Genomic DNA, 65,880 nt, shown 5'->3' with positions numbered 1-65,880 from the left:
TCAAAAAAACGAACAAACAAACAAAAGCCACAGAAACAACCTAACTTTACATTTCAAAAAAAAAAAAAGCCACTATAATTAGCAGAAGGAAAAAAGTTACAAAGATTAGAGCATAAATAAATAAAATAGAGAATAAAAAACATTTAAATCATCAGGGCACGGTGGCTCACACCTGTAGTCCTAGCAATTTGGGAGGTTGACGCAGGTGGATCTCTTGAGGTCAGGAGTTCGAGACCAGCCTTGGAGGTTGCAGTGAGCCAAGATTGTGCCACCACACTCTAGCCTGGACAACAGAGTGAGACTCTGTCTCAAAAAAAAAAATTAACCAATGAAGCTAAAAGTTGATTTGGAAAAAAAAATCAAAATCAAAGCCCTTACTCAGACTAACAATGAAAAGAGAGAATATGTTAGTAATATAAGAAATGAAAGAGATGACATTACAACTGGTATTCCAGAAATAAACAGAATCATAAGGAGCTATTATGAACAGTTATACACCAACCAACTTGACAACTTAGAAGAAATGTGGAAATTACTGGAAACATACAACCTACCGAGATTGAATGAAGAATAAATAGAGAGCTTAAAGAGACCAATAACAAATAGAGAAAGTAAAGAAGTAATTTTTCAAAACTCTGAAATATAGCCTAGGACCAGATTACTTCATGGGTAAATTCTACCAAACTTTCAAAGAAAATTTAATATAAAATATCCTCAAATATTTTGAAAAAAACAGAAAAAAGAGGTAACAGCTTCAGAGTCATTTTATGAGGCTAGCATCCCTGATATCAAAGCAAGAAAATATACTTCCGAGAAGAAAATTATAGGCCAATATCCCTGAGGAAAGTGATGTATGAATTAAATCTAAATAAATCGGGTTACAAAGAATTGATTCTCAGCAAAAGTTTTTTCAAAATCAGAAAGATTAAAATGTTGTCACACAGCACTCTGGATAAAATCTCATTTATAGCCTCTGTCAGATATTGTTACTGAAGCTTACATTAATTGAAGAGTTTGCTTGAGCAGTAGTTTCTTCATTTGTTGGGAACTGATATATCCGGATGCCATTGCTAATCAATTCAGTCATTATCTTACTCTTAAATGTCTGTAAATATGTTTATAAACTGTGTCTGCTTTGGCAATCAGTGGTATAATGTTCACTATTATAAAGGAAGACAAACAAAATCTCGGCATCAAGGATTCATGGTTCATCCTGTAGTTTTTATAGTAAAGCCTTCACAGTCTCTGACAACAAATTGTGTAACTAGATAATCACTGGCTGTAATGCTTTTCTTAAATTATCAACACTTCTGAAGATCCACCTTTTATCCAAATTCAAGTTTAGAAGTCTCAATCTCATTTCTCTTTTAAAACTCTCTGACACCGCTACACATATGGAGGTAGTAACATGTAAGTAGTAGGACAATATAAGTTATTTACTTTATTTTCAATTTTATGTTTTATTAAGCTGAGTGATAAAAGAAAAAATGAAAGAACTTTCATCAAACTTGTGGAAGGGAATTTGTCTACTTTTTACATCAATTTTTTGATCAATCAATTTTAATTAATGTCCCATTTTCACTCACTCTTGCCCCACCTAAATGTGTTTGCACATAGATTTACTTTTATTTCCAAAGACTACCTAAAGAGAATACAGATATTTTTGGTTACCATATTCTTTTATTTTGAGACAGAGTCTTGCTCTGTCACTCAGGCTGGAATGCAATGGCCCAATCTAGGCTCACTATGACCTTCACCTCCTGGGTTCAAGCAAGTATCCTGCCTCAGCCTCCCAAGTATCTGGGATTATAGGCACTTGCCATCACCTCTGGCTAATTATTATTATTATTATTATTATTTTTTGAGATGGAGTTTCGCTCTTGTTACCCAGGCTGGAAGTGCAATGGTGCAATCTCGGCTCACTGCAACCTCTGCCTCCTGGGTTCAGGCAATTCTCCTGCCTCAGCCTCCTGAGTAGCTGGGATTACAGGCATGCACCACCATGCCCAGCAAATTTTTTTGTATTTTTAGTAGAGACGGGGTTTCACCATGTTCACCAGGATGGTCTCCATCTCTTGACCTCGTGATCCACCCGCCTCGGCCTCCCAAAGTTCTGGGATTACAGGCGTGAGCCACCGTGCCTGGCAAGTTTTTGTGTTTTTAGTAGAGATGGGGTTTTACCATGTTGGCCAGGCTGGTTTTGAACTCCTGGACTCAGGTGATCAGCCCACCTAGGCCTCCCAAAGTGATGGAATTATGGGGATGAGCCACTGCACCCAGCCTGGTTACTTTATTCTAAATGTCGTGCATGTGTGTGTGTGTGTGTGTGTGTGTGTGTAAGAGCACCTTGCAAACAAATATGTTTATTTTTCTTTTGTAAAAAGACATTATTTCCACATTGGGAGTTGAGTATTTGCATATTTGAGGTCAAATTTTTACCCACAAAGTTTTTTCCTAGTGCTTCGATATAATCACTCCTGTCATTTGCATTTGCACTTAAATAACTAAATGTTGTAGAAAATAACAACATATAAGATTTAAAAAGTTTCATTAGTTAAAATATCTTATTAAATTATAGCTCCACAAAATCAATATCTGCAATATAGTAGAAATACATAAATACAAATTTTAGGCAGACTGCTTTTGTTTTAGATTGCTCAAAGCACATCTTTTTAAAAAATCCATGAACAGGCCTTGAGTGGTGTCTCATGTCTGTAGTCCCAGCACTTTTGAAGGCCAAGGTGGGTGGATCACCTGAGGTCAGGAGTTCAACACCAACCTGGCCAACATGATGAAACTCCATCTCTACTAATAATACAAAAATTAGTCAGGTGTGGTGGCAGGTGCTTTTAAACCCAGCTACTCAGGAGGCAGAGGCAGGAGAATTGCTTGAACCTGGGAGACAGAGGTTGCAGTGAGCCAAGATTGTGCCACTGCACTTCAGCCTAGGCAACAAGAATAAAACTTCATCTAAAAAAAAAATCCATGGACAAATCCATGGCTGTAATATTATAGTATAGACATTCAAAATTGTGTAAACTTTTAATATCTAAAAATAAAAGCTTCTCCAGTAATGACCAGACAACTGCTAAAGTAGATTCAGGCCTAACATAAATGTTTGGGGTCATATTAATCAGAAAGCTGGAAAAGACATCCTCCAATGTGTGGGGTCCCCCAGCTCCCCCTACCTTCTTTGTTGTCCTGACCAAAAATCACAGAGTGCCTTGGCCACTCTGTGACCCAGCCAGCTGCATTTCCCAGCAGGTTTGAACCTTGCCAGCCACTAATCAGCATATCTAGATTGTTCCCAAAACAGTGCAAGAAACTGGTCTCCAGCTCTGAGCCAAATTTCTTAAACCCTCATAAAAACTCCATAACCTGCACTTTGGAAAGCCGAGGAGGATTACTTGAGGCTAGTAATGTAATATCAGCCTGGCAACACAGACCTTGTCTCTTCAAAAAAATTTTTTAATTAGCCAGGTTTAGGGCCAAGCACGGTGGCTCCCACCTGTAATCCCAGCACTTTGGGAGGCCAAGGCTAGTGGATCACCTGGGGTCAGAAGTTCAAGATCAGCCAGGCCAACATTGTGAAACCCTGTCTCCACTAAAAATACAAAAATTAGCTAGGCATGGTGATGGGTGCTTGTAATTTTAGCTATTTGGGAGACTGAGGCAGGAGAATCACTTGCATCCTGGAGGTGGAGGTTGCAGTGAGCCAAGATCATGCCATTGCACCCCAGCCTGGTCAACAAGAGCAAAACTCCATCTGAAAAAAATAATTAGACAAGTGTGGTGGCAGCCCCTGCAGCCCCAGCTACTCAGGTGGCTAAGGTGGGAGGATCACTTGAGCCCAGGAAGTCGAGGCTGCAGTGATCCATGATCTGATGGAAAACAAAAACAAGCAAAAACCAAAGAACAACAACAAAAACCATGACCCGAACTCCTCACTGTGAACAAAGCTAGATAGCACAGCTCTTTTCTCCCACTGTCCACCACGAGGACTGCTGCAGCACTTGTAAGCTCCCTCATAAACACCTTGGAATGATCACTCTTGCATTTTAGTACTTTGGCCTGTGGAATTCCAACCAGCCTCATCTCAGGACCATTCGGGGCACTACCCTGTGGGAATTCCCCTGCTGCCAGTTTTGGGGCAGCTCCAGCCAGCCTTGAAGTTGACATGACATAACATAGCATTGGTAAATCATTAACACAGAAATGGAAACTTTTACCTGGCTTGGCACAGTACCTCACACCTAGAATCCCAAAATCTTGGGAGTCCAAAATGGGTGGATCATCTGAGGTCAGGATTTCAGACCAGCCTGACCAACATGATAAAACACCATCTCTACTAAAAGTACGAAAACTAGCAGGGAATGGTGGCTCATGCCTATAATTCCAGCTACTCAGGAGGCTGAGGCTGGAGAATGGATGAACCCAGGAGGTGAAGGTTGCAGTGAGCCAAGATTTTGCCTGAGCAACATAGCTGCATTTCAGCTTGGGCAACAGAGGGAGATTCTGTCTTATAAAAAAAAAAAGAAGAAGAAAAAGAAAAAGAAAGAAACTGAAATTTCCCATGTCAATAATAACACAGATGTTCAGATTTAAGGGGAGGGCATTCATAGCAAGAACTGATCAAGTTGAAAAAGAAGACAGCCAGGTGCAGTGGCTCACACCTGTAATCCCAGCACTTTGGAAGGCCATGGCAGGCATATTGCCTTAGGTCAGGAGTTCAAGACCAGCCCAACCAACATGGTAAGATGCCATGTTTACTAAAAATACAAAATTAGTCAGGTGTGTTGGCAGGTGCCTGTAATCCCAGCTACTCAGGAGGCTGCAGCAGGATACTCGCTTGAACCCAAAAGGCAGAGGCTGCAGTGAGCCAAGATGGCACCATTGCACCACAGCCTGGGCAACAAGAGTGAAACACCATCTCAAAAAAAAAAAAAAAGAATATGAGCAGGGCATGGTGGCTCATGCCTCTAATCCCAGCATTTTAAAGGCTAATTCCCGCAGATCACTTGAGCCCAGGAGTTCCAGACCCACCCTGACAATATGGCAAGACGCCCATCTTTACAAAAAGTTAAAAATTAGCCAGGCATGTGGGCACATGCCCGTAGTCCCACACACCATGGTCCCAGCTACTTGAGGCTAAGGTGGGAGGATCCCTTCAGCCAGGACGGTCGAGGCTGCCATGAGCCTTGTTCATGCCACTGCACTCCAGCCTTGGCAACAGAGTGAAACCTTGTCTCAAGAAAAGAAAAGAGAAAAAGACGGTAACCACATACTCATACTCTTGCCTACATCTTTATGTAATGGTCTTTGTGAAAATTAGAGATTTTATATTTCAGGAAAATGGCTTGATAATAATAGGTGACCATAAAATTAAAAGTGTGTATCCCTGACTATTGAATGTACTACTAATTAAGAACTTGAAGCAACTTTTAATTTAACTAGAAATCTAACTTATTTCAACTACTTCATGACGTCTGAGATCATGCACAAAGTCTCTTTTCAGTTTGAACAATAAATAGTATTATTCCACTCTTTGTGTCCATATGTTCTCATAACTTAGCTCCCATGTGTAAGTGAGAACATAGCACATGTTCTCAGCCATAAAAAAGAAAGAGATCATGTCCTTTGCAGGAACTTGGATGGAGCTGAAGGTCATCATCCTTAGAAAACTAACAGAGCTCACAATGGCAAAAACATGGAATCAACCTAAATGCTCATCAATGGTATACTGGATAAAGAACATGTGGTATATATACACCATGGAATACTACATAGCCATGAAAAAGAACAAGACCATGCCCTTTGCAGGCACATGGATGGAGCTAGAGGCCAACATCCTTAGCAAACTAACAGTTTCAAACAGAGAGGAGAAATAAGTTTTGAGATCTATTGCACAGCAGAGTGACAATGTATTTATTGTATATTTCAAAATATTCAAAAGAATAAATTTCAAACATCTCGTCACTAAAAAGATAGATAAGCCAGGTAACAGAGATGTTAATTTGCTTTATTGAATCATTCCACATTGTAAACATACATCAAAACCTCACATTGTATCCATACATGTATATAATTATAATTTTTCAATTAATAATATTAATTTAAGAAATAAATAAAGGGTAACAAATACTTCAAATACTGGGATGGCCTTGAAACTACACATGCTAGCCCTGATTCTCTCAGTCACTAACATAATGGAGAAAGAAAGTATACATTGAGAGTCTAGGTGGGGTGACTTATGCCCATAATCCCAGCACTTTGGGAGGCTGAGGTAGGCAGATCACAGGGTCAAGAGATTGACCATCCTGGCCAACATGGTGAAACTTCATCTCTACTAAAAATACAAAAATTAGCCAGGCATGGTGGCACACACCTGTCATCCCAGCTACTCATGAGGGTGAGGAAGGAGAATTGCTTAAACCTGGGAGGCAGAGGTTGCAGTGAGCTGAGACTGTGCCACTGCATTCCAGCCTGGTGACAAAGGGAGACTCAGTGTCAAAAAAAAAAAAGAAAAAAGTAAAAGAAAAAAAAAGAAAGTATACACTAACCTATATCAGACTAAAGAGCACAGATATGTTTCAATTTCACAAAAGCTTTTCAGGTCGAGTGTGGTGGCTCATGCCTGTAATCTCAGCACGTTGGGAAGCTGAGGCAGGTGGACAGCTTGAGCCCAGGAGGTCGAGGCTATAGTGAGCCACAATCACACCATTGAACTCTAGCCTGGTCAATATAGTGAGACGCTGTCTCAAAAAAAAAAAAAAAAAAAAAAAAAAGAAAGAAAGAAAAGATTACATAATGTAGCAAAGATGAAAATATTGTTAACAAGAAAATACAGTTGAATTAACAGCATCAGTGTTACACTGCTTAACATAAGTTGGACATTGGGAAAAAGAAAAGAATAGTTCAAATGAGGTGTTTGACACTTACCCACACAGAGAATACTAAAAATGAATCCTTGTCAGATGGGTCTGTTCACCAAGTGATAGGGCAAACATTCAAAACCAAAATGTCCAATCGTAGTTAATGAATATTATTAGTATTATTATTATTTAAAACTTTTAAAGAACACACTCTTTGGCTTCCTTTTATTTCTGGAGGATAACATGAAGCATGAACTATACAGGAAAGCATGGCAGCCAGGTTCTGGAGTTGGGGCTGGCTGGCCGCTCCCTGCCCACAGCGGGGGCTCCCTCCAACCACGCGTCCTCTCTGGCCATCTCCATCCAGATGGCGGCTACTTGGAGGCAGTAATGACGCTGTTCTCGATGCAGAGCTCAATGTAGGCATGGTGGAAGCTTGCAGCATTCTGCCCCAGGAGCCTGTCCCCCAGCAGCGAGGAGGCCTGGCCTGTGGGCAAAGGGGCCTCGGTCAACCACGTTTCGCAGTAGCTCTGGGTCAGCCTGTGCCTGATGGGGTCCGAGTCCTGCCACACACTCTTCTGGGGCCAGGTGGGGTGCCTCAGGACGTCCTTGCTCTCAAGGAGAAGATGTGTGCCCCGGGCTTCAGCGGGCCCTCAGAGCCGGAGAAAAGCACCTCCCAGCTGGGAAGCAGCAGCTCCTCCTTGGGGTTGATCATGGGCAGGGCTGCGCGTTTGGCATTGGCTGCACACGACACTGTACAGGCCCTGCAGTTGCAAGGACATGAAGGCGCAGAAGGGGCCCGACAGCCCCACGGCCCGAGACTGCTGGAAGCACTGGAAATTGGCCCCACTGATGCCCCCGCATGCTTCCAGGCAGCTGGCTGCTGAGCACGATCAGGTGCAGCAGCACGGGTTGGAAGTCGCAGTTGGTGTGGGCGGGCAGGCTCCTGGAGCGCGCCGGCTGCAGGTGCACGTAGGAGCTTCAGTGCCGGGCTCCAGGATAGGGCTGGGGCTGGGGCAGGCAGAACGTCTGGCCAGGATGTTGTCTGCCCACCATGGCTGCGCCGTGGTCGGGGGTGCTCCCGCTGGGGTAGGGGTTGCTGTCATGCAGTTGTGCCATGGGGGTGCTGCAAGGTGGCCACTTCATTGTTCCTTCCTTGAGCAAGTGGCATCAGGGCCTCAAGCTGGACCTTCCAGAACCTGTTCAGCATGCGGACATAGAGCTCCTCCCTCTTGGCCATGAAGATGAGCCAGTCCTGGAGCACCTAGTGCACCTGGCCCAGCATAGCCTGGCATGTGGCCCAGAGCCTCACCTGCCCTGAAGGGGCATTCATGGTTCCAGAGGGCAGAGGGGGGTCAGAGGGCCAGGAATGATGATAGTCTGCCTTTGAGTACTGGGAAATGAAGGGGGCCCTGGGAGCCTGGGGGACCAGGAGGGACCTGATGACCCTCGGAGCCAATGCCGAGGGTCCCTGAGGTCCAGGTAGGCCGGACTGGCCCTGGATGCTCTCTCCCTTGAGACATGGAATCTCAGAGTAGCCAGGTGAGCCTGGGGGTCCTGGGGAGCAGGGGTGGCCTGGCAGGCTGGAACCGAAGGAGCCAAAAAAGCCACCGCCTCCAGCTTACCCCTTTTGCCTTTCTGTCCTGCTCACCTCAATCTTCCTTCTTTCCCTTCATTTCAGCCTCCAGCTGAAGAAAGTCAAATGGAAACCACCTTGCTGATGGATGTGGGGTGGTGTCCTACTTCTCCTTTGGAGCCCTTGGGTCCTGGAGAGCCCTGATTCCCTGGCAATCCTGGAGGCCAGGGGCGGCTAGACTCAACAAACGCATTGCTGAAGAAAAATGTAAAGTTTTTTGTTAGAATAGAAAATGAAGTCATTTGAAAGGAAAATGATTATAGTACATCAAAGAAATTACAATTGATTATCATTTGATGATCATACCTCAGACAAGATGCAAATATATTAAGTAAATTGTGAAAATAGAAGTCTGTGTTCAAACACATAGATTTGGTTATTAATTTTATAAATAAAGTGAATCTCCCTCAGCACACTTAAAGAGGCTTTGTTTCTAAATTTTAAAAGAAATAGAGGCCAGGCACAGTGGCTTACACCTGTAATCCCAGCACTTTGGTAGGCCAAGAGGGGTGGATTGCTTGGGGCCAGGAGTTCACGACCAGCCTGGCCAACATAGTGAAACCCTGTCTCTACTAAAAATATAAAATTTAGGCAAGCATGGTAGTCTGCCCCTGTAGTCCCAGTAACTCAGGAGGCTGAGGCATGAAAATCACTTGAACCTGAGAGGCAGAGGTTGCAATGAGCAGAGATTGCACCACTGCACTCCAGTGTGGGTGACAAAGTGAAACTCCATCCCAAATAAATAAATAAAATAAATAGGGTATTAAGGAAATACTACAAGAAACTCTAATGTATTACTCTAACATAATAAATTATTTATTCCATAAGAAATCAAAACCTTTAACATCCTTTCATTGTGCTCTAGCATGTTAATATATTGAGAAAATCTCACACATGTTAATCCAGATGCTTCTCAACTTATGATGAGGCTATGTCCCAGGAAACCCATCATAAGTTGAACATACTGTAAGTCAAAAATGCATTTAATACACCTAACATAACTGAACATTATAGCTCAGCCTTGCCTGCCTTAAACATGCTCACAACACATTAGTTTACAGTTAGGCAAAATCAACTAAGAGAAAGCTTATGTTATGATAAGTATTGAATATCTCATGCAATTTATCAAATAAAATGAAAAACAGCACAATTACAGAGTCAAGACTTTAAGTTGAATGATTGCAAGCTGAATATCTGCTACATATATATGAGGAAACCAAAATCAATTTGAAATTTTAAAAAATCAAATGACTGACTTAAAATTTGTTATATACCCTTTGAGGACTTGTGTTATATCAAAGAAAGCTACTATTATAACACCATTCTAGAAAATTAGAAATCCATCAATATTATACACAAAGTTACCAACTAACTAATCATTTTCAAAAGGTTAAAAGATAATTCATTTTTTATTTCTAATCACTTTTATTTTAAAAACAGGAATTATACAACCCCTCCACACCTATAGGCACATTAAATACCACTTTGCCATGACAGCTCAGCATACCTCACAGTTCTTAACACTATTCTATGAGGAATACAAAATGCCATTTTATCCAAATTAACACACTTCAAACATATTTTAGCATATGTGAGAATAAAGGAATTATGAATCAGTAGGAAAGTTGTTAAGGTAGAAGTAGCAACAATCAGCTAAGTAGATGTTGTCCACATTTATTTTGTACCTTTATAAAACAAGAGCATGCTAACCGGCCAGGCACAGTGGTTCACACCTGTAATCCCAGCACTTTGGGAGACCAAGGCAAAAGGATCACTTGAGGTCAGGAGTTCAAGACCAGCCTGATCAACTTGGTGAAACCCCGTCTCTACTAAAAATACAAAAACTAGCAGGGCATGTTGTCAGTTGCCTGTAATTCCAGCTACTCAGGAGGCTGAGGCAAGAGAATCACTTGAACCCGGGAGGCAGAGATCTCAGCTTTCTGCAACCTCCATCACTTAGGCTCAAGCAGTTCTCCAGCCTCAGACTCCTGAGTAGGTAGGACTATAGGCATGCAGCACCATGCCTGGCTAATTTGTGTAGTTTTTGTAGAGAAGGGCTTTCATCATGTTGGCCAGGCTAGTCTCAACCTCCTGACCTCAGATGATCTGCCTGCCTTGGCCTCCTAAAGTGCTGGGATTACAGGCGTGAGCCACCATGCCTGGCTAATTTTTGTATTTTTGGTAGAGACATGGTTGCACCATGTTGGTTGGGTTAGTCTTGGACTCCTGAGCTCAAATAATTCTCCTGCCTTAGCAGGAGAATGATTGCCTTAGCTCAAATGATTCTCCTGCCTTACAGGTGTGAGCCACTAAGCCCAATCTACTAAGAGCTTTTAAAACAGCTATCATAAATGTGCAGAGACATAAAGGAAAATATGCATATACAATGAGTAAAAAAGACAGAAATATCAGGAGACAAACAAAAATTATAAAATGACAATAGAAGCAGAAAGCATGGCCAGGCACACTGGCTTATGTCTGTAATCCCAGCATTTTAGGAGACTGAGGCAGGTGGATCACCTGAGATCAGGAGTTCAAGACCAGCCTGGCCAACATAGTGAAACCATGTCTTACTAAGTATACACAAATTAGTTGAGTATGGTGGTGGGCGCCTGTAATCAGAGCTACTCAGGAGGTTGAGGCAGGAGAATCCCTTGAACCAGGGAGACAGAGTTTGCAGTGAGCTGAAATCATGCCACTGCCCTCTAGCCTGGGTGACAGAGGGAGGATCCATCTCAAAAAACAAACAAACAAACAAACAACAACAACAAAAAAAGCAGAAACCCTTAGGTATTAGAGAAAATTAAGTAAACTAAAATTTGCTGCTTTGCAAAGATTGATTAAAACCTAGCTAGACTAATAAAAACATCCAAAACACAAATTGCTTATAGCAGAAATAAAAGAATATTACTGCAGACCACATATATATATCAAAATTATAATACACACATTTTGCCAATTAATTTGAAATAACTTTTTTGCCAACAAGCTTGAAAATAAATAAATTTCATTGTAAAAATCAAATTATAAAATGACACAATGAGAAATAGGCAATCTAAATGGTCATATATCTGTTGAAGAAAATGTAATCAAAAACCTTTCCAAGAAGAAATCTTCAGGTCCTGCTGATTTCACTATTGAATTCTATCAACAAATAGATAAAGAAAAATGTACACAAACTCTCTACAAAACAGAAGAGGGGGGAATTTTTTCCAATGTATTTTATGAAGTCAGATATAATGTCAATATAAACACCTGACAGGCTGGGCATGGTGACTCACGCCTGTAATCCCAGTACTTTTTGAGGTTCAGGCAGGTGGACCACCTGAGGTCAGAAGTTTGAGAAAAGCCTGACCAACATGGCAAAACCCTGTCTCTACTAAATACAAAAAATTAACTGGGCATGGTGGCATGGGCCTGTAACCTCAGCTACTTGGGAGGCTGAAGTAAGAGAATCCCTTGAACCCAGGAGGCAGAGGTTGCAGTGAGCATGATTGCACCGTGCACTCCAGCCTGGTGACAGAGTAAGATGATCGCAAAACAAACAAACAAAAAAAACTTAACAACGACAACAACAAAAACCCGGCAAAGACAACACAAAAAGAGTAAATTGTAAGTTAGTTTCTGTCATGTGCATAGCTGCCTACTGCCATAATTAAATTTTAATTATACAACTAGTGAGTGTGCAAATAAACTTTTCTTAACACTGAACTATTGAAATGAAAGACAGTATTCCATTTGACTATTACCCACTTCCCATCCCCTTTCTTTATTTTCCTATTTTTATGATTCCAAACATTAAAAAAATACTTTTATATATACAAATGTAGAGGTATTAAATTTAAAAACACATACATGGCTGGGTGTGGTGGTTTTTGCCTGTAATCCCAGCACTTTGGGAGGCCAAGGTGGGCAGATCACCTGAGGTCAGAAATTCTAGACCAGCCTGGCCAACATGGTGAAACCCTGTCTGTACTTAAAATACAAAGAAAATAACTGGGCATGGTGTCAGGTGCCTGTAACCACAGCCGCTCGAGAGGCTGAGGCAGGAGAATCACTTGAACCTGGGAGGCAGTGGTTGCAGTGAGCCAAGATTGCACCATAGCACACCAGCGTGGGTGACAAAAGTGAATCTCCATCTCAAAAAGAAGCAAATGATCAAACAAACAAACAAACAAAAAATACACTCTCAACTTGCTTTTTTCTACTAAAAATCTATATATGCTAATTGGCTAGCTTTATGGAAGAATAATTTACATGTAATAAAACTTGACAACTTTATGTGCACAATTAGATGAACCTTAACAAATGTGCATGGTAATGTAATCACCATCATGATCACCATATAGAACATTTCTGACATTCCTAAAGCTTTCTCTCTAAACCCTATTCAGTCCATTCATAACCCTCACCCCTCAGCCCAGGCAACCTCTCATCTGATTTCAGTTGCTATAGTTTTACATTTTCTAGAATTTCATTTAGAAGAAATAATAGTGCATAAAGTTTTTGTTTTAATCTTAACAAAATATTACCAAATACAGTTCATTTGTATATAAAATGATAATAGATTAAAATAACTGGCATTTATTCTAGAAATCCAAGGTTAGTTTAGTACTAAAACCCAATAAATGATAAACTATAAAATATTGATGCAAGAAATTGAAGAGGACAGCAAAAAATGATTCCATGTTCATGAATTCAAAGAAACAATATCATTAAAATGTTCATACCACCAAAAGCAATCTACATATTCAACTCAATATCTATCAAAATACCAATGACATTCTCCACAGAAACAGAAACAATATCCTAAAATCTACATGTACCCACAAGAGACCCAGAATATTCTAAGAAATGCTGCATATTCTGGATACTCTGAAGAAATCACATTACTTGACTTCAAATTATAATACAGAGCTACAAGAACCAAAACAGCATGGTACTGGCATGAAAACAGATGCACAGACCAATGGAACAGACTAAAAAACCCAGAAATAAATTCAGAGATGTACAGTGAACTCATTTTTGACAAATGTGCCAAGAGCATAGAGTTCGGGAAAGAAGAGTCTCTTTGATAAATGGTACTAGGAAAACTGGATATCCATATGCAGAAGAATGAAAAGACTCCTATCTCTCACCATGTATAAAAATCAGATAAAATGGATTAAAGACACAAACCTAAGTCCTGAAATGATAAACTTACTAAAAGGAAATATTAGGAAAACTCTCCAGGACATTTACCTGGGCAAATATTTCTTGGATAATGTTCCACAAGCACAGGAAACCAAAGCAAAACTGGACAAATAGGATCATATCAAATTTTAAAACTTCTGCACAGTAAAGAAAGCAATCAACAAAGTGAGGAGAAACCCACTAAATGGGAGAAAATAATTGCAAATTATCCACCTGATAGGGAATAATAACCAGAATATGTAAGAAGCTCAGCTCAATAGGAAAAAATCTAATAATCCAATTTAAAAACTGACACCTGATCAGAATACACATTTCCCAAAAGAAGACATACAAATGGAAAGCAGGTATATAAAAAGGTGTTCAACCTTCACTGACCATTAAAGAAATTCCAATCAAACCTACAATGACATATTATCTCACTTGAGTTAAAGTGGTTTTTACCCAAAAGACAGGCAATAACAAATGCTGGTGAGAATGTAGAAAAACAAAGAACCCTCTTACACTGTGGATGGGAATGTGAATTAGTATGGATAACAATATGGATGTACCTCAAAAAACTAAATAGAACTACCATATGATCCAGCAATCCCACTGCTAGGCATATACCCAAAAGAAATAAATTAGTACATGGAAGAGATAGCTACACTCCTATGCTTATTGCATCACTATTCACAAGAGCCAATATTTGGAAGCAACCTAAGTGTCCATCCACAGGCAAATAGACAAAGAAAATATGGTAGATACACACAATGGAGTACTATTCAACCATCAAAAAGAATGACATTCTGTCATTTCCAACAACATAGATGAAATTGAACATCATGTTAAGTGAAATAAGCAAAGCACAGAAAGACAAACTTCATGTGTCCTCACTTACCTGTGGGAGCTAAAAACTAAAACAATTGAACTCACAGAGACATTGAGTGGAAGGATGGTTACCAGAGGCTAAGAAGGGTAGCAGGGGTGGTAAGTAGATGGTTAATGGGTACAAGGATATAGTTAGATAGAATGACTAAGGCTCGGTATTTGAAAGCACCACAGGGTGACTATAGTCAACAATAAATTGTACATTTTAGAAAAATGAAGAGAACAACTGAAATGTTTCTAACACAAAGAAATGAGAAATACTTAAGGTAGTGGGTGCCCAGTTTCTCCTGATATGATTAGTACACATTGTATGCCTATAACAAAATATTTCCTGTGCCCCATAAATATATAGACCTACTATGTACAAATAAAAATTAATAATTAAAAGCTGAGAATGGTGGCTCATGCCTGTAATCCCAGAATTTTGTGAGGCTGAGGCTGGAAGATCACTTGCGTTCAGGAGTCTGAGACCAGTCTAGGCAACATAGTGAAATCCTGTCTCTACTGAAAATAAAAATTTAAATAATAGCTGGATATGGTGGTGCATGCTTGTAGTCCCAGCTATTCTGGAGGCTGAGGTGGGAGGATCACTTATTCCCAGGCATTAGAGTTTGCAGTGAGCTATGATTGTGCCACAGCACTGCAGCCTGGGTAACAGAGTAAAAGCCTGTCTCAAAATAAATTAAAAATTAAAAATTCAATAAACATATTTCACGATATTAATAGTATAAATGAAAATCACCATATGACTGACAGAACAAATGAAAAATATTATTTTAACAAATTGAATTGAATATTCATTTGTGATTTTTAAAATCTATTAGTAAAATAAGAATTAAAGAGAACTTCCTCAATCTGATAAAATCTATGTTACAAAAAAATTTAAATCTAACATTATACTTACTAGTAAACATTTGAGTGCTTTCCTCACAAGATTGAAAATAAAGCAGAGATGTCAGTTCTTGCCATTTTACACATTGTACTGGAGGTTCCTTCTTTTTTTATTTTCATTTTTTTGAGAAGGAGTTTCACTTTTGTTTCCCATGCTGAAGTGCAATGATGTGATCCAGGCTCACCAAAACCTCCGCCTTCTAGGTTCAAGTGATTCTCCTGCCTCAGCATCCCAAGTAGATGGAATTATGGGTGCCCATCACCATGCCCAGCTAATTTTGTGATCCTTTTATTATTTGAACCCATGTGAGTGTCTGCTGTGTCTTACTAATTTTCCTTGAAATACGCAATTGATTGAGGCCTTTTTGATGTAGAACGAAAGCTATAGGTTTTTACCAGGACTAATTTTAACGTGAGATTGATTGAGGTCTTTTTGCTGTAGGACCTACAGGTTTTATCAGCAGTGAACCTCTTGGTTGCCAGGGATTGCACGGAGCTAAGGAGACTAGGGGGTGGCTGGGTGCAGACCAGGTGGCGGGTAGTGATCCCAGGGTGGGGGTTGGGGCGGTTTGCACTTGGCCGCATCCTCCTGGCTTCTCTGGTAGTAATTCCTGAAGGAGGCTAGGACTCCGGCACAGGCCCTCCTGTGGTCACAGGTGCGATCTGCCTGTGCTTGGCTTTCTCGGGCGTTCTCAGCTGCATGCCCCGACATCCGTCTCAGGCTTGGATTGGCGCCAGAAAACTTCTGAGACACCCTTTCCACCTGATCTGCCCCGAGGGGAGGCCAGTTCCAGGTGTTGCCACCTCTGCTGCTCACTGGGCTTGCCTCTCTGTGGTTGTTCCCTCCATGTTCCTGAGCTTGGAGACTAAGGCAGGGCCCCTTGGTGTGTGGCCCAGATCAAAGGGGGGAAGTCAGCTCATGGAGCTGGGGAATGTTCTGCTGACACCCTTCCCGAGGGTCTCAGGTATGTTTCTGTGGTCCAGTGACCCCCACCACACCTCACCAAACTGAATCTCCAGCCGCATGGGACCCGATCGCTGCCCATGCCATCCGATTCCAAATCCAATGGGAAGAGCAGTCCCTAGTGCCCACCTCACAGTCTGAAGCACAGTCCTCCTCCACCTGATCCGAAAAGGAAAGTCGGCTCAAGGAGGTATTGAGGTCAGCACCTCAATACCTCGGGGTCCTGCGCTGCTTGTGGCGCGCAGCCTCCTTCCCTGGGCACCCCCTGTAACTGCCTCCACCCTGCACCTGTGCGGCTGCAGCTGGACAGCGCCCAAGCTGCGGCTTCTCAACTGGGCACGCGCGTGCGCATGCGCAAGCAGCCTGTCACAAACAGCCCTGAGCTGCGGCTCGCGTCACAGTGACCACCACCGTTGCCTGGGGAACAATCACAGCGGCTTGGCTAAGCAGGGGCCCTCTGTGGCAGTGCCTCCGAGTCAGGCAATGGAAACCCCTCTCCGGGCGATCGTCGCTCTGCCTCCGCGGTTTGGGGAATCCCGCAGGCTGAGAAAAGGTCCCGCGGGGCTTCAAGGATGCCCAGGGCGATCCGCAAGTATCCCCACGACGCTTCATTCCTGCCCAGATAGTGTGAAGGTGCCTCTCATTGAAAGCGGTCCCGGGTGGGATTCCCAGGTAAGGCCTCCCTGCATACCACCGGGCTGCTCACTCCCCACGGGGCTTCCCTGCACAGAGCAGAACCCCACAGCCTCAGGAGCTGCCGGGCAGTGTATGCTTCCCTGTGAATGTTTGATGTCTCTGTGTGTCTTTCTACGTGTGTGTGAGTGTGTGTATGCATGTATCTTTCTGCCTGTGTATACGTGTGTGTGCGTGTGTGTGGGAGCCACATGCTGACACGAGTAGTGTGGCCAGTGCACTCCAGCATGGTTTCTGTAGTCCACCTACCTTCTGGTGCTGGTCTGCCTTTGGTTCATCTTGGGGGCTAAGGGGCCCCTCTTTGTTTTTCTGGTGGATTCTAAATCCTCAGTGTGGTGGGGTAAGGCTCCCACCTGCAGGTGTCCTAATCACCTACCCATCTCGAGGAAGTCACTCCTCGAGAAAGAAGACGGGCGCAAATACCCAAAAGCAAACTCCTCCAAGAGGCCTTGGTCCTGCAGCACATCTAGTACTGGAGGAACCCTAGCCGTGCTGTCCTCAGGACCCCTTTGAGTCCACTTCTCATTCCAGGGCTGGTGGAGCCGGAGCATCAGGAGGTGAGATGGGAACTCCTTCATCCTCTTTGGATTTTGTTGTGGGTCAGAGGATGTGTGCAAAAATCCCTAGAAATTAACTAATTTTTGTATTTTAACTTCATATCTTGTAATTTTGATATATTATTTTAGTAGTTCTGGTAGGTGCTCTGTGAATTCTTGTGTATTTTCTACCCTTTTTCGGTATAAAATAACAACTCTTTTGAATATTTATGCTTTTCACTTGCCTTATTGACTGGTAAGAACATCCAGTACAATGTATAAAAATGGCAAGAACTGACATCTCTGCTTTATTTCCAATCTTGTGAGGAAAGCATTCAAATCTTGTGAGAAAAACAATCAAATCTCGTGATGACAGCACTAGTATGTATGATATTAGATTTAAATTGTTTTGTAATATAGTTTTTATCAGATTGAGGAAGTTCTCTGTTATTTTACTAATGAACTTTAAAAATCACAAATGCATATTCAATTTGTCAAGTATAATATTTTTCACTTATTGAGTTACTCATGATTTTTCTTTATGCTATTAATATGGTGAAATATTTATTTATTTAAGTTTTCATTTTTTCTGAGACAGGGTTTTAGTCTGTTACCCAGGCTGTAGTGCAGTGGCACAATCATAGCTCACCATAAACTCTTAACTCCTGGGCTTAAGTGATCCTCCTGCCTCAGCCTCCTGAGTAGCTGGGATTACCAGCATGCACCACCATACCAAGCTATTTTTAATTTTTATTTTCAGCAGAGACAGGGTTTCAATATGTTGCCCAGGCTGGTCTTAAACTCCTGAGCTCAAGCCATCTTCCAGCCTCAGCCTCCTAAAATTCTGGGACTGCAAGCATAAGCCACTATGTTCGGCCCTTAATTTTTAATTTTTATGGGTATATAATAGGTCTATATATTTATGAGGCACATGAGATATTTTGTTATATGCATATAATGTCTAATAATCATTTCAGGATAAATGGGGTATCCACTACCTTTAGTATTTTTTATTTCTTTGTGTTAGAAACATTTCAATTGTACTCTTTATTCTTCTAAAATGTACAATTTGTTTCGTATTATAGTCACCCTGTTCTTTTAAAATTTAGAAACAGAGCCTCTTTGAGTGTGCTGAGATAGATTCACTTTACTTATAAAAATAATAGCCAAATCTGTGTGTTTGAACACAAACATCTATTTTAACAAATTTACTTAATGTATTTCCATCTTGTCTGAGGTATAATAATCAATTCTAATTTCTTTGATGTAGTCTAATTATTTTCCTTTCAAATGACTTTATTGTCTATTCTAACAAAACTCTAAATTTTTCTTTTATTTAAGCAAAAAGAAAATAATATTCATTGTTCAACTATGATTGGACATTTTGGTTTGAATATTTGTCTAGTCCCAAAGACATTGGGTCCCTGAAGCCAAAGCCTGGGATGAGGCCAGCAGGAGGCAGCCTTTGCCTCTGTTTTTTGCCAGATGGGCTGGTGGGGACATGGTACATGGGATGAAAGATGTGGGTCACAGGCAGGGTGGGAGTGACTCTGGCTACTCTAAGCACAGCCAAGTTAGTGCTTTAGCTTCCTGCCCTCAAATCCGCAAAGGGTGAGTTTTCTTTCTTTTTATTTTATTTTATTTTATTTTATTTTATTTTATTTTATTTTATTTTATTTTATTTTATTTTATTTTATTGCAATGAAGTCTTGCTCTGTCACCCAGCCTGGAGTACAGTGGAATGATCTCAGCTCACTGCAACCTCTGCCTCCTGGGTTTAAGTGATTCTCCTGCCTCAGCATCCTGAGTAGCTGGGACTGCAAATGTACCACCACGCCTGGCTAATTTTTTTTTATTTTGAGTAGAGACAGGGTTTCACCATGTTGGCCAGGCTGGTCTTGAACTCCTGACCTCAAGTGATCCAGTCACTTTGGCCTCCCAAAGTGCTGGGATTACAGGACTTCAGGGTTTCTTAAATTTTTTTTTTTTTTTTTTTTTTTGAGAGAGGGTCTTGCTCTGTCACCTAGTCTGGAGTGCAGTGGCGTGATCTTAGCTAACTGCCAACTCCACCTCCTAGGTTCAATTGATTCTTGTGCCTCAGTTTCCCAAGTAGTTTTGTATTTTCTTCAGTAGAGATGGGTTTTCCCATTTTGGCCAGGTTGGTCCTGAACCCCTAAGCCAGGTGATTCAACCACCTCAGCCTGCCAAAGTGCTACAATTACAAGCAAATGCCACTGTGCCTGGCCTAATTTTTAAATTTTTAACTTTTTAATTGTCTTTAGAGATAAGGTCTTGCTCTGGCAACTAGGCTGGAGTACAGTGGCTCAGTAATAGTTCCCTGCAGCCTCAAATTCCTGAACTCAAATAATCCTCCAACCTCAGCTTTCTGAGTATCTAGGACCACTGTAGCATTTTTTTTAAATTTTTTTATGTAGAAAAAGGTCTCTTGATGTGGCTTAGGCTGGTCTCAAACTGCCAGCCTCAAATGATCTTTCCCTTTTGCCTCCAAAAGGGCAGGGATTATAGATTTCAGCCACTGTGCCTGACCTTGAGTTTAGAATTTCTTTATGGGCTAACAAACATTCTAAAATTGGTTCTGGTGATGGTAGTACACTAATAGGTAAACTTTAAATAGGTAAATTGTATGTGAATGAGGCCAGGTACGGTGGCTCAAGCCAGTAATCCCAGCACGTTGGGAGGCCAAAATGGGCCGATCATGAGGTCTGGAGTTTGAGACTAGCTTGGCCAACATGGTGAAAAGCTGTCTCTAATAAAAATATAAAAAATTAGCTGAGCATGTTTTCACATGCCTGTAATCCCAGCTGCTCAGGAAGCTGAGGCAGGACAATTGCTTAAATCCAAAAGGCAGAGGTTGTGATAAGGGGAGATGACATCATTGCACTACAGCCTGGGTGAAAGAGCAAGACTTCATCTCAAAAAAATAAAAAATTGTATGTGATTGACATCTCAGAAAAGCTGGTTTATTTAAAACAACAACAGACTGGGCACGGTGGCTCATGCCGGTAATCCCAGCACTTTGGGAGGCCGAGGTGGGTATATTACCTGAGGTCAGGAGTTTGAAACCAGCCTGAACAACATGGTGAAACCCATCTCAACTAAAAATACAAAAGAAAAAATAGTCAGGGATGGTGGTGGGCACCTGTAATCCCATCTACTTGGAAGGGTAAAGCAGGATAATCTTTTGAACCCAGGAGGCAGAGGTTGCAGGGAGATTGCATTCCATCCTGAGCAACAAGAGTGAAACTCCATCTCAGAAACAAAAACAAAAGAAAAAACAGGCCAGGTGTGGTGGCTCACATTTGTAATCCCAGCTCTTTGGGAGGCCAAGGCAGGATTGCTTGAACCCAGGAGTTTCAGACCACTCTGGGCAACATAGCAAGACCCATCTTTACAAAAAATTAAAAATTGTCTGGGCATGGTGGCATATCCCTGTAGTCCAAGCTACTCAGGAAGCTGAGACAGGAGGATGCCTTGAGCCCAGGAGATTGAGGTAGCAGTGAGCTATGATCATGCCACTGCACTCCAGCCTGGGCAACAGAATGAGAGCCTGTCCTTAAAACGAAACAACAAGAAAACAGGACCATCACTCTGCACCTCTGCCTCCGCTCTGTCTACATGAACAAGGGGTTGGGCGTCTCACCTGCCTGGAGGAGATCTTGTATGAGCCCCAGCTATTTGTGGGGTTGGAAACCTCCTATGGCCAAGTCATACCCAAAATAGGCTTCTTCCCCTGTTCTAGACCCTGCCCAGAGATTCTGAGTGACAGAGGCTCAGGCTTCAGGTGTTCCTGGCAAATCTTCACCCCACGAGGTCCCACAGGTCAGGAGGAGCCACTGGTTCTCATGACCCGACTTCTGGTCTTTCTCTTAATTGCAATTCATCACTGAGAGATCAGTGGATCCCTCATTCAGGTGCAGTGCTGCAGGGCAACACTTCTTTCCAGGGGTGACCCAGGCCTGCAGGGTCCCAGTGTCAGTCACCGGCGGGCTTTGCCCAAGCCTGCACCCAAGCCCCTGTTCCTCCTCTCCCACAGGGAATGTGACGTCCACTTCCGGGGTACAGCCACCTGCAGAGGGCCCAACACATTTGCTGGAGCCACTGGATTCTGAGGTGAGCCAGGTGAGATTCAGGGGTCTTGCTACAGGGGAGGACCCCCAGCTGCCCTGACCCTCCTGTCCCTGGCTTCCCACAGTCGTGCCATGGCTCTAACCCAAGACTCTGAGTGGCTGCTGGAGGTGCAGAAGGGGATTGGTGTCCTGCTCCTGGGGTTGTGGGTGAGGCTCCACTGCCACTAGGGCCTGGTTGGGGGTGGCTGCTGCATAGCCTTAGGGAAAGTGGGACAGAAAGTCAGGTTATTTGCTCAGAGGGGGACCCTGCATGGAGTCCAAGCTCTCGCAAAGATGGGACATTCAAGCCAGTGAATGGGTCTGAGCAGGGCCAGAACTCCTGGTAAGCCCAACCTGCTGCCCTCAGCCTGACATATGGTGACATGTGTCAGGAGACAAGTGTCTTGCACTCAAGGCTACTTAGTGCTTGGAGATAAGTGTTCTGGGGACAGTTGGGGACAAGTGTTGTGCACCCAAGGGGACTGGGCCAGGAAAGAAGCTGAGCTCCAAGTGGTTGCCCTGGCAACAAGGACTTGGTTTTTTTGTGTGTGTGTGTGTGTTGTGTGTGTTTGTGTTGTGTGTGTGTGTGTCAGGGCTGCCTGCCAGAAGCCCTGGTCACCACGAATCCCTGTCCCTGCAGTGGGGCTATTGCAGGCAATCCCCTGGGTGTGGACCTAGAGCTGCTCGGAGCAGGTGAGATACCCTGCCCCTCCTCCCCAGGGAGAGTCACCCTCAGCACCTGCAAGGACACACAGACACACCTGAGACCAGAGGAGAGGGGCCTGTGGCTCCTGATGAAACCTTCATTCATTGCCTATGGGCGCTGTGGTCATCCAAGCCACGGGTCACCCATGGCAGTGTTGCCTGGTACTAAAAGACTCAGGGCTCCTGCCTCCCTCCTGGGACTGTGCAAAAGATCCCTCACTCCAGCTCCCGCCCCACCAGCCCTGATCCTTTTTCCAGGGGGAGGAGGCTGGGCAACCAGGTTGGGGGAGAGGAGGCCACTCCCTGTGCTCCAGCCCAGCCCCACTTCCTGCCACCCCCTAGAACTCAACTTTAGGGCCATCACTCTCAACAGCATGGGTGCCACCAGTGGTCGTGACTTCATGGTGAGTCTTGGGGAACCAGTCTCCTGCCCTGTGTCTCACTTTTGCCCCCAGCCCAGTGTCTCTCCAGTCTCCTCCCACCAATCTATGGTCAGGCTGGTTGTGGTGATGGTTGGACAATAAAGTGTAAACTTTAAATGGGTAAATTAGGTGGGGCACAATCACTCATGCCTATAATGCCAACATAATAAAACCTCATCTCTAATAAGAATACAAAATTTAATCAGGTGTGGTGGCAGGCACCTGTAATCTCAGATACTCAGGAGGCTGAGGCAGGAGAATCACTTGAACCCAGGAGGCTGAGGCTGCAGTGAGCCAAGATCATGCCAGTGCACTCCAGCCTTGACAATAAGAGTGAAACTCCACCTCAAAAAATAAAAATAAATGAATAAATTGGTAAATTGTATGTGAATGATAACTTAATAAAGCAGGTTTATTTAAAACAGCAACAATAACAAAAAACAGGCAAGGTGCAGTGGCTCACATTTGTAATCCCCAAACTTTGGGAGGTCAGGACAGGAACACTACTTGAGCCCAGGAGTTTCAGACGAGTCTGGGTGACATAGCAAGATCCCATCTTTACAAAAAAATGAAAATTTAGGTCAGGCATGGTGGCTCATGCCCCTAATTCCAGAAATTTGGGAGGCCAAGGCAGGCAGATCATGAGGTCAGGAAATCAAGACCACCCTGGTCAACATGTTGAAAGCCTGTCTCTACTAAAAATACAAAAATTAGCTGGGCATGTGTTGTTGGCCGTGAGATCGGCACTTCTGCCAAGGATCTCTTGACCAGCAAGAGGGTCCTAATACCTGGAAGAGAGAGTGCGCGGAAGAGAAGAGAAATGGGTCTGGAGGTCTGATAAGAGATATGCTCAGATCAGCGATTTATTCTTTGTGCACATGTTCTTATATATGATTTTACATACAGTGGCTGACGTCAGTCTTCTTACAGAATCATTATCAGAGGGAAAGAACAGAAAGTTACAAAGTAACCAAGGAAAGTACAAAATAACCAAGGAAGGGGACAACATACAAGTTTACCTAAAGGTCACAAAAGATTCTTATCCTCTTATCCATTGTTACAGAAAATGACGTTAAGACAGGTGGGCAAGCAATAAATCAGGAGGGGAAAAATTTTGTAGTGATTAAGTGAATGATCTCAATGCTTCTGTGACTACGGGTAAATAGAGTCATAGAACTAGCCCAGAACATTGACTTCAGGAGAAAAACAATAATCTGGCATTACTTCAGTCATGCCTTAGAAGCAGTGAACTGAGAGTGACTCTCTGCAAGCTTAACATTTCCCACGTCTTCCTGTAGCCACCTCACTCGACTGCACCCAGTGGAGAGAGACGTGTCTGGGCTCAAACCCCGTCATGGCGGAGACACGGAGGGGCCTCTACGCTGGTGGGGGATCCCCACATCTCCTCCATTTTTATTTTTTAAAATTGAGTTCAAATAGTTTGAACTGCAATTTCTGGATGGAGGAGAACACAAGGCGGAACAGGAAGGGCAGAAAAATGAGAAGCAGAAGGACACAGCCGCCAACAGCTATGATGCTTGAGAAGGATGGCAGGTGAAAAACCACGTGTCCAGGAAAACAAAGTGTTAACAATGTTACGGGCAACAGTATCATCCCGTGGAAGCACTTGGCGTGAGAAGTCAATAGCATGAATTTGTTGTTGAAGCTTGAGAATATCAAGGGACAAGTTATTATGACTCCAAATACCTTGTAAGTGAGCCTTAACTAAAGGCCATTGCCATTGAGTATCATTGTAAGGGGTATTGGTAACACAGATATACTTAAAATCAACATGACAACGTAACAGTAGACGGGATTGAATGTTGTACACTTTGTCACCCAATAAAGTAACAGTTTGTTTTAAAGCATTAAGTTTAACTTCTAGTTTTTTATCAATATCCATTTGAGTACCCATGGAAACAGAAATATTTTGGGCAAGGTGATTAACATAAGTAGCAGTTTGAACACTATGAGCAAGGCCAACAGCTGCTGTGGCAGCAGTGGCAACAATAGAAACAATAGCTAGAATACCAGTAACAAGTAAACCAATGAAGCATTTAGGGCGAAGAAGGAGGTCCCGCATTTGGTGGAGGATTTGAAGACTGAGTTCTTCATACCAGGGACCAGAAATATTAACAGGGAGCATAACATAAGGCGGTTGATGAACAACAAGAATAGTGGGTGTAGGAAAAACTGAGGAATCCAAACAATTGGTAAGAGTACAGGAGGAACAAGAAATAAAGTATTGTCCAGAGGTAAAAGTAATATTGATAGAACCATAAAGAAGAGCATAAGGAGCAGCAACACAAGCTTTAACATAATGACGGTGATAAGGAGAAGATGAAGGGACATATGTAGGGCTACGAGAGCCAACTTTGTAATAAGCAGGCACCAAAGCAGGAAAGAGTCGCCAAAGAGAAGGGAATAGTCGACCAGAGGGAGTGGAGACAAGGGGAGTGCTCCAACCACCGGGGACATGGTAATGAGGAGCAAAGTTATTAAGAGGAAAGGGAACAGACCAATCATATAAAGTAAAACCAGAAGACAAGGTATACCGTACAGCTTGATGGACTGTGTAACAGGTTCTCCATGGAGGAAAGGAATCAAAAGAGTGATTAGTAGGGTAGCAACGAGGTCTATCCTTACCAGGGAAATGAGGAGAAGTAAGATTTCAGGATTCCTTAATGGCATAATAAAACAAATACCAATTTCGAGAGAAATCGTTTTCACCAGGGAGTAAATCAGAAGGACCTTCGTAGGTAGTAAGTTGTTTAAAATCCAAATGAAAGCAGTAAGGAGAGGTTTTGAAAGGGGTAACAGGTAAGGGAGAGAATCTAGGAAGGTCTGGAAAAGCAGTGTCTGAATAAGCAGGGGCATGAAAACACATGGGAGGACTGGCAGCTTGAGCTACATAAGAGTAGGGAGAAGATTGAGGAATAATATGAGTAGAAGAGGGAAGTCCAAAAACAGAGGTATCATTGAGGTAAACAGAGAAAGAAGGATTATTCCAAGTGACCGGGCGAAGAACTGGGGGATCGGGAACATAGGCCCAAAGAACCTGAGAATCAGGCAACGGTTGAGCCTGAGCTTGAACTGGAGTAATGGTTTGACATGACAGAATAGCCAACATAGCCAAAAAAAAATTAGAAGGAGTACGAGACTGTCCTTGTTCACGAATGAGGCGGGAGGCTTCAGCGCTGAGACGGCGTATTTGATTCCAGGTGGGAAGGGACACTGCACGATGAGGCGTTGGAGAGTCGGGGCGACGTCTACAGCGTTGTCTGCGAAGGTGACTGGAGTTATTCTGAGGCGTTGTCACATGAAGACGGCGAAAGCGGGGGATGAGGCTTCGTGGAGAGTTGCGAGGGGGCATGGTTGACAAGACATTCAGGAACCCAGACAGGAGATTCAGCGGACCTGGGGAAAACACAAACATGTCCTCATCCCCATATGAGGACGGGATCAGGCCCATGCCATTGGTTAGAGAGAGAGTCTTTCCACAAAACCTCAGGAGTAGGTTTGTTTTGGGGATGCCAAAAGCGATCAGCTGATGAACGGCCTTCAGTATCTAAAGTTAAAAAGTTGAGAACATACAGGGCATGGTTCAATCTGTTGTGAGGAGACTTAAGCAAAAGGGCAGAAGAAGGGTCATGTTGTAATTTCTGTAAAAGAGTTTTTAAAACAGAGTGGAAACGTTCCACGATTCCTTGACCCTGAGGATTGTAAGGAATGCCCGTTCGGTGAGAGATCTGAAATTGAGAACAAAAGGAAGCAAAAGCTTTGCTAACATAAGCTGGTCCATTATCTGTCTTTAAGATTTTTGGAACACCTAGAATAGAAAAAACTCGTAGGCAATGAGCAACAACATCTCTAACAGCTTCACCTGTATGTGCAGAAGCAACAGCAAAATGAGAATAAGTGTCAATGGTAACATGAACATATTGCAATTTACCAAAGGGAGAAAAATGAGTAACATCCATTTGAAAAATATGAGCAGGCAGGAGACCTCGAGGGTTAATTCCTAAATGATGAGTAACAGGCAAGTGTGGAGCACAAGCCACAAAAGATTTAACTATGTGTCGAGCTTGTTCTCTGGTAATCTTGAACTGTAACCTGAGACTGCGAGCATTTTGATGATGAAGTGTATGAGAGGCCTGTGCTTGCTGAACCGATGTTAAAACAGGAAAAACTTGTTGAGTAAGTTGGTCAGCAAAGGCGTTTCCTTCAGCCAGAGGTCCTGGAAGGAAAGAATGAGCTCTGATATGTCCAATAAAAAATGGGGAAAGACGGCGACGGATAACTTGCTGTAAAGGAAGAAGAAGATGAATTATGGAAGAGGAGTCTGAAAGAGAAAGGGGAGCAGTTTCAAGATGTTGAACCAAATTAACTACATATTGACTGTCAGAATATAAATTTAAAGGTACATCACAATTAGTAAGGACGTGCTGAACAGCAAGCAATTCCACACGCTGGGCAGAGGTTTCTTTGGTCTGAAAAGAAAAAGGCTGTTGGTTAATGGTGCCAGCAGCGAGACCTGTGGATGAGCCATCGGTGAAAGCCAATGCTGCAGAAGGCAGAGGAGTTTTTACACAATTTTGAGGGAAAATGAGAGAGCATTGTGAATAAAAATGTAAAATCTTGTCAGCTGGATAATGACAGGAGATCTGACCAGGATAACCTGCAAATGCTAATTGCCAAGAGTCACAAAATTGCCAAAGCCACTGCTGCTGTGCAGTGGAATAGGGAACAATAATGGTAGGTGGTTCAAATCCAAACAGAGTAAGAGCACGCTGTCTGCCTTTGGTGATTAAAATAGCCACAAGATCATAATAAGGGGAAATAACTTTAGATCGGGTGGCAGGAAGATGCATCCATTTCAAAACTCCTTGTTGCCAGAAAACACCAGTAGGAGTATAGGCAGTGCGTAGCACACAATAAGACCATGCAGCATCATTTTTAATTCTAGACAGCTTTTGTTGTGATAGAGCGTGATGAACCAACTGTAAAGCTTCTGAGGCTTCAGGAGACAAAGACCTGGGAGAGGTTGGATTAGAAGAGCCTTTCAGGATATCAAATAAAGGCTTCAACTGACCAGTAGTTAATTTTAAACTAGGACGAATCCAATTGATATCACCCAAAAATTTTTGGAAATCATTCAAGGTTTTAAGATTAGCCGTGGACAAAATGGGAGTTTTAAAGGACACATGGTTGTGTTCAATTAAGCGGCCAAGATAATGGTAGGGAGTAACAGTCTGAATTTTATCAGGGGCAATGACAAGATGAGCTTTGTCAAGGCATTGCTGTAAGGAGAAAAATGCTTTAGACAACAGTATCTCTGTGGGAGCTGCTAATAATAAATCATCCATGTAATGTAAAAGGAGCACGTCAGGGAAATCCTGGCGAACAGGAAAAATAGCTTTAGCAACATAAGACTGGCATAATGTAGGACTGTTTGCCATGCCTTGTGGAAGAACGACCCACTCATATTGATCATAAGGGCGTTCAAAATTAGTTGATGGAATACTAAAAGCAAAGCGTTTGCAATCAGCAGGTGACAATGGAATAGTAAAAAAGCAGTCCTTTAAATCAATGACTATCAAATGCCAGTGTTGCGGAACAACAACAGGAGAAGGCAAACCAGGTTGTAAAGGTCCCATAATTTCCATAGTTTCATTAACTTTTCTAAGGTCTTGTAATAAACGCCATTTACCAGATTTTTTCTTTATGACAAAAACAGGAGAGTTCCAAGGACTGTTAGTAGGACGAATATGTCCGGCAGCAAGTTGTTCCCGAACCAACTCACGGGCTGCAGAAATCTTTTCAGAGGACAGGGGCCACTGTTCTACCCACACTGGGACATCAGATTTCCATGTGATGGCATCAGCATGAGCATCGGGAATTACAGTGGTCCCTTGGAAAAATAACCTAGTCCAGAACGATCGGTTTTTTGTGACAAGGAAAGCGGCTCAGGCATTCCCTGCAAATATTTTCCTAGTCCTTTAGAAGGCTGATAACCTTGCTGTAACATCATATTTAAAGCTTTACCACCAGTAACCAAATGAGTCCCCATAGCCTCCAGGACATCACGGCCCCAGAGGTTAAGAGGAATGCCAGTGACAATGTACGGGCGAAAGGAGCCAGAATGGCCCTCATGATCTGTCCAGGAAAGCAGATCAGCAGATTGCAAGGGATGATTACTCATTCCTATACCTTGTAGGGCTGTCATGGTAGGGGTGGCTGGCCAAGAAGAAGGCCAGAACTTAGAAGAGATAACAGAGACATCAGCTCCAGTATCCAAAAGACCTTTGAAAGATTTTCCATTAATTGTAAGACACAATTCAGGCCTAGTGGCAGAAATTGATTGTATCCAATAAGCATAAGAGGAAGATCCAAAACCACGATCTCCTCTGGAGTCATTTACAAGTGGCGAGCCAATTTGCAAATTAACAGGTATGAGCAACAACTGAGCAAAGGGTTGATCAGGGGCAAGTGTATAAACACCTGTGGGAGACCAAATCATGACTTTGATTTCACCTGTATAGTCAGAATCAATAACACCAGGGAGAACTTGAAGACCTTTTAAGGAGAAACTGCTGCATCCTAAGACAAGACCAACATGATTAGGAGGTAAAGGGCCAAAAACACCAGTGGGGATGGCCTGTGGTCCCATATCAGGAGTTAATATTTGAGTGGCGGAGGGACAGATGTCAAGTCCGGCACTGTTTGGGGTTGCTCGGAAGAGCTGAGAAATGGATTTTGGGGAATGTGGGATTGCCCGAGTTGTTGAGGGGGCCGGGGCAGCCCCCTCTGGGAGTTTCCCGAACGTGGTTGCAGTGGGTTACCCTGAGCATCACGTTTAGAGTGACACTCATTAGCCCAATGATTACCACGGTGGCAACGTGGGCATTCCCCTGGTTGCCGGGGAGATGGCTTTGCAGGCGTGGGAGGAGCCAGCAATGACAAAAGCGGCGGAGAGGGCTGGACAGGTGCTTTACATGACTTAGCAAAATGTCCGAGACCACCACAGCGGAAACATTTCAGATTAGGTTTGGTCTGATTAGATTTTTGTTTAAGAAAAGTAGTAACAGTCATACCGGCCTGAGCTGCAGCCATGGCCAGACCCTGTTGGTAAGCGGGTCCAATATCAGCACACAGGCGAATGTAACCTTGGAGATCCACCTTGTGGCGCCAAGGTCTAATAGCAGCCTGACAGGCAGCGTTTGCATTTTCAAAAGCCAACTGCTTAACAAGCATAGAGGCAGTGTCTGCTGTTGTGTGGTGTCAATTAGAACTTCTGAAAGAGTTTCAACATCAGGAAGCGGCGGGATATCAGGATCGGGGAGAGTATGAGGCTCAGGTGGAGGGGGAACAGAAAAAGATGTAGAAACATCAGGCATGGAAGTATACGAAGGAGCAGTAGCAGCAGGAGGTTTGCAAGGACAAACACAATCACGCAATTTTGGCCAAACAGAAAGTAAAACAGCTGACTGAGGCAAAGACTCATTGTGGGCACAAAATTGATCAATCTTTTCACCTATAGCAAGCCAAGCAGCTTCATCAAGAAAACCACCTTCAGGAGCCCAAGGGCAAATTTCACGAACAATGTGCACAAATTCCTCCACAGTTTTCTGCTTAACATTATGACCATGAGACTTAATCATAGAATGCAACAACTGAATAAACATATTATGTTCCTTAGACTCAATGTTTCCCATAGTTTTACTCCAGATTGATAATAAAATCAACAGCTTATATTTACAAGATTAAAAGTAACCAAAAACTCACTTACTGAACTGCCGGCCCTTCACTGTTAATTGAATTGAGCGTCACTGTAGTCTCTCGTGTCCAGGCCCCACGGCGTTGGGCGCCAGATGTTGTTGGCCGTGAGATCGGCACTTCTGCCAAGGATCTCTTGACCAGCAAGAGGGTCCTAATACCTGGAAGAGAGAGTGCGCGGAAGAGAAGAGAAATGGGTCTGGAGGTCTGATAAGAGATATGCTCAGATCAGCGATTTATTCTTTGTGCACATGTTCTTATATATGATTTTACATACAGTGGCTGACGTCAGTCTTCTTACAGAATCATTATCAGAGGGAAAGAACAGAAAGTTACAAAGTAACCAAGGAAAGTACAAAATAACCAAGGAAGGGGACAACATACAAGTTTACCTAAAGGTCACAAAAGATTCTTATCCTCTTATCCATTGTTACAGAAAATGACGTTAAGACAGGTGGGCAAGCAATAAATCAGGAGGGGAAAAATTTTGTAGTGATTAAGTGAATGATCTCAATGCTTCTGTGACTACGGGTAAATAGAGTCATAGAACTAGCCCAGAACATTGACTTCAGGAGAAAAACAATAATCTGGCATTACTTCAGTCATGCCTTAGAAGCAGTGAACTGAGAGTGACTCTCTGCAAGCTTAACATTTCCCACGTCTTCCTGTAGCCACCTCACTCGACTGCACCCAGTGGAGAGAGACGTGTCTGGGCTCAAACCCCGTCATGGCGGAGACACGGAGGGGCCTCTACGCTGGTGGGGGATCCCCACAGGCATGGTGGTGGGCACCTGTAGTCCCAGCTAATCCAGAAGGTGAGGTGGGAGAATCATTTGAACCTGGGAAGCAGAGACTGCAGTGAGCCAAGATCTCACCACTGCACTCCAGTCTGATGACAGAACGAGACTATGTCTCAAAAAAAATTTAGCCAGGTCCCCCCACCACCTAACCTTCTCCCACCCACTGTATGGTCAGGCTGGGTGGGGATGGAAGAGGCCTGGTGACTGGAAACCTTTTCTCCCTCCCAGCCAAGTTCCTATTCTGGGTTTCACTCTGCATGACCCACCTCAGCAGGATGGCCAAGGACCTCATCCTCTACAGCATCAAGTAATTCAGCTTCATGTAGCTCTCAGATGCCTACAGGTAAGCCCCACACTGCCACGTCCACCTGCCCCTCCAGGACTCTGTGTTCCCCACCCACCTTGGGCATGGCTTCCTTCCTCCCTGCCCTACCCCTCTGTCAGACCTGGCTAGTGCGCTGCTGGACCAGCTAAGGGTCCAGTCCCTTCAGTGCCTGCACTTCTGTCCCTAGCACCAAAAGCAGACTGATGCCCCAGGGAAAAAAAAAAAAAAAAAAAACTCCACAGCTTGGAGGTGATCTGGAGCAATGTGGGGTGTGTTTTTGGGCAGGTGAGCAGGGCAGGGAAAGGGGTGGGGCTGATGAGGGGTGGCCAGGGGGCAGGATCCTGGATTCAGACCCTGTGCCTCCCTTTCCCCACATTGTGCCGGGCTCCTGATCACCCTCAAGGGACTTCCCAGCATGTCCAATAAATATTTACAGGTTCAAGACTGGGGATGGTGGGGGGGTCTCACCTGCCTACACACCATGTGCCAGATCTCAGGGTTCTGGTACACCCAGGCAGGGGCCCCCTGGGATTGCCATACATCCTCCCATCCTGTGCACTCAGCCCCATTCATGGCTGCCTTTAGAGCTCTCTGTCCTTCCTTTGTTGGGGTACTGAGTGTTCTTCTCATGGAAGGCAGTGGGGATGCCTCAGTTGAGGGTAGGACTGCAGGGACCCTGGGTGCCAGGGGGCTACTGCTAGGCCCTCATCTCCTGCAGTGTGCCTCCCAGGAAGACAAGAAAGCTATGTTTAACTGTCGGACACAATGAGTGCTGTGCTCCAGGTGGCCACTGATGTCTCTATGCTGCAGGCAAGACACCACCCACCTGCCTCTCCTCCCCTAGGTTCCAGGCACTGGGGTGGGCATGCCAGGAGGGTGGCCTTGGAAGGAGATGAGGTGGGGCTGGAGGACCTGGGACAGGGAAGGAGAGGTGTGCTCACTCCTGTTCCTAGGGAACAGGAGAGGGAATCCCACACTTTGGGAGGCGAAGGCGAATGGATCACTTGAGGTCACGGGTTTGAGACCAGCCTGGCCAACGTGGTGTAACCATGTCTCTACTAAAAATACAAAAATTAGCAGGACATGGAGGACCACGTCTGTAATCCCAAATACTCAGGAGGCTGAGCTAGGAGAATGGCTTGAACCTGGGAGATGGAAATTGCAGTGAGCCGAGATCATGCCACTGCACACCAGCCTGGACAACAGGGTGAAATTCTATCTTCAAATATATAATAAATTAAATATCTAAAACCATTATTTTTTAGAGACAGGGTCTCTCTCTTTCACCCAGGCTGGAATGCAGTGATGTGGTTGTAGCTCACTGCAGTCTCAAACCCCTAGGCTCAAGCAATCCTCACACCTCAGTCTCTGGAGTAGCTGGGACTACAGGTGTGCACCACCACACCTGGCTAATTCTTTTATTTTTTGTAGAGACAGGGTCTCCCTATGTGGACCAGGTTGGTCTCAAACTCCTGGCCCCAAGCCTGTCTTCCACCTTCATCTCCAAAAATGTGGGGCTTACAGGCATGAGCCTTTTTGCCTAGCTGATTTCTTTTAAAATCAATTATTATGGGAAATTTCTGTATATAACAGGTAGAGAATGCATAATAAATCCTATGTACTGACACCCAACTTCAACAATAATCAACTCATGGTCATTCTGGCTCCAGTTGTCTTTACCCACAGCCCTCCCCCACTCCTTCACCCCATTATTATTTTGAAGCAAATTCTCCTCATCACATCATTTCCTTACCATATATTTCAGGATGTGACTTGAAATCAGTGTTTCTTGGCTGGGATGGGAGACTATGCCTGTAATCCCATCACTTTGGGAGGCTAAGGTGGGCAGATCACTTAAGGTCAGGAGTTTGAGACCAGCCTGGCCAACACAGCAAAACCTCATCTCTACCAAAAAATATAAAAATTAGCTGGGCATGGTGGCACACAACTGTAATCCCAGCTACTCAGGAGGCTGAGGCAGGAGAATTGCTTGAACCTGGGCAATGGAGATTGCAGTGAGTGGAGATTGTGCCACTGCACTACAACCTGTTTGACAAAGCAAGACTCCATCTCAAAAGGAGGGGAAAAAAAGCAATGTTTCTCAGAGCTAGTACCCCAACTAGCAGCACCAGCATCACCTAAGAACTCCTGAGAAATGCAATGTGAGGCCCCACTCCAGATGGCTGGATTAGAGACTCTGGGGGTGGTCCCCAGCAATTTGTATTTTTTTTTTTTTGAGACGGAGTTTCGCTCTTGATACCCAGGCTGGAGTGCAATGGCGCGATCTCGGCTCACCGCAACCTCCGCCTCCTGGGTTCAGGCAATTCTTCTGCCTCAGCCTCCTGAGTAGCTGGGATTACAGGCACGCGCCACCGTGCCCAGCTAATTTTTTGTATTAGTAGAGACGGGGTTTCACCATGTTGACCAGGATGGTCTCGATCTCTTGACCTCGTGATCCACCCGCCTCGGCCTCCCAAAGTGCTGGGATTACAGGCGTGAGCCACCGCGCCCGGCCGCAATTTGTATTTTTAATAAATTCTCTAGTCACTAGACCTGGTGGCTCATGCTTGTAATCCCAGCACTTTGAGAGACTGAGGCAGGAGCATTGCTTGAGCCCAGGAGTTGAAACCCAGCCTGAGCAATGTAGTGAAACCCTGTCTCTAAAATTAAATTAGCCAGTCATGATGGTGTGTACCTGTGGTCCCAGCCACTCAGAAGACTGATGTGGGAGGATCCCTTGAGCCTAAGAGGTCAAGGATGCAGAGAACCATGATTGCACCATTACACTCTAACCTGGGTGACAGAGCAAGAACCTGTTTCAAAAAAAAAAAAAAAAGCCCAAAACAAAAGCCCAAAACAGGCCTGATGTTGTGTCTCACACCTGTAATCCCAACACATTGGGGAAGCCAATACAGGTGGATCATAGGGTCAAGAGATCAAGACCATTCTGGCCAATGTGGTGAAACCCCATCTCCAGTAAAAATACAAAAAAATGCTAGCTAGGTATGATGACACACGCCTGTAGTCCCAGCTACTTGGAAGGCTGAGGCAGGAGAATTGTTTGAACCTGGGAGGCAGAGGTTGCAGTACGCCAAGATGGTGCCACTGCACTCCAGCCTGGTGACATAGCAAGACTCCATCTCAAAAAATAGTCCAAAACAACAACAACAACAAATTATCTGGGCACAGTGGCATGTGCACCTGTAGTCTCAGCTACTTGGAAGGCCGAGGCTAGAAGATCACTTGAGCTAGGTAGGCCCAGGCTCCGGTGAGATATGACGGCCACTGCACTCCAGCCTGGGCAACAGAGCAAGACCCTGTGTCCTGAAAAAGAAAACAAATCCTCCAGGAACTTCTGATGCACGCTAAAGATAAGGACTCTGAAAATAAAAAGGCCAGTAAAATATACAGGCCAGTAAGCATTAATGGCACACTTAATACTATCAATAATTATGAGAAGACGGTTTAAGCTGAGAGAGACAGATCTGAGTGGGTAACAGAGGATCTGCCCAAGACAGGAACGTTCTGTCAGAGGGGCAGATCCTGGGCCCGAAGCTTCAGACCCCAGGGTCTCCATGGCTCATTACTCACACACCTGCATCCCCAGATTCACAAAGAGAACATGGGACAGGCTCTCAACCCCAACACACTGGCCACTGAACTCACATACTACCTGGTCCACAAAAGGGTGAGTGTGTAGCAGCCAGAGGGAGGATAAGGAGATACGGTGTCTGCCAGAGGGCATGGAGCTCAGGAAGGGGCATAGGGGGCCAGGTCTGGTGGCTCACACGTGTAATCCCAGCACTGTGGGAGGCTTAGGCAGGTGGGCCACTTGAGGCCAGGAGTTTGAGACCAGCCTGGTCAACATGGTGAAACCTCATCTCTACTAAAAATACAAAAATTAGCCAGACATGGTGGCACACTCCTGTAATCCCAGCTACTCAGGAAGCTGAGGCAGGAGAATCTCTTGAACCTGGAAGGTAGAGGTTGCAGTGAGATGAGATTGCCCCACTGCCCTCCAGCCTGGGTGACAGAGCAAGACTTTGTATCAAAAAAAAAAGGAAGGGGTACAGGCAATGGAGGCAGATAAGGGCATGGAGGAAACTGCTTCAGTACCACCTTCTTCCCTGGCACCCACATGCCATTCCACCAGGCCCATGAGGCCTCTAGGAAAGCCGTGTTCATGGCTGAGACAAAGCTGTCTCTGCAAGAGCTGCAGACCACCAGGTATGGCCCACTTGCCCACACTGCCTCCTAGAAGGTGAGCCTGGGTGCCTGGAGGCTGGGGTGGCCTGGTGCCCTGTCCCACCTCTTCCTCTCTCCTGAGCCTCCTGTTCTTGAGCAAGATGAGCTGAGTGTGGGTCTATGAGCACAGCATGGAGCAGTATGGTGCCCTGAGCAGCCCTGCGTGCTCCAGTGTTGACTGAGAGATCTTCCAGGTGCAGGCGGTACTGCAGGAACAGCAGGCCTAGGTCCTTCAGCGCCTGCTCCCAAATAAAGTGAGTGTGAGAGGAGACTGCTGAGTGTTTCCTTCTCCAGCCTGGCTCCCTGTATCTGAGCTTTTGGGACTGGTCAGTGGGGATAGTCAGGGACTGGAGAGGCAGGACAGGGTGGCCTGTAACCTCAGAACTTTGGAAGGGCAAGGTGCGAGGATGTTTGAGTTCAGGAGTTCGAGATCAGCCTGGGCAACACAGAGAGACCCCATCTCTACCCAATAATAAAACAAATAATTAGCCTGGCATGGTGGTACATGCATATAGTCCCAGATAGTCATAAGGCTGAGGTGAGAGGATCACTTTCTCCCAGGAGTGACAGCTGCAGTGAGCTATGATAATGACACTGCATTCTAGCCTGGACAACAGAGTGAGACCTTGTCTCTTTAAAAAAATGGAAGTGGAGAAAACTGGGCAAGGCCAGTGAAAGTCATAGATGGGAAGGGAAGAGAGGGCTCCAGTCACAGTCTCTGCCCTGTGCAGGGCCCATTCCCTTCAAACAGGTATCACAGTGACCTCCTAGGCCAGGAGTAGTGGCTCACACCTGTAATCTTAGCACTTTGGGAGCCCTGGGCAACATAGCAAGACCTGAGCTACCACATTAAAAAATAATAATAATAAATAAAACTAGGCAAGTCAGGCACGGGGACTCACACCTGTAATTTCAGCACTGTAGCAGGGTGAGACTGGTGGATCACTTGAGGTCAGGAGTTAAGAAATGCTGGGCCAACATGATGAAATCCCATCTCAAATACAAATACAGCCATCAGCTAGGTGTGGTGGCACATGCCTGTAATCCCAGCTACTCAGAAAGCTGAGGCAGTACAATGGCTTGAACCCAGGAAGCAGAGGTTGCAGTGAGCTGAGATCACACTACTGCACTCCAGCCTGGGCCACAGAGTAGAATTCTGTCTAAAAACAACAACGACAAAAACAACAACAAAAAACTAGCTGGGTTGTGGTGGTGTGTTCCTATAGTCCAGGCTACTTGAAGGCTGAGGCAGGAGGATTGCTTGAGCCTAGCAGAGGGAGGAGGCTGCAGTGAGCTGTGATGGCACCACTCTACTCCAGCCTGGGTAACAGCAAGACCCTGTCCCTAAAAGAAAAAAAAAAGGGAAATGTCTGAAACTTACATTTTATTAACAGCTAAGATAAACAACCTAAACTCAAGGAAGAATGAATAACCCCTACCAAGTGATCTTTGGAGCAATGACATATTTTGTGAACTAAAGAACCAAGGCTGGGTGCAGTGGCTCATGCCTGTAATCCCAGCACTTTGGGAAGCTGAGGTGGGCAGATCACCTGAGGCCAGGAGTTGGAGACCAGCCTGGCCAACATGGTGAATCCATGTCTTTACTGAAAATGCAAAAGAAATTAGCCAGGCATGGTGGCACATGCCTGTAATCACAGGTAGCTATGATTACTAGCTGGTGTGGTAGTATGTGCCAATAGTCCAGGCTACTTGGGAGGCTAAGGTGAAAGAATCACTTGAATCCTGTAGATAGAGGAAGTTTCAGTGAGCTGAGATTGTGCCACTGCACTATAGCCTGGGCAACAGAGTGAGACTTACTCTCAAAAAAATAATAATAATAAGCCAAACTCCAGCAGTGAGGATGTGACACCAAATCTCCAAAGGGCTCAAAGCTCTGGGTCACAGATAAAATCTTCCAGAGCAGTTGTTCTCAGACTGTCATTCCTGGCCATCTTAACTATCACCAAGGAGCTTGTTAGAAATGCAAACTTTCTGGCTGGGCTTGGTGGTTCACCCCTCTAATCCCAGCACTTTGGGAGTCTGAGGTGGGTGAATCACCTGAGATCAAGAGTTCAAGACCAGCATGACCAACATGGTGAAATGCCACCTCTGCTAAAAGTACAAAAATTAGCCGGGCGTGGTGGGGCATGCCTGTAATCTCAGCTACCTGGAGGCTGTAGCAGGAGAATCACTTGAATCTAGGAGGTGGAGGCTGCAGTGAGATGACATCATGCCACTGCACTCCAGCCTAGGTGACAGAGTGAGACTGTTTTAAAAAAATAAAACAAAGCAACAACAACAACAAAACAGTGACTTCCTAAAAAGAAAAAGATAAAAGCATGGCTTGATGGTGTGCACCTGTAATCTCAGTTACTCAGGAGGCTAAGCCAGGATTGCTTGATGCTAGGAGTTCAAGACTGACCTAGGCAACATTTTGAGACTCTGTCTCATTGGCAGGGTAGTGGTGAATGTGACCTCCTGCCTTGGGTTTCATTGGAAGCACTGGTGGGACCTGATGGGCATGGGTGGCCCCATCAGTCACTGTTCATCTCCCTTTCTTCCAGCATCCTCTGGGTGTCCCCCTGCCCTCATTCACTCCTTGCTGAACTTACCCTTTTCTAGACCATTCAGGCATCATCAAGGGGCATTCCTTGGGCTGAAGCCTGTACCAGGGCTTCAGGGGTGACCTGTGCCCTCCTAAAGGACATGGAGTGTGGAGTGGTAAAGTCAGCCACCCAGCTAATATGTGATGCCAGGCACTGGGTTAGCTTCCTGCAAAACAGACACCTCCTCCACTCTAGAGATTAATGTACAGATAAATTCCCCCACACTGGCCTTGAGGGGAGTGTGGCTGGGATGTAGGGCCTGGAAGGTACCTGCCCCATGCAGCTGTCAAGGGAGGCATGGCCACAGAAAGCCTGCAGAGGGCACTGAGGCCAGGCTGGGCACATGGCAAGTGTTCAGTAGAAAGCCCATGATGACACAGAGACCTCTTCTACACAAATACCACCAAACTCCTGGTAAGAGATGTCTGAAATTAGAGGTCAAGTATGGTGGTTTATACATGTAATCTCAACACTTTGGGACACCAAGGTGGAGGATCATTTGAAGCCAGGAGTTCAGTTCAATACCAGACAGGGCAATATAGCAAGATCCCAGCTACCACATTAAAAGAAAAAGAAAAGAAGAAAAAAAAAACAAGCCAATAATGGTGGCTCACATCTGTAATCTCAGCACCCTGGGAGGCTGAGGCAGGTGGATCACTTGAGTCCAGGCATTTGAGACTGGCCTTGTCCTCTGTAGGAATGAATTGGGTTGTCTTAACATGATAATTAATAAGAAAGCACATCTGGGTAGGGTGATGACTCATGTTTTGTAAATGCTTCATGGTCATAAGGGGATAAATTATTCATCAGCCCAAGCAGTCTCCAGGGTACAGTGTCTCAGGGACACCTCCATCCTCCACATATTGCCCCTGTCAGCATGATCAATCAACCAACTAGCAGTCACTAACTACCCTTTCCCGAATCTTGTGCAGGATGCAGGTAGGTATTGTATGTAGGACCTGACTCCTAAAAATTGGAAGGTAAGTCACAAACATGAGCAAAAAAAGAAGTATCAAAGGAGTCTGCAAAAGTACCAAATGCTATGTGATAATCTGGCAGACAAAAAGAGCTTTCAGAATCCAGAGAAGGGCAAGGTTGCTTTTGGCTTGGATGGTCCAGGGAGGCATCCCAAAAAGATACAGAACTTGCCCCACAGCAGGGATAAAAAGAAAAGGCTTGACAGGAGCCCAAGGAACGTAATACATGAAGCAGAATAAGGTTTGATAAAGGACAAGACATAGGGATATGAGAGAGAGTGAAGTTGATTCAGAAGGAAATGACAGCAGTTTGAACCAGTAACTCAAAGAGATGTGGCCATGGTGAGAGCCAGTTAGGGGGGATGCAGCAGAGTTTGTTGGCCATAGTTCCAAGTTCAATGTGTTCAGTGGGGAGTAGGGGTGAGTCTGGCCCTAGGCACGTGGACCTGGAGGCATCCACTCAGAGATGGTGATGAGATCCTACAGGCTGACTAGGAGTTCACAAAGAAAGAAAGGAACTTGGCCAGGTGTGGTGGCTCATGCCTATAATCCCAACACTTTGGGAGGCCAAGAAGAGTGGATCATGAGGTCAGGAGTTCCAGACCAGGCTGGCCAAGATGGTGAAACCCCATCTCTACTAAAAATACAAAAGTAGCTGGGTGTGGTGGCGGATGCCTGCAATCCCAGCTACTCAGGAGGCTGAGGCAGAAGAATTGCTTGAATCCAGGAGGCAGAGCTCCAGTGAGCCAAGATCATGCCACTGCACTGCAGCCTGGGTTACAAGAGTAAGACTTCATGTAGAAAGGGGGAGATGGGGGAGGGGAAAAAGGGGGAGGGGAAGGAACAAAGGAGGGAAGGAGGGGGAGAGGGTTGGAGGGAGGCAAATAAACAAAGGGGGTGAACCTCGGGGCATGCTCTTGCCTACACAGTGTGAATAAATTCTCCCCTGGCACTCCTCAGTCTCAGTCTCACTCTCCCTGTGTCTTTCATTACTGCATGCAACACCCCTAGGGCCCCTCTCCAAGACTCTCAAAGGCAAGAACCAGGTCTTCATCCTTTTCACCTCTAACCAGACCAGTGCCCAACACTCAGGGTCTACATGGGGAATAAATGATGTTAGTACTGAGAATCAGGCACAGAAACCAAACGTGGAGGGGAATATAAGAAGAAATAAATACAGTCAACCCTTGAATAACACGGGGGCTTAGAGGTGCAAATCCCCACCTGCCCATGCAGTTGAAAATCTGTACATAAATTCTGACTCCCCCAAAAGTTAACTACTAACAGCCTATTGTTGAATGGAAGCCTTATCAATAACCTAAATAGTTGATTGACATGTATTCTGTATGTTATCTGTATCACAGACTTTATTCCTAAAGTAAGCTAGAGAAAAAATGTTAAGAAAATTGTAAGGGGCTGGGCACAGTAGTTCACACCTATAATTCCAACACTTTGGGAGGCTGAGGTGGAAGGATGGCTTGAGCCCAGGAGTTCGAGACCAGCTTGGGCAGTCTGGTGAGTGAGACCCCATCTCTACAAAAATAAATAAAAATAAAAATAAATTAACCTGGCAAGGTGCATGCCCATAGATCCAGCTAGCTACGAGGCAGGCTGAGACAAGAGTAACCTTGAGTCCTGGAAGTCGAGGCTTCAGTGAGCCAAGATCATTCCACTGCACTCCAGCCTGGGCAACAGAATGAGACCATGTCTCTAAGTAAATAAATAAATAAAATCATAAGAAAGAGAAAAATACTTATAGTACTGTACCCTATTTACTGATCCCATAAGTTTACATCATCTGTTTACAAGATGAATTCTTTGAAATGGTGGCAAATGCAGTGGCAGACCTCTATCTATGGTACATAACAAGCACTTGAACTTTTTCTTGTAATGTCAGGACTTTTCTCTGCTTCTGGACAATACTTCCAGCATCACTAGTGGCCCCTCTGTGGGTCCCAGGTGTTATTTGAGGCTTATGGCATTGCACTAAACATGCTGAAAAATACATGGAACAATGAAAATCACTTTTTACTGCAATATCTAATTTACTGGAGTGATGAACTGTTCATGCAGGGATGATTAGCAACACATAGCGTTTTTAGTCTTTACACCTGAGCTCACTGCAAACCAACTGGGGTGGCCACAAAATTATTCCAGTACTACAATATATACCATGGCTAGTTTTACATAGTTATGATTAATACTGTATCTTTACCTTTGTTTACATTTCACTTAAATTGTGAATGGTGCTATATACAGTCTGAGTGTGTGTGTGGGTAAATTTTTATAAATTTTAATGTTCTATAGATTTGTATGTATTTTATGGTAGTAAATGATAAACTAGTATCTACTATATTTTATGCATTCATGACATGTCTAACATTGTTAATATTTTTTACATATATTTCTAGGCTAGGGAGTCTGTCTTCCATTTTTTCAAATTGTCACAAATCTCCAAAAAATTTTTCCAATATATTCATTGAAAATAATCCACATATAAGTCAATCCGTACAGTTCAAACCCACTGTCCAAGGGTCAACTGCAGTTAAGAGTGTCCAAGTGAGATGCCCAGGAAAATGCCCACAGAATACAGAGAGGGGGTGCCTCATTGATCTTGGAAAGAGGAATATGGAAGAGAGATGAGTGCAGACATGGATCACAGGCACACAAGGAGCTATAAGCATAGGACACAAAGGGAAGCAAGATCTTTAGATAAGATGCTGTTAAAGAAGAAAACTAGAAAGAGGACAGGCCATAGACCATGGCTGGCTCCAGGCCAAGGTTGTGCTGGGCAGGAGGCTCATGTGAAGTGGCTGCAGTCAGTTTCTTGTACACAAGCCCAAGGACCCTTATAAAATTTCTATGTTGTCAGATGCAGTGGCTCAAGCCTGTAATCCCAGCACTTTGGGAGGCTGAAACAGGTGGATCATGAAGTCAGGAGTTCAAGACCATCCTGACCAAGATGGTGAAAGCCTGTCTTTACTAAAAATACAAAAATTACCTGGGTGTGGTGGCAGGTACCTGTCTGAGGCAGAGAACTGCTTGAACCCAGTAGGCAGAGGTTGCAGTGAGCCGAGATCCCACCACTGCACTACAGCATAGGCAACACAGCAAGACTCTGTCTCAGGAAAAAAAAAAGATTTCCAGTATCAACTGGACATATTAGAAATGGCACACAGCTTAAGGGGCCTCCAAACAGCCCTGATTCTGAGAGGTTCCATAGCTCGATTTTCCCTTTCTGCAGCCGTTCATACCCCACTGTTACACCTCATTCCATCCATCACTGTGTACTAGCTGCATTATTATTTACTGGATATTTTTTTGAACTGACTTATATCCCACTTGAAATGTAGTTTGGCCCTAAGCAATAATATCTGTGAAATCACATACTTGACTTGGTTTGGGTTTCCTTCTACTACACACTAAAATTACATAACTTTAAAACTGGCATCTTGACATGATCTAAAATTGTCTCACAGATCCTGAGTTGTAAACTCGGCACACTTTGAGAAACATTGTCTCTGGCTACCCATAAAGTCACCATGCCGTGTCCACAAAGTGGTTTCAGAGATTCTTTTAATCCAGAAAACCAAATTAGAATTCTCTACTGATCACATCCCCACAACAACAGGAACGTGCTACCTGGCATGTGTCTGAATCACTGGGAGGTTAAGGGGATGGAAAAGAGAGATGCAGAGGACTCCCCTGTAAGTGTTATCTGACAGCCACCCCAGGACACCACCTATCAAACAAGCAGTAAGAGGAAAAGAAAAGGAAACAATTCATCCAATAATCTTAAAAACAAAATCCAAAAATGACAGGCAAGCAGAATTGGAGGGTAAATAAAACCTCAAGAAGACCTGGAACCAACCCAAATGCTCATCAATGATAGATGGGACAAAGAAAACGTGGCACATATACACCATGGAATACTATGCAGCCATAAAAACAATGAGTTTGTGTCCTTTGTAGGGACTTGAATGAATCTGGAAACCATCATTCTCAGCAAACTGACATAAGAACGGAAAACCAAACACCGCATATTCTCACTCATAGGTGGGTGTTGAACAATGAGAACATGTGGGCATAAGGAAGGAAACAGCATACATTGCAGTTGGTTGGGGGATGGAGGGCCAAGGGAGGGACAGCAGGGGGCAGGGAGGCTAAAGATGGAAAACACTGGAAGAAATGCCTGATGTAGCCAATGGTGGGATGGAGACTGCAAACCACTATGGCATGTGTGTACATGTACCCCAGAGCCTAAAGTACAATTTAAAAGAAAAAGGAAAAAAATAATCTCAAGAACCATGAGGGCAATGAAGGAACTGCAGAAAATCTCGCAAACCAAGATAAGTTGTAAAAGGGGAAGTAACCCTTCACACCTTCACCACTGTCTGCCCATAATCTGAGATGCACCTCATGGCTCTGCCACTCCCTGTCTCTAATTTGAGATGCAGGATTTGCACTGACCTGAACACTGAGCAGCCAGCCCTCTCCTCTTGGCACAGAGGCTGTCTGAGAGGACTTCCCATCATCCATTTAGGTACAGCAATTCCCAGAAAACAAGAGTGCAGGAAGTGCAGGGTAGAACAAGGGGTGTGGGGAGGTACAATTTTCAGAGGTATGGATGCCACAGGCCATGTCCAGCCAATGCTCTGGTGGTAGGACATTGAGAAGATACCCCAGGAACTGTGGATTTTCATGTACTCCATCAATTCAGAGTATCAGAGACCCAGGGAGTAATGTTGACAGTTCACCAGGTGAATACCAATTGGAAAACAGGAACTGGACTGAGAGATGGGTGCATCATCACACCTACAGGCAGGTAAATGTGAGGGAAGTTGACCTTTCCCCCAAGCCGACAGTGTGCCAAGGCTAGTAACAGCAAATATGTTCTGTTGATACATGCCAAGTTTACATAGATCCTGCCATGTTGAAGAACGCATAAAGAAAGAAGGGAAATATGCAAAATCAGGGTGAGGAAACACCATCCTGAAAGCTCAAAGGAAGAGCATGTCTCAGAAAATCATTCAGAAGAAAAACTGCCAGGAAACTTCCAAAATGCAAGAAGCTGTAATTTCTTTGAAAGAGGAACAGCAAATAATAACAGGAAAAGAAAAACCAGTTCAAATAAAGAGCATAACCAACAAGATAATGGATGAGGTGAGGATTATATAAAAATTGCTCGTTTAAAACCATATTTGGTTGTAGTTGTGGATAACTGCAAATATAAACAATTAAGTCAGTGACTTTCAGGGCTAACAGGAAAAGTGTCCCCAAATTGCAAAGAACAAAAAGCAAGGAAATCAAAAGTCTACATATATTTAAGAAGTATTCTATTATTAAAGACCAGAATAAATAGGTTAAAATTAATGCTCCATTGCAAAAAATAATAAAAAATTATGCATATAGGCTGGGTGTGGTGGCTCATGCCTACAATCCTAGCACTTTGGGAGGCCAAGGTGGGTGGATTACTTGAGGCCAGGAGTTCAAGACTAGCCTGGTGAACAAGATGAAACCCTGTCTCTACTAAAAATACAAAAATTAGCCAGGTGTGGTGGTGCATGCCTGCAATCCCAGCTACCCTGGAGGCTGAGGCAGCTGGATTGCTTGAACCCAGGAGGCAAAGGTTGCAGTAAGCTGAGATCATGCCATTGCACTTCAGCCAGGGTGACAGAGCAAGACTCCATCTCAAAAAAATAAATAAAAATAAATAATGCATATAAGCAGGTAAAAAGAGAAAGGGTTACCCAGGAAATCAGATTTTCCTCAGACTTCTCCTCTAACCTACTAAAGGCTAAAGAGCTCTTTCTACTAGAATAAAGCTCCATACAGCAGGGATTTTGTTTTGCTCACTGCTCTATCACAGTGCATCCAGTGTCTGGCACCACCCCTTTGAAAGTGCTAGAAGACAAATCCCACTGAGTTTAAAGCTTCATGGGGTATAGTCATTGTTATATCCATTGCTGTGAGCATTCAATAAATGTCTGTTGAAGCTAAATGGCAAATATGAATTTCAATCTAAAAAGATTGTAATTCAAGACATAGAAATCCATCAAGCTGTGTTAGTATTTTATATGAAATAGGAAGATTCTCTTAGAGGCATCCAAGTGAAGACACCACCCCCTTACCCTCCAGCCACTGAGAGTTAAATTAAAATTTTAGAAGACAACACAGCCATGGGGAAGTAACAGTATAAATGCAATGCATGTGTAAGTCATTTCTTGCTCAATACAGATGAACTCCCAACACAGAAATCCGGTGAACTGTGTGCTGCCTGGTGGATTTTCCAGCTCACTGAGGGTGAAGATTGATGCCTTAGCATTTTGTTCACCTCCTTTTCTGCTCCCATCCATCGCAGAACCAGGCTAAGGGTTTCTCCTGCAAGGCCAGTGCAGATGAAGCCTTGGGCCATGTGCGGGGAGCATGTATAACTGATGTTCCCTTTCTGTCCAGGAACATGCCAACAATGGGTACTATTCAAGCTTTGGAGACACTGTGCTGGCAGGATCCACAAACAAGAAGTCTTTGTTTTTGTCTCCACCAAAACAACACTGTGCTGTATAAGACACCACAGTGGGCATTTTCTTTGCCGTGGAACTTCAGTCTTGATTTACTGCATGTTAAAAACTCATATTGAATAGACCAAGTCTTGTTTTCTTCCTTAAATTGGGAAAGATCAATAAACCATGCAGTGGCAATGCTTTCTTTTTTATTTTTATTTTACTTAAAGTGCATACTATATCTGGCATTTCTCCCCATGTTATCCCTCCCCACCCTCCCCTCATTCCCCACCCCCCATTGTCTCTCCCCTACCCCCCAACTGTCCCCTGTGTGTGATGCTCTTCTCCCTGAGTCCATGTTTTCTCATTTTTCAACACCCACCTATGAGTGAGAACTATGATGCTTGGCTTTCTGTTCTTGGGTCAGTTTGCTGAGAATGATGGTTTCCAGATTCATCCAAGTCCCTACAAAGGACACGAACTCATCTTTTTTTACGTCTGCATAGTATTCCATTGTGTACATGTACCACATTTTCTTTGTTCAGTCTATCATTGATGGGCATTTGGGGTGGTTCCAGGTCTTTGCTATTGTACACAGGGCTGCAGTGAACATATGTGTGCATGTGTCTTTATAGTAAAAACAATTTATAGTTCTTTGGGTATATACCTAATAGTGGGATTGCTGGGTCAAATGGAATTTCTATTTCTAGATCCTTGAGAAATTGCCACACTGTCTTCCACAATTGTTGAACTAATTTACACTCCCACCAACTGTGTAAGAGTGTTCCTATTTCTCCACATCCTCTTCAGCATCTGTTGTCTCCAGATTTTTTAATGATCACCATTCTAACTGGCATGAGATGGTATCTCAGTGTGGTTTTGATTTGCATTTCCCTAATGACCAGTGATGATGCACATTTATTCATATGCTTGTTGGCCTCATATACGTCTTCTTTTGAAAAGTGTCTGTTCATATTCTTCACCCACTTTTGAATGGGGTTGTTTGTTTTTTCTCATATATCTGTTTTAGATCTTTGTAGATTCTGGATATTAGCCCTTTGTCAGATGGGTAGATTGCAAAAATGTTTTCCCATTCTGTTGGTTGCTGATTCACTCTAATGATGGTTTCTTTTGTGTACAGAAGCTCTGGAGTTTAAGTAGATCCCATTTGTCTATCCTGGCTTTTATTGCCAATGCTTTTGGTGTTTTAGTCATGAAGTCCTTGCCTATGCCTATGTCCTGGATGGTTTTGCCTACATGTTCTTCTAGTGTTGTTATGGAGTTAGGTTTTATTTTTAAATCTTTGATCCATCTGGAGTTAATTTTAGTGTAAGATGACAGGTAGGGGTCCAGTTTCTGCTTTCTGCGCATTGCTAGCCAGTTTTCCCAACACCATTTATTAAACATGGAGTCCTTTCCCCATTGCTTGTTTTTGCCAGAATCTCTGAGACATCTTTAAAGCAGTATCAAGAGGGAAATTTATAGCAATAAATTCCCACCAGAGAAGAGAGGAAAGATCTAAAGTCAACACCCTATCATCAAAATTGAAAGAACTAGAGGAGCAAGATCAAAAAAAATCAAAAGCTAGCAGAAGACAAGCGATAACTAAGATCAGAGCAGAACTGAAGGAGATAGAGACACAAAAAGCCCTTCAAAAAATCAATAAATCCAGGAACTGATTTTTTGAAAAGATCAACAAAATAGACAGACTGCTAGCCAAATTAATGAAAAAGAAAAGGTAGAAGAATCAAATAGATGCAATAAAAAACAATAAAGGGGATATCACCACTGATCCCACAGAAATACAAACTACCATCAGAGATTACTACAAACAGCTCTACTCACATAAACCAGTAAACCAGGAAGAAATGGAGAAATTCCTAGACACTTGTACTAGAACTAAACCAGGAGGAAACTGAAACCCTGAATAGACCAATAACAAGGGTGGAAGTAGAGGCAGCAATCAATAGCCTACCAACCAAAGAAAGTCCAGGTCCAGACAGGTTCACAGTCGAATTCTACCAGACGTACAAAGAGAAGCTGCTTCCATTCCTTCTGAAACTGTATCAAACAATACAAAAGGAGGAAATCCTCCCTAACTCATTTTATGAGACCAACATCATTCTATTATCAGCTAGTGCGTGAATATCAGCTTACAAAAAATGTTTAAACAAGGGTCAATAAAACCCTCCTTGACATATCCCATCACACTTGATATCCCCTAAAATGACCACTATTTATCAGGTAGGGTTTATTATCTTTTGAATGGCAAGACACTTAGCAGGTATGCTTTATCTTTCCAAAAACAAAGATAAAATGACTTTTTCAACCAATGCAAGGCTTACACAAAAATTAGAGATGAAAGGCACTTTAGTAATCATCTAATCATGTCTCACCATTTTACAAATGGGCAAATCAAGGCCCAGAGACAGAGAATGGACACCGAGTCTCTCCAGTACCCACACAGAGTCCTGTGCTCACTCTTTGACTGCCCTAAACCCAGGTACAGATGTTGCCCCCATTACTAGAGGGCTAGTCCATGGTCAGAAGGCACAGCAGAACCAAGGCCCCATTCAGGGCCACTCACCAAGCTGACCTCCACACTGCTGTGAAAGGTGACCCTCTCCATCAGGCCCAGCTCTTCTGCTCAAGCACAAGCTCCTTCCCATCTGTTAGCAGCCAGGCAGACCCCATGAAAGGAAGGGCCCAGGGAGGAAACATCTGTGTATAAAAGAGGGGTGATGTCACAAGCCCTCTTGATTTTCCCATCTAGAAACTCCTCTTCTGCCTATATTTTTCTCCTACTCATTGAGATGCAAATCTCCATTCAAACAAATGGGCCTGGAAGACTCCAGTAGCTTCTAGTAACCAAAACTTCCATTCTGCTACAGAGATTTCTAAAAGAAGGTGTGTATTGTTGTGCTGGGGTGAGGACAGGATTAAGGACACAAGATATATCCCCTCCAAACTACTCACAGACATCCATGTGCTTACCCCCAAACCCAGATTCTGCCCTTTGGCCAAGCAGAGAGGAAGCTCACATGCAGGTTCCACAGTTTCTCGGCCATATGATCTTGGCCAAGGCACTTTACCTCTACGAACCTCATCTTTTTCTTTTCCACATATGAAAATGCAGATGCTACCAGCTAATTCATAGATTTTTTTATAGCTATTAAATAAAAGGGTAGAAACAATGGTAGGTATATATTAGCTTCATCCCACACTTTCCCATCCCCTTAAGAAAATCCATCAACTGAGGTCACCAACGCTGTCTCTCATGTTGCAAAGACTTTCCAACAACCCAGCTAAATGCTCCAGAATGACACCTTCTAAGTGTTCTGACATAGACTGAGCTGACTGAAGGAATAAGAGAAAGAGCACGTGAATGACAAGACTAGAATTCAGAGAACCACCAAAATAGGCCAGTAAAACTCACAAGGCTGAGAACACCCAAGGGCACCAGGGCTACAACCATAGAAAGCTACTGGGGTAAATGAAAACAAGAACTTGACCAAGAACTGTAAACAAACCAGTGCAAGACCCTGGCAAACTTCTGAAAATGGCTGCATATGCCTTCATTTGAACACTCTTGTTATGGGCAAGGACACACCAAGAGATTATCATACCCCAGATCGATTGCTCACCCTCCCAAAAATAGTTGGGTAACAGGGAGGAAAAATAGATTGTTTCCCTTTATCCCCAGCATTGATCAATTTCACTGCCTTTATCTCACCATCAGATCTTATCTTTTTGTTGTTTTTAGTTGCTAGAGGACTATTGTGGATGAGCAACTTGATATACAGTAGTTTATTTGACCTATAAAAACCATGGGAGAAAATTATTTATTTTCATTTTATAATTTGGCTATCTGGAACCCAGCAGTCTGTCTCCAAGGCTGGTGCCAATTCCATCTCATCTCACCCCACCCCACCCCACACTGTCCCCTGATTCCTCCATCTACAATCATAGAAATCTGATGGGCTGATGAAAAGAAGCCCCAGAAACAAACATGGTCCCTGACCAAGAACTGCAAAAAAAGCAGTTCCCAAAACACTTTCCCATCATGCCTGAGGATCCTCTGCAGTGTCTAGAAATCACATATATCCAAAAGCAAATACTCCAGGGTGGAAGTTACAGTCAAAGCCATGACCCACCCAGGCTTGATCATCAACTGTCACATTGATGATCAGGTAGACAGGAACAGCAGATTGCCAGTGTGGAGCCTCATTAACTGGTGGGAATGGTCCCTGAGGAGAAACAGGTCTAAGAGGGTAGGTAGGAAAGCAGCAAGAGAAGCATCTCCACAGCAAACAGCCCTGACCAGCACCCCCAAGTGAAATGACACCCTAGGAGGATGCCAACTGAGTGCCACACACTGCATAGCTGTGAGCAGTTTTGGTTTTCAGCTGGCAGAGCTGGGAGTCCCAGAAGGCAGCCCCTGCTCACCCATGCAAAGCAAGAGGCACAGGCTGCCAGAGTCTCCATACTCACCCTGACACACATGCTAAGTCACCAGAAAGCCCCGCTTGTGTAGGCTGAATTCTGGAAGCTTGGGTTCAACTCTCCAGCCCAGAAGGGGAACCACCTTGTTCTGTCTAGTGGGCCAGGTGCCTCCCTTTGGGACTGTCTCCTGGGCTATTTAGCCTCCACCCATGCCCACCTTCTCCTCCCCTGTGCACAATCCACATATCACCTGCACAGTGACTCTCCTTTGGGTGGCCTATGATGAGTGGCCTTCATCTTTTACTCATGGGAGCTCCTTGAAAACAATAGTTTCCTACTCAAATCCATCCCCAGGCAGAAAATGGACACAGTAAACACACATGGGTGGCCAGGCATGGTGGTTCACATTTGTAATCCCAGCACTTTGGGAGGCCGAGGTGGGTGGATCACCTGAGGTTGGGAGTTCAAGACCAGACTGACCAACATGGAGAAACCCCATCTCTACTAAAAAAAAATACAAAATTAGACAGCCACGGTGGTGCATGCCTGTAATCTCAGCTACTCAGGAGGCTGAGGCAGGAAAATCACTTGAACCTGGGAGGTGGAGGTTGTGGTGAGCTGAGAACATGCCTCTTCACTCTAGCCTGGGTGACAGAGCAAAATTCTGTCTCTAAATACATATATACATACATACACACACACACACACACACACACACACACACGTATACATGGGCTAGAGTTCTTCCTGGTCTCTGAGTAGGATTTTCAGCTCACCTGGAAAGTGAGTTTCTTACTTTCCTGGGTCACCCAGACACCAAGGGAGAAGGCAGGGGAAGAGAGGGAAACCAGATGGCAGAGACAAAAGCACTGTCCATACATTTAACTATTTCACCCTAGGAGGGTTCTGGGCTACTTAAATGCTCTCAGGGATCCCCAAACCACAAATGAATAAAATGGACCAATGGGAAAAGATCATCAAGGCCTTCATGGGCCTAGAGCCCTCCAAGTAAATACATTTGGAAAAGACATGGTTTCCTGGCTCACGTGAACTGTCTACCAAAGTAACTAAAGCCATTAGAGAGAAAGCTGAAGGAGGGCAAGTGATCTTTTATGAAAACAGCAGTCTGAGTTACAAATGCTAGACCTGAAATGTACATATATGTGTCTGGCTCTTGCCTATATGATTTTAAATAACTAGCATATTTTCACCCAAGGACCCTCAGTGCCTGAATGCTTGATCACCCTGGAGAAGCCTAAGCAGCCACCCTGGCCCCTCTTGATGTGATGCAGTTCCACAGCCTTGTTTGTAGAGTCAAATACCACTGGCATCATGGGAAGGAAGCCCAAGAACCATCTATCCAGGACAGTTGAAGGCACAAGGCCTCTTCATCAATGTGGCATCTGTGGGGTCCACAGATGCAAATGCAGAATAGTCAGTTGGTTGCTAGGAAAAAAGGGACTGGGATTTGCTGAGATCTCAGAAGCTGGAAGAACTCCTCCAGCCCTCTCCATGGGTACTAACTCTGCCTGGAGGGGCAGGGGAGTGAAATCCTTAACTCCTCTCTGGCTAGAGATCCTCACCTCTCTCCCCCATGGGTCTCAAAAGAAAGAAAAGTAACAATCACAGATGCTGGCATCCTATCCATTCCCTCAGCATCAGAGTGGTGATTCTCAAGCTTCAGCATGCATCAGAAGGCCTGTTAGGATGCAGTCTGCCAAGCCCACCCTCCAAGCTTCTGGATCCATAGGTGTGGGTAGCACCCAACTACCTGCACTTCTCACAAGCTCCCAACTGATGCAACTGCTGCACACATAGGCACTCCACTTTGAGAACCACTGATTTCAAAAGAAAAACAAAGAAAGTCTGTTCTAAATCGACCTCTGGACCTAGAAGATTAATCTTTAGGAAACATAAATTCTCTTTCAGAAAGAAATAGACTGTTTTAACTTTTTTTTTTTGAAAAGCACGGGCTTCTTACTTTCTTTTCATAGACACGGATGCAGGGACTGTTTTCTGCTTTCCCTAACCATAAGAAAAGGAATCTAAATGAAATAATAATGGCAATATAAATCTAAATGAAATAATAATGGCAACTGTTCCACTACTGGCCTTAGTGCTGGTAACAGCAGAGTGGGCTGGGGACTGTGCACATTGGAAACCCACTCTTTATCATCAACGTATTGTTACCAAGTAGGATGGCAGGTTCGGTGTTGCTACAGCATCGCATTTTTGCAAGAGAAGCTGGAAATCTGGATTTTTAATATAAACCCTGCAGATTTTAAGATTTTGGCTACCAACTCAAACATTTTTAAATGTAACCATGGGCAAAAAAAACAAAAACAAAAACCCACAATTCTGCATTTGATTTTGCATACCAGCTACCAGTGTGCAACTCCTGATAGCAACTGTTGGGGACCTTTATAAGCAGTCATTTGAAGAGGGGGTTCCCTGGTTCTAACAAATTGAATACTATCACCTTAGACTAAAGTACAAATTGGCACATCTGCCCCCTACCACACATCCTTTTAGCCAGGACCTCTTACACTGGTGGGTGCAGCTGGATGCCAGCTTCCAGGGGATCTGTGAACCAACCTATCCTAAGGGCTGCAAATGTGTGTCATGCTCCCAACCACCCAAGCACTGGGCTACCTGAGTTCAGGCCTAACCTTCTTTGGAAATCTCTTCTGTGGGGCAGACGTGCTGATTGGTTCTTTTATCTAAGGTGGTGTATTCAATTTGTTAGAACCAGGGAAACCCCTCTTCAAATGACTTGGCTTTGGAGGGACAAGACCAGATTCCTGAGGCAGAAGGGAACCTGGAACGTCTATCCTACTCAGTCTCTGGAAAGAGGAGTGTCCCATCAGCTGAGATGGTTTGAAAGTGAAAGAGGTGCATGAGAAAGCTGAAACAGGTCAAGGAATGAGGCAAGCACCACAAGGAGAAAGCAGTCAGGGGTGACACCATGCATTAAGCAGGCTGATAAAAGAGCAGGAATCTGGGGATGGAGGAGGAAGCCAGCCAGGCACAGTGGCCTCGGGGAGGACAGGTGCATATCCTCAGTGCTGAAGGTGAAATGACACAACCATAATAGTGAGCTGAGAGACACCCATGGGTAGCAAGACCAATCACTGGAAGCTAGCACCTGAAAACAGAGGGTATGGTGGGAAGGAAGGTTGGATCTACACCTCCTGGGAGATGTAAGGAGTGCAAACCTGCAGAGGTAGGGAGAATTGGAACATCTTCTCTGGGGCCACTGGGAAGAGTGCACAGTGATTTGACCATAGGCATCTTCACTCTTCCCATGGGGGCTGTCCTCTGGCTGACCTCAGGCCGTTGCCACCTCCCTGTCCCCAGACTTCCTGCTTCCCAACCAGCTTGTTCATCCCAGTCTGCACTGCACTGCACATCAGCTTCCCAAAATGGCATTGCATTCTGATCCCCACCCCACTGAAACCTGTGTCTTCCCTTTCCAGGTTGGTCAGGATTTCCTCCACCAGGAAATCTGCAGCCACCTCCGGAGACAGTCCAGGCCCATTCAGCCACCACTGGAGGCCAGTGGTTCTCAAACTTTATTCTCAAAGTATGATTCACAATAAAAAGTACATTTTACTTTGCAACTCAATATACAAATAAAGCAAAAGTTTCATTTAGCAATGCTTGCCCTTGCCACACGTAACTCACTCTGACATTTTCCCATTCTGGTTTTTGTGTGGGTTGACACTGATTACATGCACTGTGTGGCTCATGATGTATGGTTTGGAAAATACTGCTTTACCTGGTCCTAATCTCCTTTTTCAGAATCTCTTTTTTTACCTCCATCTCAATCAACAACTACTATGAAGGATTCCTTCATTACACTTTCTTTGACCCACCACGCAGAAGGGAATTATCCCCAATTCTGAATCTCCCAGCCCCTGCAGACTACATACATCATTCACAGGCACTTAGATCATAGTCATATAACTGTTTTCTATAACAGGGTCCATTGTCTGGGTACAGTGACTTATACCTATAATCCCAGCACTCTGTAAGGCCAGAGCAGGAGGATCACTTGCTCCAAGGAGTTTGAGACCAGTCTGGGCAACAGAGTGAGACCCCATCTCTACAAAAAATTTTAAAATTAGACAGGCACGGTGGTGCATGCCTGTAGTCCCAGCTACTTGAGCGGCTGAGGTGGGAAGATTGTTTGAGCCAAGGAGTTGGAAACCAGCTCGGACAACATAGTGACAGCCTGTCTCTACAAAAACTTAAAATTAGCCAGGCATGCTGGCACACACTTGCAGCCCAAGCTACTCAAGAGGCTGATGTGGGAGGATCATGTAAGCCCAGAAATTCAAAGATGCAATGAACTATGACCATCCCACTGTACTTCAGCCTGGGGAATAGACTGAGATCCTATCTCTACAAAAAGTTTAAAAATTAGCCAGGCATGATGGTGCACACCTGTAGTCCCAGAAACTCAGGAGGCTGAGGTGGGAGGATCACTTGAGCCCATAAAATCGAGGCTGCAATGAAGTATGAACATGCCACTGCACTTCAGCCTGGGGAACAGAGTGAGAACTTCACTCTGGGGAAAATAAATGAAAGAACAGTGTCTTGAGTCTTTGGATCCAACACTTAAAATATCTGTCAAATGTTTGATGTTATAGGAGAAGCCTGAATGACATATTCTGACAGCAATAAAACTGTACTACATTTTATATCATACTAATTAGAGGGCTGTCTGAAAAAAACCCATCTTCAGACAGCTTCTCTGGCTGGGCCAGTGTTCTGATATGAGTGCCACCCTCTCAGCCACAAGAGAACAGAGCTGTGGCCTGCTATGGTGGGATGCCTGATAGGTTGCAATCCACTCTGCTCTGACACATCACGTCCCTATCAGTCCTAGTAGGTTCACACTGGTCATCACACTGACTGCAATGTCAAGGGAAGACAGTTAGCACACCTCGAGGTTAGGGGGGAAACAGAGCCTCAGAAAAGCTGACAAAACAATCACACAGGTAGAAAGTGGCTGAATCCATGCCAATCCACGTTTTGTAGATTCAAACTTCCACGCTCTTTCCAGAGGCCTGTCCAGATGGAGTTATACAATCCTGTGTTCATTACATGTGCCCAGCTGGCAAAATCAGAAAGGAACATCTGGGCATGCTGTCTGTGCTGCACTCCCTTTCACTGTTGTGCACACCCACATGCTACCATGCTCCCATGATAGAATGTGCAGAAATGTGGCATTCATGAGTAAGTCAGGAGACCAGTGTGGATCTGGTTTCCCTTCCCACTTTCCTGAGAGTGGCTGTGTGATATTTGGCAGAGCACATCACCTTTCTGAGCATCTCCCTCATCTAGAGCCTGAAGTAACTGTATTTATTTTTGAGACTGAGTCTTGCTCTGTCACCCAGGCTAGAGCGCAGTGGAACGATCTTGGCTCACTGCAACCTGCATCTCCTAGGTTCTAGCAATTCTTCTGCCTCAGCCTCCTGAGTAGGTAGGACAACAGGCACATGCCAACATGCCCAGCTAATTTTTGTATTTTTAGTAGAGACAGGGTTTCACCATGTTAGCCAGGTTGGTCTTGAACTCCTGACCTTGTGATCTTCCCACCTAAGCCTCCCAAAGCTAGGATTACAGGCATGAGCCACTGTGCCCAGCTATTTATTACCCTTCTATTTTTAGGTTTTTATTTATTTATTTTTTATTTTTTCATGAAAAGTAAAACTGTGAAAAGTTGATTTGCATTGATTAATTCCTTTTTTTTTTTAACCATTGTAAGAGATATTGACATTTGTTTGCTCTTCGTGATCAGAGAAAAGACATTTTGGAATGGATAATCTGTTTCTACTATTATTTAAAGAAAAAAGCTTTATAAACAAAATTCAAGTGCAAAAATTTCCAGTAGTCTTCCTACTCTCCAGTGTACCCCAGCAAAATATTCATAGCTGTGCTGTTAAGAAATTAATCATATGTTTCAATTAACCATGTTTTTTTTTCCTCCTTAAGGTGTCTGTACTTATGAAAAAAATCTATAGCATATTCCTGAAAGTATACCAAATTCCCACAAAGTAAGAGAGCCTAAAAGCAACAGTGGTCACTGCCTTTCATTGTCTCCAACCCCACATAACCACAGATAGGATAATTCAGTCTCTAAGTCATCTGATCTACCCATTTGCTAAATAACAGGGATCAACTTCTATTCAATAAAGCTGGTCTGGGTCTACTAACACTTTCCACAAAATTCAACAGGCCCATGTAAGGTAGTAATTAGGTCTTTCAATTTTTAACTACTATTATTTTTCTTCATTATAAAATGTATTTAATGCCAACATATGCAATGTATGTATCAGCATGGAAGATGCAGCTTTAAAGATGATGTTTATTTAAAATTTTTCTTAGTTTATACTTTGGAGTTTTAAATCATATTTTCAATAAGCATCTCTAAACTCATTTTAAATTACCTAAAATCCTGGAAAAAGTTTAAGCTACTGGTCAGTCTAAAGAAACTTGACAGATGCATTCTTGAGACATTCATCAAGATACATTTTAAAAACATCGATCTAAGTAAGCTCTTTAATACAACATGATACTTTATAAATGTTATACATTATTCCCTCTAATTTAGTTTCATACTTGGACTTTCAAACCATCTTAGAATGAATAAGAAAAATTTTAAGTGCAAAAATGAGTAATACATGATTTAATCATTTGGAGATAATTAAGTCAATAAATATTTTCCTGTGATTTAAAAAAAATAAACAATAGAAGTCATCAATCTTGTGTATACTTCTGGACTTTAACTTGTAATAAATATATTCTGTTAGCATATAAAATGTTTTTATCTTATTTTGAAAGCATTAAATATGTAGGGTTGTCCAAAATATGTGTATTGTTTTTTAAAACTGACTCCAATGCATCCACATTCTACTAAAAACAAACAAAATAATCAGACTGATGTGCACTTATTAGGAAGCAAGTTTAAAAATTTGGAATTCTTTTTAAAGTGCTGAGATTTGGAAGAGGAGTATCTTTAAACATGCTAACCATTCATTACCTTATGATGAACATAACAAGGACTCAAACTCAAGTTTAGAAAAAACAATAGAGGTTCTATGAAAGGAAGATTAGTAGCAAACATTCAGGTAAAAACAAATAGCACCACAATGAATTGCACTAAGGTGCTAAAGGAGAGGTACCTTATCCCCTGCAGAGTGAATGCTCCTTCTGAAATGTACTGCAACATATAAATGCAATTGTTTAATGGTTACCATTTGGTTCATTCATCTACAGAAAATTGCATTCCTTCTAGTTCATTATATTGAACAAACATTCAAATTACTGAACTATACATAATGTTACATAGTTTACATTTTATGAAAACAAAGCTCGAAGGAATATTTATAAATGTCACCTTGAATAAAGATGATGAGTTTAAGAGGGCTCCATATCTCTTAAGACATTTAATTTATGTTAATGGTCCAGGAGTGTTTTAGATATAGATATAAATATATTTATATACATATATATTTCAACAAGAAGTGTAAAAATTTTAAAAACAAATCACAGCACTCATAGCTGCTTTACATATGAAGGTCTTAGGGTCATTAATGTGTCAAACTATTACATTTATAATATGTATATTTTTAAAAAGACCAAAAATGGCACATCAGAAAACTCGCTGAAATTCTTATTAGAGCCCCATTTCACTGTATCATATTACTGATGTGTCAATTCATTGTGTAATTCCCTTTTCTTCACTGAAAGCATTTGTCCCTTCTATTTGGATCCACTTCTAGCGTCTCTGCATTTTCTTTCCTTGGTCAGACGGCATCCTTTTCCATGTCAGTTAAAGATCAGGAAAACGGCTTGGGTCTTCCTTGTAGTCATCAGGTATAGTAAAGATGGAGCCATCAAATTCATCGTATTGAAACTCCTGAAAAGTCACAGTGGCTGTGATTGTGGGAAACACAGATATATCTAATTTTACAGGAAAGCCTGGAGGAAGCTTCATCTGAACAAATTCTCTAGGTTTGTTAAAGTGCTTGAAGGGAGCTATTACTTCTAAAACATTCAATAATAACTCTATCCCTAAGGGAAATTCCTGGCTCATGGCTATCGTCGCTTTAAATGTTTTCTTACTCTCTTTGCATACCAATTCTCTACCCAGATGAGGAGCTTTTCTATTTTCAGCAGATATATATTCTTCCCATGTAATAGTGTTCTGAGGAGGAGGTGTCAGAGACTGTCTTCTAACCGGCTCGGAATTCTGTTCCATTATGTTTCCACCTTTACTCAAACTCTCCATGATGGCCTTATTTCGAAGAATATCCTCTTCACTGAGACGTTCTCTTCTTTTCCTTGATTCTAAAACAAGTCCATTCACCAGATAAAAATCTACCAAAAAGTTTCCTACTCTTTCCTCGTGATGTATTAGCTGATAAATTTTTGTTCATTGTCTAATACTACGAAAGATTCAGAGGGCACCGCATCCCCATTGAAAATGAAGCTTAGATGCCCTCGTTGGCACTTCATGTCAGTAAAGTCTATGAGAGTTGTGTCAAGCCTGATATTGATACCTTGTTTGTATATTTTACATGCATCGGAAGGCAGAATTCGGGAAAGTAAAGGCACCCAGCTTTGAAAATCCCAGTGAAGTTCTAGATAAAAGTCACCTAGCTCTTTCAGGGCTTTTAATAATCGAGGTCGTTTTTCTTCAACACTTTCCCTGGATTGCTGCTTAAGCTTCCTTAAAAAGCTGTAATCATCTATCTCCATAGCTGATGGCTTCCGCCAGAGGGCTCCATCCCTGAGCATTTTTCACTTTGACTGGAGCATTGTGAACCAAAAGTAAATGGGCACATTCTTTATTTCCTAACATCGCAGCAAGGTGTAAAGGAGTATTTCCGTGATTATCTTTCTGCCCGATATTGTGCGTGCGGATGAGAGAGGAGAGTCTCCTCACATCCCCCTTGAAGACGCACTCGTGCACTGGGTAGTGTGCGGGGCAACTGCCTCCATTCGCGACGACAGGAACGGGGTTGGTGCCGGCTAGAAGGGCCGAGGGCTGGGAGGTGGCAGGCACGGAGGAATTGTGCAGCGGCAGGGCCGGGGCGCCGGGGGGGATTGGAGGAGGCCGGAGCTGCCTTCAGCTGCAGCCAGTGGTGATGGTTACTGAAGATCTTATGACAAGCTTTGCCGCCTTTGCCAATCCTGCTTTGGTAAAGGTGCCGCCGAGGGCAGCAGCCGCTTCTTCATTCCCGGGCTCCAGCAGGTCCCCTTCTTCTTTGCTGGGCTTGTGGTCCCTCCGCAGTGAACGGATCTTCTCCCCGGTCATCGCCGCCGCCAGGGGCAGTCGAGGGGATCGGGAGGCTCACTGCCGGCGACGGAGCTGGCTCTGCGGCGGCACAAGGCAATTAGAGCGGTGGCCAAGAGCCTCCAGCGCAGCATGAATTCCCACTGCGCCCCCGAGCCTGGGACAAACGCATCTCCCGGGGAAGAGCTGGCTCTCGCCCAGGCACGAAGGGACACGCGCTCGCTGGGGGGTGCTAGAGCTCAGGTGCCCACGACACCAGGATCTCAGTCTTGCCGTCAGAGCCGCCATCCTATTTTTATGTTTTAAAATACAAATATGTATGCCCTTTAGAAGTCTGAAAGAAAATATACAAAAGCATTATTAATGTTTATCCCTCCATAATAGACTTAAAATAATTTTTTATTTTCTTTTACACACACACACACACACACACACACATATATAGATAGATAGATAGATAGATAATTGCGTTTTAGGTTCTGGGGTACATGTAAAGAACATTAAGGATTGTTGCATAGGTACAATACATGGCAATGTGGTTTGCTGCCTCCATCCCCATCACCTATATCTGGCATTTCTCCCCATGTTATCCCACCCCAACTCCCTACCCACAACTGTCCCTCCCCTAGTCCTCCCACGACAGACCTCAGTGTGTGATGCTCCTCTCCCCGTGTCCATGTGTTCCCATTGTTCAACATCCACCTAGGAGTGAGAACATGCAGTGTTTGATTTTCTGTTCTTGTGTCAGTTTGCTGAGAATGATGGTTTTCAGATTCATCCATGTCCCTACGAAGGACATGAACTCATCATTTTTTATGGCTGCATAGTATTCCATGGTGTATATATGCCACATTTTCTTTTTTGAATGATTTTAAAAATTTCCATTATTTCCTTAAGATAATGCATTTCTTTTTTGTCTTTAAATATGATTTATAATTACAAAACAAATATACTCAATGAAAAATTAAAACATAGAAGTTTATAGACTTTAATAATAAAGCCTTCTTTCCACTGTCCTATACCAGATGTAACTACTGTTGGCAGATGAATGTTTCCTACTAGAGTATTTCTAATATGTATACTCCATTTCATTTCCTAAAAGATATATATATATTTTAATTTTTCTGAATTATTTAAATTCTTCCATATTACATATTGGTATGTAGTTTCTCTTTTAAATTTAATATACCAGTGATATTTTTTAGGTCAGTATATGAATGCCAACCTCATGCCTTGTATGGCTGTATAAGATAGTATGATATGAATATATCACAAATTTAACTATTGTACTACTTAGAGACATTTAGTTTTTTTTCTAAGTTTTGAAATTATAATTAATACTACACTGAATATTCTTGAACTTGACCTTCAGACACTAATGGAAGTATTTCTCCAGGATTAATTCTTAAAATGGAATTGCTGGAACAATGGGCACAGGTTACCATCACACAGATAATCAAAATGGTATTATATAGGGAAAAAAAAGAGTTTTTATATTATAGTCTTTATAAATCTTATAGAACTATTATGGGCCAGGTACAGTGGCTCACACTTGTAATCCTAGCACTTTGGGTGGCTAAAGTGAAAGGATCACTTGAGCACAGGAAGTCAAGACCAGCCTGGGCAACATAGCAAGACCCCAACACTACAAAAAAATTTTTTAAAATGTAGCCCAGTATGGCGGCATGTGCCCACAGTCCCAGCTACTTGGGAGACTGAGGTGGGAGGATTGCTCTAACCCAGGCAGTCAAGGCTGCAGTAAGCTGTGATCACACCAGTGCATTCCAGTCTAGGCAACAGAACGAGACCCAGTCTCTTCAAAACATTTAAAACTGAGAAATATTATGGATAAAATGAAGTGATAATGCCTGGGATTTCTTTTGAAATAATCCAAAGGGGATAATGTCATGGTGATGGGTAGAGATAAAACAAGATTAGGCATATATTGCAAAAACTGAAGCTGAATTGTGCATGTTGCATGTGTGTTTATTAGTAAATCTGAGGACCAGGCACAGTGGCTCATGCCTGTAATCCCAGCAATTTGGGAGGCCGAGGTGGGTGGATCACGAGGTCAAGAGATCGAGACCATCCTGGTCAACATGGTGAAACCCCATCTCTACTAAAAATACAAAAAATTAGCTGGGCACGGTGGTGCATGCCTTTAATCCCAGCTACTCAGGAAGCTGAGGCAGGAGAATTGCCTGAACCCAGGAGGCGGAGGTTGCAGTGAGCCGAGATCGTGCCATTGCACTCCAGCCTGGGTAACGAGAGCGAAACTCCGTCTCAAAAAAAAAAAAAGAAAAAAGAACTCTATTAGTAAATCTGAGATTTCTTTTTTACATTTATATTAACTGTATTCCTTCTGTGGACTGTCTATTCTTGTATTTGGCCTGTGTTTCTAATAAGTTGCTTGTCTTTTTTTTCTTTTTTAAAAAATTATTTCAGATACTTCATTTCACTCTGTTGCCCAGACTGGAATCAAACTCCTGGGCTAAAGCAATCCTGTCCTCTTGGCCTCCTAAGTAGCTGAGACTACAGCTACAAGTCCATGACTGGCTAATATTTATTTTTACATTTTTAGAAATGGGATCTCACTCTGTTGTCCAGGCTGGTCTTGAACTCCCAGCCTCCAGTGATCCTCCCATCTTGGCCTTCAAATGTTCTGGGATTACATGAGCAAGCCACTACATCGCATCCCATTCACTTTAATAATAATTTTGATATGCTTAGTTTTATTCTTATCTTAATGCACTGCTTAGAACTTCCAGAATAATACTAATTATAAAAATGCAGAGAATGTCCGGCCTTGTTTTCAGACTTTAATGAGAATGCATGTAATATTTCATTGTAAAGACTGATTATTGCTGTAGAAATCTGGTAAATATCACCTATCATGTAAATAATTCTTCTATTCAGAGCTTATTAAGAGTTGTTTTATTATTTGCTTTAGAGAAATAGATTTGGTATAACTTTTGGTGTTTAGTTTTTATTTGTTTATTTATTCTTTGAGAGGCAGGGTCTCACTATGTTGCCCAGGCTGGCCTTGAAATCCTGAGTTCAAGTGATCCTCCCTTTTATCCTCCCAAGTAACCAAACTATAGGCGTGTGCCACCATGCCTAGCTTGTGTTACTTTTTAATAGGTCTTAATAGGTTGCAATTGTTAAGCAAAAATTAATTTCAAAAGTCTTCTACAACATGAATTTTCTATGTAAAATAAGCCAGATACAAAAAGAAAAACAAATACAACATGTCCTATGATTCCATTTATATAAAGTACCACAGACAAAAATTACAGTAAAGGTTACCAGGCAGAGGGTAGAGGGAAGAATAGGGAGTTTTTCCTTAATAGGTCTAGAGTTTCTGTTTGGAAAGCTGAAAAAGCTCTGGAGATGAATGGTGTTGATGGTTGGAAAACAATGTGAGTGTACTTAGCACCACAGTATTATACACAGCACCTCTGTATTATACACTTAAAAATGTTTAAAGTGGAAAGTTTTATGTTAGTTATGTATATTTCACCAAAATAAATATAATGTAATGGGGCTTTACACAGCAGGGGAGGGACAGAGAAATAAATATTATACTTTTAAGTGTACTTATATAGTGCTTAATTTTTATACATTGTATTCTTGTAATTCTAAAAGAATAAAGATTTTTTGAAAGTAAACAAAAAAGCTTATATTTGCATCACCAAACCAACCACTGCTTCTTGGATGACTTTTAAGGTAGAAACACTGTGGCCAACCTCTGGCAGAGACACTTGCACCCAGTAAGCCCCAACTCAATGCCATAACCTTGTACCAAAGAGAGTTTAAGAATAAAATCAGCAAAGGCAAACTCTCAGATTATTCTGGTTTGAGACTCTTTGAAAGTGGTTTTGTAGTTTCTTAATTATGTTGAGCCTTGTTTTAGCTTCAAAAGAGATATTTAGATGCCACACCTAAGGACACAGAAGCCTTTCAGTGAAGGAGGCAAGGTGACTGAGTCTGGAATAACTCCATGTTTCTAGCCAGGGATGCTGAGAGCAACCATGGTCATTGCTATGAGGTGAAGACAGAAAAAGAGCTGGGTTGGAGGAAGATGGTCAGTCTCCTCTGGATGTGATTAGTTTGAGACTTCTCTTGGGCAGCCCACTGGACATGGTCAGTAGGCAATTGAGGTGGAGCTGAGAGGGCTTGAAGCTGAGATAGACTCAAGCTTAACTATGTGGACAGTAGTGGGTGTCCACAGAGTGTGAAGATGACCAAGAAACACATCTGGGTGGGGGTCTGGAGGGGCAGCAGATGAGCATGGACTAGGGAGAAAGGGATGCCAGTGGAGGAGAAGAGGGAAGTCTCAGACACCAAAGGGAAAAGAGTCACTGGAAAGAGGAGTCAGCTCTATGACACATCCTGCAGAGACACCAGGTATTGCAGGAACCCAGGAGGGAACTCAGATTTGACCATGAGAAGGTCTTGTTGGCCTTGACCTAAGAGGTTTCAGAGAGAGAGAGAGGAGAGCCCAAAACACTCAGCCATGTCCCCACCATGAGAAACAGTGCCTGGCACAGTGAGAGTGGACTTATGGATGGATGTATGAATGGATGGATGGACGATGAATGGCAGACAGATTAACAGACAGACTGATGGACAAACGGATGCACAGACAGAATGAATTGATGGATGGATGGATGGATGAATGAACAAATGGATGGATGGGTGAACAGATGGAAAGAGTGGTCTGTGAGAAGAGAGGCTTCATGAACAAAGTGAGACTGAGATACATCTCCATGGTTAGAAATTAAAACATAGAGGTTTCTACTTGAGTTATGAATGACCCAGTATCTTGGTCCTGAGTTGACTGGGGACACTTGTGTGGAGCAAAGACCAAGAAGCCTGTAAAATAAAGCCAGGTGAGGTCAGGCAGGTCCTAGCCTGCTCAGGACTTCTCTACCACACTGCACAGCTGCTTTAGCTGACATGTCAGTCAAGGAGTTGCTGGGAACTACATGGCCAGCGTTGCCATCAGCACAGACAGCCTCAGAGAGTGGGTGAACACACTGGGGTGACTCCAAGACTGTGGGTGTCACCTGTCTCAGACAGGAGACAGGCACAGGGAAATCCCTGGGGGTCTGTCCCGCTCCCTGCCCTGCACCTAGTTTGCATTCTCATCCTCTGCAGACGTGCCTGTCATGCCCAGTATCCTACTGCTCCAGCTCCGCTCCCATGCTGGCCCCAGGTGCTGACCTCACAGGATTCAATCCAAGCCTCAGTCATTACAGCATGTGTCCAGCATCAGGACCCAGTCCACCATCCTTGGTATGTGGATCTCACAATGTTCCCCAGCCTGCCCCACCCTCTGCTGTCTAAAGAAAGTTTGCTTTCTCCTCCTGGGGATTCTTCTTCTCTGCACTCCCAACCTTAAGCACTGACCTCTACTTTTCTCTGTGAGATCTGGCAGAAGCAGGTTGGTCTTGGGGTAACCAGCAGAGAAGGGCCTAATAGCAGGAGCAGCCACCTTCAGGTTGCAACAGATGGACACAGCCAGGTCCTGGAGCCTTGGCTCAGTTTGGTTAGGGATGGGAGCTTCTTCTCCTTTTCCATGGTAGATCACCTAAGTGGGATAGAAGATAGCATCTGAGGGGATGGGAGGCTCCAGGCTACATCAGGTACTGGGCACAGCCTCCAAGCCTGTCCACACACTTTCAGGACCATCCTGCAGGGTGGGTGGGTAGTGACTCACAGTTCACACAGGAGGTTCCTGGTACTGGCTACCCTGTGTACACATGGGAAAACTGAGGCTACAGATGGGGGCCTGGGCCAGGTCACTTGGGAGAGGTGACTTTGAAAGTGCTCTTAGGAAAGTGAAAGGCCGTCTGCTGTCAAAAGAAGAAAGAGAAGGGAAAGAAAATCCCCTGGGTGGACCAAACCCACATAATCAACCCTCACAGAGACTAGATGGGGGCTACACACCACTCTGATTCTCCTCTGCCATCTCTCACCCCCTTCTCTG

General features: G+C 43.7%; 3 pseudogenes; 1 reads left to right on the top strand and 2 right to left on the bottom strand.

Annotated features, from left to right (window-relative positions):
* Nucleotides 1–6,787: 6,787 nt before the first annotated feature.
* LOC105730969 (collagen alpha-1(XVIII) chain-like) lies at nt 6,788–17,694 on the bottom strand (annotated as a pseudogene).
* Nucleotides 17,695–21,721: 4,027 nt separating this feature from the next.
* LOC105730968 (argininosuccinate lyase-like) lies at nt 21,722–36,279 on the top strand (annotated as a pseudogene).
* Nucleotides 36,280–57,317: 21,038 nt separating this feature from the next.
* LOC105730971 (ankyrin repeat domain-containing protein 13C-like) lies at nt 57,318–59,909 on the bottom strand (annotated as a pseudogene).
* Between the last annotated feature and the right edge of the window lie 5,971 nt (nt 59,910–65,880).

This window comes from Aotus nancymaae, unplaced genomic scaffold (assembly GCF_030222135.1).
Source record: "Aotus nancymaae isolate 86718 unplaced genomic scaffold, 86718_ANA_hifiasm-v0.15.2.pri h1tg000020l, whole genome shotgun sequence".
NCBI classification, from domain to species: Eukaryota; Metazoa; Chordata; class Mammalia; order Primates; family Aotidae; genus Aotus; species Aotus nancymaae.
This window is presented reverse-complemented; position numbering and strand designations above follow the sequence as displayed.